This window comes from Engystomops pustulosus, unplaced genomic scaffold (genome assembly GCF_040894005.1).
Source record: "Engystomops pustulosus unplaced genomic scaffold, aEngPut4.maternal MAT_SCAFFOLD_419, whole genome shotgun sequence".
In the NCBI taxonomy this organism is placed as follows: Eukaryota; Metazoa; Chordata; class Amphibia; order Anura; family Leptodactylidae; genus Engystomops; species Engystomops pustulosus.
This window is the reverse complement of record NW_027285298.1, coordinates 1-69,652: the sequence shown is the minus strand read 5'-3', so window position 1 is coordinate 69,652 and position 69,652 is coordinate 1. Positions and strand designations below refer to the sequence as shown.

General features: G+C 50.3%; 1 protein-coding gene across 4 annotated transcripts; it reads left to right on the top strand.

The window, feature by feature from the left end:
* Positions 1–39,161: 39,161 nt before the first annotated feature.
* Positions 39,162–68,869, top strand: LOC140111321 (fibroblast growth factor 11-like). Of its 4 annotated transcripts, XM_072132351.1 has the most exons (7): positions 39,162–39,220; positions 46,234–46,422; positions 48,371–48,739; positions 59,618–59,728; positions 61,897–62,000; positions 67,702–67,900; positions 68,357–68,869. In XM_072132351.1, exons 2-7 carry the CDS (start codon positions 46,251–46,253, stop codon positions 68,455–68,457), a joined length of 1,056 nt encoding a protein of 351 aa, XP_071988452.1. In that variant the 5' UTR covers positions 39,162–39,220; positions 46,234–46,250; the 3' UTR covers positions 68,458–68,869. The 4 variants fall into 4 exon arrangements, with proteins under 4 accessions (XP_071988452.1, XP_071988454.1, XP_071988451.1 ...); XM_072132353.1 differs by lacking the exon at positions 48,371–48,739; XM_072132352.1 differs by lacking the exons at positions 39,162–39,220; positions 46,234–46,422; positions 48,371–48,739 and adding an exon at positions 56,098–56,546.
* Positions 68,870–69,652: the final 783 nt, after the last annotated feature.

The window sequence follows — 69,652 nt, the reverse complement described above, 5'->3', positions numbered from 1 at the left end:
CCTGTATACATCTATATATACTGCACCTCCTCCTGTATACATCTATATATACTCCTCCTCCTCCTGTATACATCTATATATACTGCAACTCCTCCTCCTCCTCCTCCTCCTCCTGTATACATCTATATATACTCCTCCTCCTCCTCCTCCTCCTGTATACATCTATATATACTGCAACTCCTACTCCTCCTCCTCCTCCTGTATACATCTATATATACTGCAACTCCTCCTCCTCCTCCTCCTCCTCCTGTATACATCTATATATACTGCAACTCCTCCTCCTCCTCCTCCTCCTCCTCCTGTATACATCTATATATACTGCAACTCCTCCTCCTGTATACATCTATATATACTGCACCTCCTCCTCCTGTATACATCTATATATACTGCACCTCCTCCTCCTCCTCCTGTATACATCTATATATACTGCACCTCCTCCTCCTCCTCCTCCTCCTCCTCCTGTATACATCTATATATACTGCTCCTCCTCCTCCTGTATACATCTATATATACTGCTCCTCCTCCTCCTGTATACATCTATATATACTGCTCCTCCTCCTCCTGTATACATCTATATATACTGCTCCTCCTCCTCCTCCTGTATACATCTATATATACTGCTCCTCCTCCTCCTCCTGTATACATCTATATATACTGCTCCTCCTCCTCCTCCTCCTGTATACATCTATATATACTGCTCCTCCTCCTCCTCCTGTATACATCTATATATACTGCTCCTCCTCCTCCTCCTCCTGTATACATCTATATATACTGCTCCTCCTCCTCCTCCTCCTCCTCCTCCTCCTGTATACATCTGTATCCTCCTGTATACCTGTGTGTATCTCACCCCACCCTCTCTGGCTCCCCCTGCAGGCTGGATCTCTCCTGACCTCGGGCATGCTCCTGTTTTGTGGTTCGTTCTATTACCACGCTCTGAGCGGAGACCCCACCCTGACCAAGGCGGCACCCTATGGGGGCACCCTCCTCATCCTGGGGTGGGCGGCCATGGCGCTGTGAGGGGCCTGATGTAGTGTCACAGGAGCTGACAGTCTAATGTCTCTGTCCCTCAGAGGGAGGGCCGGTGATACCTGTGACTTCTCAGCATCTTTCCTGGGGGTCGTCTTCAGGTTCTTTGATTATTTTGGGCTGATTGGGGTCGGGATGATTATCCATGTGAATCAGCGATGGAATTTTAATTAGTAATAAAAATGTGATTTGGATCATTTACCCCATTATTGTGATGTCGGGGGTCAGAGGTCGTGACCCTGCAGGAGACCCAATCCCATCTTCATGGCGGAGGCCCCATGATGTCATCATGTAGAACCCATGTGACCTCTGACCTGAGGTCACAGACCCTGTGGTGACCCTTCCAGTCATCACGGCAGCAGCAGAGGAGCTCGTCACCGATTATACGTCCTCCACCCCGCCCCCCCCCCCCCCGAGGGTCACTATAAGTGGTCGCAGCTCCGGAGGCTGTAACATATTCCCGGGATTCGGGATTGTTCTCTCCTGAAACTTTGTGCTTCACGTTTAGTTACAAAATTTGGAAGATTTATTTTAGTTATGAAAAAATGGAAATTTGGAAAAATTCTTTATTTTCTAAGTTGTAAATTCTCTCCTTGTGAAGCCGATGTCACAGCCCCGAATAACGCCCCCCCCCCCCCTGCCATGTCCTGGACCCGTCCCCGTATCTGTACACGATATATAATGGTGGGAATCGGGTCGGCGGGGCCGGACCAGCGTCATAGGAGGTAAGTCAGACAACCCCTTTAAGGCGCAGTAGTAATTTAGTGGCCAAACCCTTTAACACTTATGGAGCCCAGAGCTCCTCAGGCTCATTTGCATAATTTTTAAAGCCCTTAAGCTTCTTCTGCCTTGTTTTTGTGAAGAAGATCAGATCCTGCCAGAGGTGGCACACGCCTGCATGGCAAGGCTTTGGTTTACAGTCCTTCATCCTGGTGGTAGATGTCCTGTAACCCCTTACCGACATGTCATAAAGTATTATGTCACATGCCGGCTGCAGGTGTATGGAGAGACCTCACAGGCTGAGCCCTCTCCATACAGGGTGGGTGTGTGCTGCATATTGCAGGAAACACCCTCCAGTAACACCCGCGCTGGGCTCTGGCATGTGAGGCATAAAATCCCATTTTGAAAAATATGAAAAGCGATGAGAAGGTCGTACAAAAACGCCACGGAGGCACCGAAGTATGAAAAGGTAATTGGCGCCACAAGACGGCAAAGTGAAGAATCTTTTTTGTACGGGAGGTTTTAATTTTTGTAAATGTAAGAAAAACCTTATAAAACCTATAAATGTGATATCCCCGCGATCTCTGTGACTCCTCATGACTTGGATTATTGCTCCGAAAACCCGGAGCCGTTTTCTAGTGACTTTCTGACCGATTCCAAAGTCTCTCAACCAAAATAAACGGGGATGACAAATGTCTATAAATATCCGGCAGCTCCGCTCCCCCCAAATCACCAAAGATACAAAAATGTGTCATCTTTATTAATACAAAATGTGTGATAATCCGGAGGCCCCCAAGGACAAAGGGAAATGACTGAAGACGATCCCTGGGCATTTCCTTCATTACCGGGACGGGGACTGTCCGTGTTTCCGGGCTGGGGGGGTCACATCACTTTGGGCTTCAGTGGACGTTCCCCAATGCGAAGTCTCCAGCTGGAGACCAAGAGGATCGGGAGACAATGAGCCCGATGGGTCTCTACGAGTCTTCGTTTTGAGGTTCTCTGTTTTTGAGACTGAAGAAGTTGTGGTGTCCCGGGGAATGTCCCGCGTCCTGATTATGTGATGGGGACACTACTGTTACTGCTGGTGACGCTGAATGGGTTTGGGACACAGCTCAGCTTTAACCCCTTCCCGACGCGCCGCACTAGTACCGGTGCATGGAGAGGGCTCGCGGGCCGATATGCAGCAAAGACTTACCGGTAACACCCCCCATCGCGGATGCTTTCACTGCCATCGCCGCCGGAAGCTTCAGAAAGATGGCGCCGCATGGGCGCTGCCATCTTGCCGCGGATCATGGCTCCCCGATGACGTCACAGGGAGCGGTGATCCGTTGCCATGACAGCTTCGGGTCTCACGAAGGCCCAAAGCTGTCTCATTTTAACCCATTCATTACAATGTGCTATCAGCACATTGTAATGCATGGGGAGTAAAATCCCCATATACTGCCATACTGTAGTATGGTAGTATATGGTAGGATCGATCAGACAATCTAGGGTTAAAGTACCCTAGGGAGTCTGAAAAATAGTAAAAGTAAAAAAAAGTTAAAAAAAAAAAATTATAATAAAAAAACCTAAAAATTCAAATCGCCCCCCTTTCCCTAGAACTGATATTAATATTAATAAACAGTAAAAATCATAAACACATCAGGTATCGCTGCGTCCGAAAATGTCCGATCTATGAAAATATGATAACGGTTTTTCGCTGCGTTTAACCCGGTAACGGAAAATAGCGTCCAAAGTCAAAAATGAAATTTTTTTGCCATTTTGGAAAATATAAAAAAATTAATAAAAAGTGATCAAAAGGACACAAAGGCCTAAAATTGATAGCAATGAAAACGCCATCAAAAGTCGCAAAAAATGGCACCACCCACAGCCCCGTACACCAAAGTATGAAAAAGTTATTGCCGCCAGAAGATGACAAAATCAAAAAAAAAATTTTTGTACAGGAGGTTTTAATTTTTTTAAATGTATGAAAACATTATAAAACCTATACAAATTTGGTATCCCCGTGATCGTACCGACCCAAAGAATAAAGTAGACGTGTCATGTGGGGCGCACAGTGAAAGCTGTAAAATCCAAGCCCACAAGAAAACGTTGCAAATGTGTTTTTTCACCATTTTCACTGCATTTGGAATTTTTTTCCCGCTTCCCAGTACGCGCCATGGAACATTAAATACTGTCACTACTAAGTGCAATTTGTTACGCAGAAAATAAGCCATAACACAGCTCTTTATGTGGAAAAATAAAAAAGTTATAGATTTTTGAAGGTGGGGAGTGAAAAATGGAAGTGAAAAAACTAAAAAAGGCCAAGTTGTTAAGGGGTTAAAATATTCATGAGCGCTGGTAAAATGAAAGCTGAGCTGTGATTGGTTGCCATGGGCAACTAGGAATATTCTGACTTTCAGACACTTGATAAATCTGCCCACTGTCCCTCCATATGATGGACACGAGATGCTGCTCATTTTATGATTGTCCATTTTTAGTTTTTATGAACTTTGAATATACTTTTCCATTGTGTGTGGCCATTAATTACTATGCACAAAGGGAACCTGTCACCAGGGACCTGATTTTCACTAAAGACAGGTTACAGAAGCCCATCACTCCTGCAGTGCACATCTGCCTTTCTGCCTTTTATATGCATTTGCATAGTTGCATGTTTTAATGTACTCTTGCACCCTGACAAAATCCTGGGGTAGTCCCAGGGGCTGGACTTTGGTTTGGATGCATTTCAAAAAAACAACACGTGACTTGTCTGTGTTACTCACTCCTCAGAGCTTAGCCCCCACCTTTGTGCTCCTGTACAGCTCCTCCTCCTGCTCCTTCTCAGAGGTTGCAGCCTGGTGAGATGACCTCAGGGGGGAGGGAGGAGCTGCACAGGAGCACAAAGATGGAGGGACCTGCAGCTCAGACAAGAATGCATCCAGACCAAAGCCCAACCCCTGTGACTACCCCGGGATTTTGTCAGGATGCAAGAGTAAGTTATAACACACAATTATATTGTAATGCAAATGCTTAGAAAAGGCAGAGAGACATTTATGGCAGTATGGGGAGTCACGCACCACCTAGACCAGATGTGCTCACATTTCTGGGGGCACTTTCTGTTACCGTATACCGATCGGTAGTGAGGGATGACACGTTCAATAAGTAGTATCCATCATTTTAGAGGGGGAGGGTCCAGATCCTTCCATGACATCATCACTACTTTCCAGGCATAGTGTAGGGTAAACCTGAAAAAGATCTTGTGGTAGTGGCCATTGATTACCTCATCCATAATGCCAAGGAGACACACGGAGGGGACGGGGTCGGGTGAGCGGTATTTCCCGTAATCCCTCTCAAAAACCAAAGATGCGTGTCTATCGTACTGACACCTCTTCAGCAAGGATTTCACTCTGGAGATGTCCTCACGACTACCTCCAGTCGAGACGAGATGCTCGAGTTTCCTCCTCAGGCCCTGATACAGGCGGTACCTGTCCAGGCTCCTGAGGCTCGAGAGCTGGCGGAAGAATCTCGCCACCCTTTTCTTGAGCATCTCCCACCACTCTGACTTACTGCTACAAAGGCCCAGCAAAGGTACCTGGCTCTGAAGAAAGTCCTCGAAGGATTGTCTTATCTCCGCTTCTTCCAGGAGAGATGAATTGAGCTTCCAGTAGCCTCTTCCCATCCGGGGGGTCTCTGTAACATTCAGAGAAAACAAAATTAGACATTAGATAGAACTCCACCCCAGCAAAGGACACTGCTGAAGAAATGGCTTCCTCCTTTAAATAAAACCTGTCTATTCTAGACCTGCAGCTACCCCTATAATAGGTGAACCCCGCGTGGCCTGGGGTGTGCCGGATGTGGACATCCACCAGGCGAGCCTCACTGGCTATGCTATTAAGAGCGACGCTATCATAAGTCAGCTTGTCTCTGGAACCTCCCCTATCCTGGGACCTCGTGACAGCATTGAAGTCCCCTCCAAAGACTACCTGCCGTCTTGTAAAAAGGTAGGGCTTGATCCTCATAAAGAGACACTTCCTGTCCCACTTGGACTGGGGACCATAGATGTTAATTAGGCGAAGTTCTTGTCCCTTCATGAGGACATCCAGGATCAGGCACCTCCCCATTTCTAACTCAATAACTCGTCGGCATTCTACCGGTGCGGTAAAAAGGACCGCCACTCCGCTATACGGCTCGGCCGCAAGAGACCAATAGGAAGGCCCGTGTCTCCATTCCCTCTTAGCTTTATACACGGCCGCCAAATCTGGCAGCCTGGTCTCCTGCAAAAATAAAATGTCGGCTTCAACACGGCCGAGAAAATCAAAGGCCGCAAATCTAGCCGCATCAGACTTAATGCTGGCGACATTAATGGACGCCAGCGTCAGCTGAGTGGGTGTCGCCATCATGAGCGATTGAGCTAGACGGCTTTCTTCTTCCCACCCCCCTCCTTACCACCGTCTGACGAGGAGCAACTTCTATGGTTTAGGGAGACAGACATTTCCATTGCCCCCTTGGTCACCGCTCCATGAGAGAAGGAGATATCCTTGAGGGCTTGGAAACGGTTAGAGAAAACAATCAGAGGGGAGGTGGTTTGGCCTTCCTTTGAAGCAGCTGAAGCTTTTACAGCTTTGCGTTTTTTCTTTTTGGCACCCTTCTTACGTTTTTCAAGTAGCCACCTTCTATTGTCCTCATCCATACTCTCATAAATAGAGGAACCAGTGGTGATGGCCTCTTTCTCCAGCCTCCTGACCTCTTCATCCAAGTCCTGCTCACCCCAGGGCCTCAGCTGCGGCAGCACTTGTCTCAGGAACAGGGCTATGGCTCATCCCAACTGTCTGGGGCTCCCCAAGCTCTCTGCTCCTTCCACGGCCTTCAAGTCGCCTCAACTTAGAGGGTGGCATGTGTTTGCCTATCTTCCTTGGCCCCTCTGCCCCTTCCGCCCTAGTAGAACCCTCCACAGCAGGAGCAACCCCTCGGCTCTCTCCCACTGGGGCTCCAACTATATTGGCAAAGGAGCGAGGGCAGCGACTGAACGGGTGACCAAGCTCACCACACAGATGACACCTGATATACTCACAGTTTTGCGGCAAGATTACCAATCCCACCACACAATGCGCACTTCTGCACATGGCAGTTGGCGCTAAAGTGTGTGGGATCACCCCATCTTTGGCAAGCCTTTGGCTGCCCCTGGTTAAAGATCAGGATTCTGTCCCTCCCCCATGAAAGCTGAGGAGGGAATGTGGGTGACCGTGCCTCCTGAACGCCTCAACTTAACCACAAAGGTCCAGGCTCCCTGACCAGATGCCAAACTCATCCAAGTTCTTTTTAGGAACTGCCACCACTTTGCCATACCTGTTCAATCAGGTCATAATATCCAAACATGAAAGTGACTTGTTACATGTTAAAATGGTCACCCTCGTGACCTCATTTTGACAGGACACTGCTTGCACAGTGAAATCCTGCCAGCCGGGTTCATTGCACCTCAGCTCATAATTCGACCAAAAGAGCTCAAGGCCCTCCGGCCGAACAAAGCTGATGTAAAAAATGGGGGTGCCATAGGGATGTTACAAGGCAAAGATTTCAACTGCCTTGAAGTTCATCCTCAGCTCTACTACTTTTGCCCTTGGAGGAAACGCATCACTGCCCCTCCAGCGAAGACGAACCACATTCCTACGAGCCCCCACTGGCCCGGCTGTGGGGAGAGACCACACAGTCTCTCCCCATCTTTCCTCTCGAAAGGCTGACAGGCCAAACCTGTCAATCCAGAAGTATATATCAACCTCCTGCCTGTCAGGATTCAGGAACAGTGGATCGTCTGGACCACCGCGGGAGGTGGTACTAGCCAACACCTGAGATCGGAGTCTAAGTGCCACCTGGTCTTCACCAGGATCCGCCACAAAGCGGGATGGAATTGCTGCAGCAGAGTACCACCAGGTCATTCCACAGGTGTGACTAGCCCGCGGTTGCAGTCGAGGTCAAGGTACCTTATCAGGAGACAGTCTCATTGTCAGGTCCAGGCACAGAGTCAGGGCAGGTGGCAGAGATGCAAGGTCATGTCCAAATCTGGAGTCGGCAACGGGAGGTGCAGGCAGATAGGAACGGGAGGACAGGCACACGGGACACAGGAACACGGAGGGACTCTGGTAACACAGGAACACGGAGGAACTCTGGTAACACATTAGCGCAGTATTACACAGGAATATCGCAGGGGAGCTTTCACAATGGTGTAGGCACACAAAGATCCACCAGGGGACACAGGAAGGGGCTGAAATTATAAGGTGGAGGTGTTCAGCCAGCGCACCAATCAGTGGTGATCTGGCCATTTAAGTTTTCGACAGCCGGCGCGCACGCGTCCTAGGAAGCGGGAACTCACGTGCATGCCAGTCTGAGGAGAGGCCTGCGCCGCGACGGGTAAGTCAGCCGCTGCAGTGGGAACGGGGGCGCACAGAGGAACACGGGGGCGCCCATGATCCGAGACAGGGATTGCGGGAGCACCTGTGACAGTACCCCCCCCCCCCCCCTTCGGCTCCCCCTCTTCTTGAGCTTGAGAAATCGCTGGAGCAGCCTCTTATCCAGGACGTTATGCTCTGGCTCCCACGATCTCTCCTCAGGACCAAATCCCTTCCAGTCTATAAGAAAGGACCGCCTACCTCTCATTGTCTTCATGTCTAGGATCTCCTTCACCTCGAAGACATAGGTGGAATCAGCCTGAGATGCCGGAGGAGGAGGAACTTGCCGGGCAAAATGGTTCAAGATGACTGGCTTGAGGTGAGAAACGTGGAAGGAGTTGGGTATGCCCATGCTAGGAGGCAATCGCAATTTGTAAGCTACCGGGTTGATGCGACTGAGAACCCTTAAATAAACCCAAGAACCGGGGTCCCAATTTGTAGCCCGGAATCTTCAGCCGGACGTATCTTGAGGATAACAAGACCTTGTCACCGGGAGAGAACACAGGAGATGGTCTGCGTCTTTTGTCTGCTTGACGCTTGGTCTGAACAGAAGCTTGGAGCAATGAGGTACGGACTTGTTCCCAAATAGCTTGGAGACGAACTGAACACCTCGGTCCGAAACGATGTGCCGGAAAAGGCCATGAAACCAGAAGATGTGCTGGAAGAAGAGACTGGAAAGATGTGGAGCAGAAGGCAAACCTGGTAGAGGGAAAAAATGGGACATTTTGGAAAAAAGCGCTCAGTCACCACCCAGATGACGGTGTTGCCAGATGATGACGGCAGATCCGTAATAAAGTCCATAGCCACATGAGACCATGGGCAGGTAGGCATGGGTAACGGCAACAGAAGACCAGCAGGTTTTTGTCGTGAGGGCTTATTGCGGGCATAAGAGGCACAGGAACTCCTAAAAATCCTGAACGTCCTTGACCAAGTCAGGCCACCAGTAGAATCGGGAAATGAGGGCCACAGTGTGCTGCACCCCAGGGTGCCCAGCCACATGAGAAGAATGTCCCAGGGTCAGGATCCTCTTATGAAGACCAGGTCTGGAGGTAACTGCCGGAGGTCCACCGGCGCTGCCTTCTCAGCTGGACGGAAATGGATGTGGAAGTTAAAGTGGGAAAAAAAGAGAGACCACCAGGCTTGACGTGGATTCAGTCTCGGAGCCATCTGAAGATATTGAAGGTTCTTGTGGTCTGTGTAAATACTAACTGGAAATCGGGCTTCCTCCAGGAGATAGCGCCACTCCTCCAAGGCAAGCGAGATAGCCAGAAGCTCACGATCTCCAATACAATAGTTTCTCTCCACAGAAGAGAAAGTTTTGGAGAAGAAGCCGCAGGTGAGAGTTCGGCCCTTAGGCCCTTTCTGGGTAAGAACCACCCCAGCTCCCACTGAGGAGGCTTCCACAAGGAAGGGCTTTTCGGTATTAGGTTGACACCCTTTTTAGTAAGCGCCACCATCGGGCAACCAGAGACGAGGAATGTGGGATAAATTGTCTATAGTAGTTTGCGAAGCCCAGAAATCTTTGAATGGCACGTAGTCCTACTGGGCATGGTTACCGAAGAACTGCAGATAACTTTGCAGGATCCAACTGCAAGGAGATTATGAAGCCAAGGTACGGAAGGCTCTTCTGATGAAACTGGCATTTCTCCAGTTTGGTGTAGAGATGGTTAACCCTGAGGTAGCTGAGCACTTGCCGTACGTGGGACTGGTGGGACACGAGATCCGCATAATACACAAGAATGTCATCCAGGTACACCACAACACAACTGTACAATAAGTCCCTGAAGATGTCATTACCAAATTCCTGAAAAACGGCTGGCGCATTACAAAGTCCCAAGGGCATAACTAAATATTCAAAATGGCCATCATGGATGTTAAAGGCGGTCTTCCACTCGTCTCCTTTCCTGATGCGGATGAGGTTGTAGGCTCCACGAAGATCCAATTTGAAGAAAAGTCTTGAGCCCCGTAGACAGTCAAACAGCTTCGTGATCAGCGGCAGAGGATAGCGATTCTTAACGGTGACCTTGTTAAGACCGCGATAGCCTATACAGGGGAGGAGGGAGCCATCCTTGTTGGTGACAAAAAAGAAACCTGCGCCAGCTGGAGAGGAGGATTTACATATGGAGCCCCTTTGCAGATTCTCTTTGATGTACTCAGACATGGCGCCAGTCTCAGGAACCGAGAGCGGGCAGCAGGTTGATGGGGCAATCGTAGGGACAATGTGGAGGAAGAGTCTCAGTTTGCTTCTTGGAGAACTCATCTGCGAAGTCCAGATATGGAGCAGGAAGCCCCTCCAGAGGCTCGGGAGACAATGTCGAAATCCTGACAGGTAGCGGACGAAGAATCACCATACAGTGTGAGGAACAATTCGGACCCCAATGGAGAATCTCACCAGAAGTCCAGCACAGGGGCATGATGCTGCAACCAAGGGAGACCCAGCAGGAGGGAGGAAGTGCATTGGGGTAGCACAAACAAAGAAAGTCTCTCTTTGTGTAAAGCACCAACTTGAAGGAGCAGGGGTTCTGTGCGGAACCACATTGGTATGGAAAGAATCTGGCCACTGACCGAGGCAATGGACAATGGTTTCTCGAGACGAACCACCGTGAAGTGATGCTGGGAGACCAGGGCAGCATTCACAAAGTTTGCTGTAGAGCCCACCGATGATGCACGGGCTGGTTCCTCAAAGACTGACTGGAACTCTGTGAAAAAGGAAAAGATGTCAGCCGTAATGGGATCCTTCTTGTCCCAGAGGGGTGCCACCCATGCTAGGGCCTTCCCGCACAGAAGACTGAAAATAAACGCCACCTTGGACTGCTCAGATACAAACTGTGAAGGCATACGTTAAATATCCAGGGAGCACTGGGTGATGAAGCCTCTGCACAGTTTGGGATCCCCATCATATTTGGACAGTAAGGAAAGTCTCAACCTGGGTTCAGCAGGAGGCAAACAATCAGAAGAAACAGGAGGAGCTGCTGACGCTTGCTGTTGCGGATGTGGCAGGGAAGTCCATAGATGTTGCAGCATAGCGATGATCTGGTCAGAGTGCACAGGGTAGGGAACATGCACCAGTCTTACCTCCTCTCTGGCCGAGATCTTCTTAGCCTTGATCTTCATTTTAATCTCCGGTCCCAGATCATCACCATAAGTTCTGCATATGGACTGGAGACTCGAGGAGACGTATCTGTGCCATCAGCCTCCCACCCTGGCCGCAGTTGTCATATTCCACCTCACCAGCAGAGCTCGAGTCTGATGGTAAAGCCACCTCCTCTGCAGGGGGCCCGCTGTACGGAGTCTGCTGATGTTCTGGTGCAGTCTCTTTCACCACCTCATTCCTCATCCATCTGCGACTGAAGCCCCTTCAGTCTCCAGGTTTTCTCCTCCTCCATCACTCGGAACGGACGCTGGCCACCTGCCTTCCTGATAATTTCCCAGCCCCTTCCTGTGATCCCTGCCGGATCTATGTGCCTACACCTTAGAGCAGTGATGGCGAACCTATGGCACGGGTGCCAGAGGTGGCACTCAGAGCCCTTTCTGTGGGCACCCGGGCCATCACCCAAGCACACTAGACAGGACTCAAAGAATCTTCCTGCAGTTCCAAGCAACTTAAAAAATGCTGCTGTCATTCATATATTTAAGTGATACTTACTTCACTACTTTGGTATGTAGGAAGAGGGAGAATGAGTAGACAGGGCCGAATTATCTTTGGAGGATTTCTGCTGGCCCTACAAATCTGTGTACAGAGGGACACTAGAAAGAAGCTAAAATGATGCAATTTTTCCAACTTGTGCTCAGGAGGCCAATATGATTGAACGTTGTTGAAGAACAGAGAGCAATAAGTTACTGCTTTCATTTTTGCTCGGCACCTCACAATAAATAAGGGGGATTTTGGGTTGCAGTTTGGGCACTCGGCTGCTAAAAGGTTCGCCATCACTGCCTTAGAGAAAGCTCCCCAGCGATATTCCTGCGATCCTCTTGTGTTCCTGCTCCTGTGTTCCTGTTCCTGTGTGTTCCTGCGTTCCTGTTTACCTTCTGCCTGGACCTCCTGTTGCTGACCCCGGATTGCACTTGACCTTGCATCTCTCCCGCCTGCCTCGACCCTGTGCTTGAACCTGACCACGAGACTGTCTCCTGCTAAGATACCTCGACCTCGGCTGCCACCGCGGGCTAGTCATGCCTATGGAAGGACCAGGTGGTACCCTGCCGCAGCAAGTCCATCCTGCTTTGCGGCGGGATTTGGTGAAGACCAGGTGCCACTTAGACTCCGGTCCCAGGTGACGGTTAGAACCACCTCTCACAGTGGTCCAGAGGATCCACTCATCCCGAATCCTGACATACATATATGGGCAGTGCAGAATACTACTATTACTGCTGTACTTCTACTTCTGTATATATGGGCGGTGCACAGTACTACTTCTCCCCTATACAGTCATGGTCAAAAGCTTTGAGAATGATACAAATGTTAATTTTTACAAAGTCGCCAGCATCAGGGTTTATAATGGCAATCTGCATATACTCCAGAATGTTATATAGTGTCTCAGCTTGGGGATGGGGCTCCCAGCATCGCAGAGCTCAGGAATGGCAGCAGCAGGTGTGAGGCATCTGCACGCACTGTGACACTGCGGAGACTCCTGGAGCGAGGCCTGGTGTCCAGGAGGGCAGCACAGAAGCCGCTTCTCTCCAGGAACCATCAGGGACAGACGGATATTCTGCAGGAGGTGCAGGGGGTGGACGCTGAGGACTGGGGGACAGACGGATATTCTGCAGGAGGTGCAGGGAGTGGACGCTGAGGACTCCGATTGTTGGGAGAAGACAAGGTGAGCGATGCCCCCAGTCCTGTCTCCTGCACCTGTAAAGCTCCTGCAGCCATTCATGTGGGGGGGGGGGGCGGCTTCTCAGCCAAGGGAATCGCCTAAAACACCTCCATGAATAAAGAATGGAGCAGAATGTCCTCCAGGAGCCGCTTCTCCCAACCCTCCAGGAGCAGATGGTGATGAGCAGAGCCTCCTCCAGCATGATGGAGCACCGGCCATAAAGGGGAGAACTAAATGGATCAGGGGACAGAACACAGAGATTCTGGGTCCATGGCCCGGGAACAGAACACAGAGATTCTGGGTCCATGGCCCGGGAACAGAACACAGAGATTCTGGGTCCATGGCCCGGAAACTCCCCAGATCTTATCCCATTGAGAACTTGTGGTCAATCATCAGGAGATGGGGGACAAACAAAACCAACACACTGGGGCAGATTTACTTACCCGGCCCATTCGCGATCCAGCGGCGCGTTCTCTGCGCTGGATTCGGGTCCGGCCGGGATTTATGATGGTAGTTCCTCCGCCGTCCACCAGGTGGCGCTGCTGCGCTGAAGTCCGCTGGAATGCCTCGAAATACACCGGCCTATCCTGGATGAAGGTGAGTGAAATTTTCGCGACATAATTTTTTTTTTTAAATGCCGCGCTTTTTCCGAATCTGTCGGGTTTTCGCTTGGCCACGCCCCCCGATTTCCGTTCCGCGCATGCCAGCGCCGATGCGCCACAATACGATCGAGTGCGCCAAAATCCTGGAGCAATTCAGGTACAATCAGCGCAAATCGGAAATATTCGGGTAACATGTCAGGAAAACGCGAATTGGGCCCTTAGTAAATGACCCCACTGTCACAGAATGCAGCAGTGATTGTGCAGGAATGGACGGCGATCAGTCAGGATCTGGTGCAGGAGGTGAGTGAGAGCTGCCAGGGAGAATTACAGAGGTCCTGAAGAAGAAGGAGAGGTCCTGCAGATACTGACTCGCTGCAGTAACTCCTCCCACCTGACAATAAAAGCTTCTGCTCCCCATAATATGATTGCACTTGTATCTCTGTATGTGATAAACATCTGACAGACCAGAGGGACACATCATGTGACAGGAGGAGATTGTGTCACTCTCAGGACTTATGGCCAGGACTGTATATGGACGATTTCCTCGGTTGCACTTGCGCGCTGTACTCCGGGCTGTGATCCCGTCTCTCTCCAGCAGATGTCCTCCTAGTTACGTGAGAGATGCAGTGATAGCGAGGGATGTGCAGTATATGCAGTGATATTTTGGGGCACATTTACTTACCCGGCCGTTGGAGTTCACCGAAAGTGCATTGTCCGACAATAATCAGGTGCGACACAGTTCACCATCTTCTTCCTGGTGCATGTAAGTGCTTGGGCTTGTGACACAATTTGAAAGTTAAATTCTGTGTTCTGTCCAAATCGTCCGACGGCAAACCCCCTAAATTGTGTCGCATGGAATACAGCACAGCTGAGCCATAGAAGGATCACGTGTGAAAAAATCCTGGCACAGACACCTGTTATCTACCTATACAAGCCGTGTCCATTTCCGTCGGGTTTTCCAACGTTTTCAGGCATTTAGAAGGGCATTGGGGCTCATTTACTAAGTCCGAATCGCGCGATTCCGTGAAGGATTTCAGCACAATTGTGCCTGGTTGCCTGGCCGTCGGAAAACCCGACAGATTCGGAAAAACCGCAGTATTTAACGTGCACCAAGAAATAGAAGGTGAACTCTAGTGAACTCCAGCGGACTTGGGCGCAGCGACACCTAGTGGATGTCGGATATCGACCTTAGTGAATCGCCGGCCGAACCTGAATCAGCGGCGAAGAACCCGCCGCTGGATCGCGACTGGACCAGGTAAGTAAATCTGCCCCATTGTGTCAGATTTTGGTGCATCGTGTCGTCTTTCATGCGGCAGAAATCAGGGGGTGAGCCGACGAACGATCCGACTGATTCGGACTGAGCACGGGATTTAACTTTCAATTTGTGTCACAAGATCAAGCACTTACATGCACCAGGAAGAAGAAGGTGAACTCCGGGGACCTGAGCGGGGAAGCGACACATGCAGGATATCGGGTGCAGGATCTTAGTGACTCCTCGCACAGCGCATTATACACGGACAATGCACTTACATGCACCAGGAAGAAGAAGGTGAACTCCAGGGACCTGAGCGGGGAAGTGACACATGCAGGATATCGGGGCACGATCTTAGTGACTCCCCGCACAGCGCATTATACACGGACAATGCACTTACATGCACCAGGAAGAAGAAGGTGAACTCCGGGGACCTGAGTGGGGAGAGACACATGCAGGATATCGGGGCACGATCTTAGTGACTCCCCGCACAGCGCATTATACACGGACAATGCACTTACATGCACCAGGAAGAAGAAGGTGAACTCCAGGGACCTGAGCGGGGAAGCGACACATGCAGGATATCAGGCGCAGGATCTTAGTGACTCCCCGCACAGCACATTATACACGGACAATGCACTTACATGCACCAGAAAGAAGAAGGTGAACTCCTGGGACCTGAGCGGGGAAGCGACACATGCAGGATATCGGGTGCAGGATCTTAGTTACTCCCTGCACAGAGCATTATATACGGACAATGCACTTACATGCACCAGGAAGAAGAAGGTGAACTCCAGGGACCTGAGTGGGAAATAACACATGCAGGATATGGGGTGCACGATCTTAGTGACTCCCCGCACAGCGCATTATACACAGACAATGCACTTACATGCACCAGGAAGAAGAAGGTGAACTCCGGGGACCTGAGCGGGGAAGCGACACATGCAGGATATCAGGGCACGATCTTAGTGACTCCCCACACAGCACATTATACACGGACAATGTACTTACATGTACCAGGAAGAAGAAGGTGAACTCCGGGGACCTGAGCGGGGAAGCGACACATGCAGGATATCGGATGCAGGATCTTAGTGACTCCCCGCACAGCATTATACACGGACAATGCACTTACATGCACCAGGAAGAAGAAGGTGAACTCCTGGGAACTGAGCGGGGAAGCCAAGTGCCTCACCCCCAATCTAGTTAACACCCTGATGGTAGCTATCCAGACCACCCTGAATGACCTAAAGCAGCAAGAGGCCCAAAGGTGTTTTATCTGAGAAATAAATATCAGTTAATTTAACCCTACTGCATCATTCCTTGGTCTAACCAGTGGTTCACGAGCGCACCCGATAAGCCTCATATTTCCTTTACTCTACATTGGTCTCATCATTGTCATCCAAGCCTTTGGTGGGTCTTCCAGCTGCTTATAGGGACTATGCTGATGTCTTCTCAGAGAAGCAAGCAGAGACTCACCCCCCACATCGTTCCTACAATTGCCCTATAGAGCTGCTCCCTGAGACATCACCCCCGCGGCGTTGAGTTTACCCACTCTCCATGCCAGAAACCGCAGCCATATCTGCCTACATCAAGGAAAATTTACAGTAGGGATGTATCTGTCTTCTCCTTCTTTGTTGCCAAGAAAGACGGATCTCTCAGCCCCTGCATAGACTATTGTGGTCTTAATAAAGTCATGGTGAAGAACCGGTATCCACTACGGAACTCTTTGACCACCTCCGTGGAGCCAAGATCTTTACTGAATTGGACCTTCGGGGGGAATATAATCTTTTCCGTATCCTTGAGGGTGATGAGTGGAGGACTGCCTTTTACACTCGGGACGGCCAATTTGAGGATCTTGTCATGCCTTTTGGACTGTGCAATGTGCCTGTAGTATTTCAAGAATTTGTGAACGACATCTTTAGGGCCTTACATTACACTTGTGTCGTTGGACGATATCCTGGTGTTTTCTTCTGACCTAGAGTCTCATTAGTTCCACGTGCGAGAAGTTCTCAGGCGCCTAAGGGCTTATTGCCTATATGCCAAACTCGAGAAGTTCCAGTTCCACTAGAAGCGTCTACCATTCCTTGAATACATCATCTCTGACAAGGGACTACAGATGGATCCTGCCAAGTTGTCTGCAGTAATTCAGTGGCCTCGCCCAGTAGGACTTTGTGCTATCCAAATATTCCTGGTCTTTGCTAATTACTACCGTCATTCTGCATTTCTCCTCCCTCGTGTCTCCCATAGTGGCACTGACAAAGAAAACCACCAATCCTAAGCTGGCTGAGGAAGCTTTCTCCAAGATGAAGTCTGCCTTTGCATCTGCTCCCGTTTCCACACGGCCCAATACTGAGAAATCGTTCCTGCTCGAGGTTGACACCTCCTCAGTTGGTGCTGCAGCCGTTCTTACCCAGAAAGGGCCCAAAGGTCGAACCCTCACGTGCGGCTTCACATCTTCTGGCTTCATGGACTTCCTCTGCATATCGTTTCTGACTGTGGGGTTCAATTTGTTTCCAAATTCTGGCGATTCCTGTGTAGTCAACTTCAAGTGCTGCTGGATTTCCCCTCTGTGTACCATTTGTAGTCCAATGGACAAGTAGAGAGAGTTAACACAGACTCTGTATCTGCCCATCAGGACGACTAGTCTACTCTGTTGCAAGGGGCAGAGTTTTCCTACAATTCCTGGGACTCTGAATCTGCCGGCTCCAGTCCCTTTTTTCATTGTTTATGGACAACATCCACGTCCACCTCTCCCTCTTACTGAGTGCTCTGATGTTCCTCCCGTGGGAGAATTGGTCCGAGATTTCAGATCCATCTGGGTGCAAACGTGTCACTGTCTACTCCAGGCTTCCACTCACACCAAGACCCAGGCTGACAGGAAACGCAGGTCTCCTCCAGTCTTCTCTCCGGGTGATAAAGTTTGGCTGTCTTCTAGATTTGCCCGGCTTAAGATTCCCAGATACAAACTTGGTCCACATTTCCTAGGTCCATTTGAGGTGCTGAAGCGCATGAACCCAGTGGCCTATTAGCTCTGTCTTCCACCCGCTATGCACATCCCGAACTCCTTCCAGGTCTCTCATCTGAAGCCAGTCATCCTGATCCGCTTGGAAGGCAGTCCGCAATTCCAACAATTCCAACTGGAAAGGATTGAAGAAGAATGCAGGAGGTCTGTGCTTACAGCCAAACTGTTTAAGAAATGGAAATGCTTTTTTGCATGCCACTCCACTAAGGAGGAGAGACAAGCTTTGATGCAGTCATTTACACTCACTCAGTGGTATATCTATGGAGCAGGTTGTACCATAGATACAGAGACTGTAAGAATCACAGAGAGACATTAGCAGGTTGTACCAGAGATACAGGGACTGTAAGAATCACAGAGAGACATTAGCAGGTTGTACCAGAGATAAAGAGAGACTATGGCTATGGCTTCAGACAGAGGCATCCATAGTGTGCATCACCATGTGATAATTCCACAGAGACTGCCACCTTTCTGCCCAAGCAGCAGAGCCAATCTGGCTCCTACTAGCCAGCCTTCTAACTACATGACTAGTGCTGAGGTACTCCTAAATTCTTGATGCGTGATTCCCATGGGCCTTTGAGCCCTTCACCACCTGCCTGGGCATCTATCACTATATATTCAACAGTAGTGTCCCAGTGGCTTCGTTCTCTATACAGCGGTCTTCTCCTCTTCTTGCATCCCCGGAGAATGTTGCCTGTTCAATTGGACCAAGCCATCCAGGATATCATGGTGCTATGCCACAACTACAGCCAGGCTGCTGGGTCCCTGCCAACACCACAAGAAAAGATGTAGACGTGAAGGAGTGTGCTAAACCTCAACCACTGGTGTTACCACATGAGTCTCTGGTGGGGGTGATGTTGAAAGAGGGGCAGGTGTCACTAGACAAGCCTATGGTGGTGGGGATGTTACAGGGGGCAGCTATCAGATGAGCTTATGGTGGTGATGATGATACAGTTGAGCTGGTGTCACCAGACGAGCCTATGGTGCTGGTGGTGCTACAGGCGAGGTAGGTGTCACCAGACGGGCCTATGTTGGGGTAATGTTATAGGGGGACAGGTGTCACTAGAGGGTTCTATGGTGGTGGTGAAGTTACAGGGGGGACAAGTGTCACTAGATGGGCCTATGGGGGTGATGATGTTACGGGGGCAGGTGTCACTGGACAAGTCTATGGTGTTGGTGATGTTACAGGGGGGCAGGTGTCACTAGACGAGCCTATGGTGGTAGTGATGTTACAGGGGGCAGGTGTCACTAGATGAGCCTATGGTGGTGGTGATGTTACAGGGGGAGCAGGTGACACCAGACGAGTCAATGGTGGTGGTAATGTTACAGGGGGGGGGGTAAGATGTTACCAGACGAGCCTATGGTGGTGGTGATGTTACAGGGGGGGAAGGTGTCACCAGACGAGTCTATGGTGGTGGTGATGTTACAGGGGGGGGGGGGGGAGATGTTACCAGACAAGCCTATGGTGGTGGTGATGTTACAGGGGGGCAGGTGTCACCAGACTAGTCTATGGTGGTGGTGATGTTACAAGGGGGCAGTTGTCACCAGACGAGCCTATGGTGGTGGTTATGTTACAGGGGGGCAGGTGTCACCAGACGAGTCTATGGTGGTGGTTATGTTACAGGGGGGCAGGTGTCACCAGACGAGTTTATGGTGGTGGTGATGTTACAGGGGGGCAGGTGTCACCAGACGAGTCTATGGTGGTGGTGATGTTACAGGGGGGGGGGGAGATGTTACCAGACGAGTCTATGGTGGTGGTGATGTTACAGGGGGCAGGTGTCACCAGACAAGTCTATGGTGGTGATTATGTTACAGGGGGGCAGGTGTCACCAGACGAGTCTATGGTGGTGATTATGTTACAGGGGGGCAGGTGTCACCAGACAAGTCTATGGTGGTGATTATGTTACAGGGGGGCAGGTGTCACCAGACGAGTCTATGGTGGTGGTGATGTTACAGGGGGCAGGTGTCACCAGACGAGTCTATGGTGGTGATTATGTTACAGGGGGGCAGGTGTCACCAGACGAGTCTATGGTGGTGGTTATGTTACAGGGGGGCAGGTGTCACCAGACGAGTCTATGGTGGTGGTTATGTTACAGGGGGGCAGGTGTCACCAGACGAGTTTATGGTGGTGGTTATGTTACAGGGGGGCAGGTGTCACCAGACGAGTTTATGGTGGTGGTTATGTTACAGGGGGGCAGGTGTCACCAGACGAGTCAATGGTGGTGGTTATGTTACAGGGGGGCAGGTGTCACCAGACTAGTGTATGATGGGGGTGATGTTACAGGGGGGCAGGTGTCACCAGACGAGTCAATGGTGGTGGTTATGTTACAGGGGGGCAGGTGTCACCAGATGAGTCTATGGTGGTGGTGATGTTACAGGGGGGCAGGTGTCACCAGACGAGTCTATGGTGGTGGTGATGTTACAGGGGGGCAGGTGTCACCAGACGAGTCTATGGTGTTGGTGATGTTACAGGGGGCAGGTGTCACCAGACGAGTCTATGGTGGTGGTGATGTTACAGGGGGGCAGGTGTCACCAGACGAGTCTATGGTGGTGGTGATGTTACAGGGGGGGAGGTGTCACCAGACGAGTTTATGGTGGTGGTGATGTTACAGGGGGGCAGGTGTCACCAGACGAGTCTATGGTGGTGGTGATGTTACAGGGGGGAGGTGTCACCAGACGAGTCTATGGTGGTGGTTATGTTACAGGGGGCAGGTGTCACCAGACGAGTCTATGGTGGTGGTGATGTTACAAGGGGACAGGTGTCACCAGACGAGTCTATGGTGGTGATTATGTTACAGGGGGGCAGGTGTCACCAGACGAGTCTATGGTGGTGGTGATGTTACAGGGGGGCAGGTGTCACCAGACGAGTCTATGGTGTTGGTGATGTTACAGGGGGCAGGTGTCACCAGACGAGCCAATGGTGGTGGTGATGTTACAGGGGGGGAGGTGTCACCAGACGAGTTTATGGTGGTGGTGATGTTACAGGGGGGCAGGTGTCACCAGACGAGTCTATGGTGGTGGTGATGTTACAGGGGGGAGGTGTCACCAGACGAGTCTATGGTGGTGGTTATGTTACAGGGGGCAGGTGTCACCAGATGAGTCTATGGTGGTGGTTATGTTACAGGGGGGCAGGTGTCACCAGACGAGTCTATGGTGGTGATTATGTTACAGGGGGGCAGGTGTCACCAGACGAGTCTATGGTGGTGGTGATGTTACAGGGGGGCAGGTGTCACCAGACGAGCCAATGGTGGTGGTGATGTTACAGGGGGGAGGTGTCACCAGACGAGTTTATGGTGGTGGTGATGTTACAGGGGGGGAGGTGTCACCAGACGAGTCTATGGTGGTGGTTATGTTACAGGGGGGCAGTTGTCACCAGACGAGCCAATGGTGGTGGTGATGTTACAGGGGGGCAGGTGTCACCAGACGAGTCTATGGCAGTGGTGATGTTACATGGGGAGCAGGTGTCACCAGACGAGTCTATGGCAGTGGTGATGTTACATGGGGGGCAGGTGTCACCAGACGAGTCTATGGCAGTGGTGATGTTACATGGGGAGCAGGTGTCACCAGACGAGTCCATGGTGGTGGTGATGTTACAGGGGGGCAGGTGTCACCAGACGAGTGTATGGTGGTGATTATGTTACAGGGGGGGAGGTGTCACCAGACGAGTCTATGGCAGTGGTGATGTTACATGGGGAGCAGGTGTCACCAGACGAGTCTATGGTGGTGGTTATGTTACGGGGGGGCAAGTGTCACCAGACGAGTCTATGGTGGTGATGATGTTACAGTTGGGCAGGTGTCAACAGACGAGCCTATGGTGGTGATGTTACAGGGGGCAGGGGTCAACAGACGGGCCTATGGAGGCAGTGATATTACAGGGGGCAGGTGTCACCAGACGAGCCTATGGTGTTTGTCAGAATTCAGGATGAGTGGATTCTCAGGACCACCGTGGGAGGTGGTACTAGCGGACACCTGGGACCGGAATCTTAGTGGCACCTGGTCTCCACCAGAGCCCACCGCAGCAAGCCCATCCCGCTGGGTACAACTAGCCCGCCGTGGCAGCCGAGGTCGAGATACCTTATCAGGAGAGAGTCTGAGAAGCAGCCCTGGTCTGGGCTGCTTCTCGGTGGGACAGAGGCAATCCAGTCACGGCTACCCTTGCTACGTTCCTAGCTGAACTCCATCTGTGGGCGAACATGCTGTCAAGTTCCGCACCATAGCTTCTGAGCTCTCCTGGAATGATGCGGCCTAGTCAGCAGCTTTCAAGAAAGCATGGTCTTCCCAGAATAAAGACACACTGGCTGCCCATGATCTGCCGGGTACTCTGAGTGATCTCATAACCCTGGCCACTCGGATAGACGTGCGATTCACGGTGCGTGCTGGAGAAATGGTCCTCGAGCAACCCCAAGTCCGGCTCGCCTGGCTCTGGTGTTCCAAAAGTCGCTCAAGACCCCGGTGTTCCAAAAACAGTTCCAGACTCCAGTAGTCCAAAAGCCGCTCCGGTCTCCAGCTGCACAGTCTGAATTGAGGTCTATGCAAGTTGACAGTGCCCGTCTCGCCACCGAGGAACGTTCCAGACGTCTCCAAGAGAACCTCTGTCTATTCTGTGCCAGTCCCCAGCATCTCATCAGGGTTTGCCCTGTCCGTCCTCCCATGTCTGGGAGACACCATCACCTTGTCTGGGACAGACATCCCTAGGTGTGAATACGTTGTCTTCACGCCTAACAGTTCCCGTATTCCTCAGTGTCGGTAACAGGGCTCCACCGCAAATCTCAGCATTTCTGGAAGTCTGGGAATTTTGTGGATGCCGCTCCGGTCTCCCTGGCATCACATTCCAGTGGTTCCTCTTCGGAATCCTTTATCCATATCTTCCATCGATGGACAGATCTTGCCAGGTCTGGTTCGGTACTGCACTAAGCCAGTTCTTCTCCAGGTTGGAGCTTATCACAAAGAGAGACTCTTCTTCTACGTCCTGCCTCGCTCCACCTCTCATCCACCGCTCCACCTCTCCTGGGTCTCCCATGGCTGCAACTTCATGCTCCGGTCCTCAACTGGAAAACTGGTGAGATCCTGTGTTGGGGATCAGAATGCTACCCAAGCGGCACTTCTTCACCGCCACCCATCTTGACCTCTTCAGACTTTTCTGGTAAGGTGCCAGTTCCTCCAAAACATGTTGCACCTGCTCTCCTCCAGAGGTGCTTTGGGAGAAGGCCAAAGAATAGGGAGACCCCTAAGGGTGGGGGTACTGTCACGGGTGCCCCATCCATGTCACAGACTGGAAACTCACCTGTCCACAAGCCTGCTTTCCGATCTGACAGGCCGCACTCGTTCCCGGTCTCTAGGGCGCCAACTCGCTGGCTCTTCAAGGAATTGTAGGAGAACTCTGTCCATGGTAGAAGAGAAGCCCAGTCGTCCTGACAGGTGGACACAAAGTGGTAGCAACCTAAAGTCTGATTCACCCTCTCCACTTGACCGTTAGAAACTACAGAAACAGAAAAAAACGGGAACAACAGAGGACGGCGCCTCGGGTAATATAGCCGGGTACTTGAGTCTTGTAGATAATATAGAGGGTGCTCACCTTGTGAGAAGCTTGGTGTTTTGCATAAATTCCCACTCCTGGGGAACGGTCCTTGGTGTTTCCCAGGGCCAGCTCCAGGTTTTAGTGGGCCCCTGGGCGACAGAGCTCTAGTGGGCCCCTTTATGGGCCGCCCTCCAGTAGTCACACTGCCCCCCCTCTCCCGTATACACACTGCCCCCCTCCACCTGTATACACACTGCCCCCTCCTCCTGTATACACATTGACCCCCCCCCACCACTATATACACACTGACCCCCCACCCCTGTATACACACTGCCCCCCTCCTCCTGTATACACACTGCCCCCCCTCCTCCTGTATACACACTGCCCCCCCTCCTCCTGTATACAACACTGCCCCCTCCCCCTGTATACACACTGCCCCCCTCCTCCAGTATACACACCGCCCCCCTCCTCCTGTATACACACTGCCCCCCTCCTCCTGAATACACACCGCCCCCTCTTCCTGTATACACACCGCTCCCCTCTTCCTGTATACACACCGCCCCCCTCCTCCTGTATACACACTGCCCCCCTCCTCCAGTATACACACTGCCCCCCTCCTCCTGTATACACACTGCCCCCCCTCCTCCTGTATACACACTGCCCCCCCTCCTGTATACACACCGCCCCCCTCTTCCTGTATACACACTGCCCCCCCTCTTCCTGTATACACACTACCCCCCTCCTCCTGTATACACACTGCCCCCTCCTCCTCCTGTATACACACTGCCCCCCCTCTTCCTGTATACACACTACCCCCCTCCTCCTGTATACACACTGCCCCCTCCTCCTCCTGTATACACACTGCCCCCTCCTCCTCCTGTATACACACTGCCCCCCCTCCTCCTCCTGTATACACACTGCCCCCCTCCTCCTCCTGTATACACACTGCCCCCCCTCCTCCCCCTGTATACACAGTGCCCCCCCTCCTCCTCCTGTATACACACTGCCCCCCTCCCCCTGTATACACACTGCCCCCCTCCCCCTGTATACACACTGCCCCCTCCTCCTCCTGTATACACACTGCCCCCCTCTTCCTGTATACACACTACCCCCCTCCTCCTGTATACACACTGCCCCCTCCCCCTGTATACACACTGCCCCCCCTCCCCCTGTATACACACTGCCCCCCTCTTCCTGTATACACACTGACCCCTCCTCCTCCTGTATACACACTGTCCCCCCTCCTGTATACACACTGCCCCCTCCTCCTCCTGTATACACACTGCCCCCTCCTCCTCCTGTATACACACTGCCCCCCTCCCCCTGTATACACACTGCCCCCTCCTCCTCCTGTATACACACTGCCCCCTCCTCCTCCTGTATACACACTGCCCCCCCTCCTCCTGTATACACACTGCCCCCTCCTCCTCCTGTATACACACTGCCCCCTCCTCCTCCTGTATACACACTGCCCCCCTCCTCCTGTATACACACTGCCCCCCTCCCCCTGTATACACACTGCCCCCTCCTCCTCCTGTATACACACTGCCCCCTCCTCCTCCTGTATACACACTGCCCCCCTCCTCCTGTATACACACTGCCCCCCTCCCCCTGTATACACACTGCCCCCTCCTCCTCCTGTATACACACTGCCCCCCTCCTCCTGTATACACACTGCCCCCCCTCCTCCTGTATACACACTGCCCCCCCTCCTCCTGTATACACACTGCCCCCCCTCCTCCTGTATACACACTGCCCCCCCTCCTCCTGTATACACACTGCCCCCTCCTCCTCCTGTATACACACTGCCCCCTCCTCCTCCTCCTGTATACACACTGCCTCCCCTCCTCCTGTATACACACTGCCTCCCCTCCTCCTGTATACACACTGCCCCCTCCTCCTCCTGTATACACACTGCCCCCTCCTCCTCCTCCTGTATACACACTGCCTCCCCTCCTCCTGTATACACACTGCCTCCCCTCCTCCTGTATACACACTGCCCCCTCCTCCTCCTGTATACACACTGCCCCCCTCCTCCTGTATACACACTGCCCCCTCCTCCTCCTGTATACACACTGCCCCCCTCCCCCTGTATACACACTGCCCTCCTCCTCCTGTATACACACTGCCCCCCCTCCTCCTCCTGTATACACTCTGCCCCCCCCCCCTCTTCCTGTATATTCCCTGGCCCCTGTAAGTCTCCCTCTCACCTCACTGATGCAGGTCTCTCTGTGTGGTCACTGCTTTCCCCGGCAGGTCATGTGACCATGACGTCATAACAGGTCCTTCAACCTCTGATGCTGCAGCTCCTGCCGGGGAAAGCAGTGAGTGACTGCACATGTTCTCATCGCGATCTGTGTCCGGAGGACACAGATCGCGATGAGAGAGGGAAGGAATCTCCCGGGCAGCGGGGCAGATGTCCTGCTGACCCGGGGAGATCTGGGGACCTGAGTGGGCCCCTCCAGTACCCCGGGGCCCCGGCACTTGCCCGGGTTAGCCGGGAGCTGGCGCCGGGCCTGGTGTTTCCAATCCGGATTTGGCTCTTTTTATGAAAATCAGCAGCTTCCACAACTCTACAAACCCGAAGCCAAAGGTTTCGGTAAAAGCATATATATAGTGGAAAACAATGTGAGAGTTTGCGTGGGGCGCTAGAACACAACCACTTGAGCTTTTGGATAAACCACGGTCCAGTTGATATAAATAAAAGAAGTAATTTATTTCAGATCTTACCGATCAGTATGGATAAAAATGGTACAAATTAGTGGTCACTTTAACGCGTTTCGGGTCTTGGACCCTTTCTCAAAGAACGGACAAGTGTATACGGTATACACTTACCGGAGCTCCCAATGATTCCAATACGGCTGTTGTTCAAAATTCCTTCAAAGATCTTCAATTATATTCTACCGATGAGGAAAGTTTGGCAACAAGATGTAGGTCACTATTCAGAACGTCCTTAAGGTGCAGTTTTTCTCCTTAAACTCACTCAACAGTGTGGTAGCAAAAACTAAAAGAGAAAGTAGGTACCAAATCGCATAGTACGTTCTTAAAACCTTGGATTTTATTCTTAAAAGTTATACTCACAAGAGTATGTTTAAAATGCGCATAAAACAGTATACAAAACGGGACGCCAGCTCCACTCGCTCGCCCCACCCTGGGTTTCGCCGTTCTCAGCTTCTTCCAGGGCACACTGTTGAGTGAGTTTAAGGAGAAAACTGCACCTTAAGGACGTTCTGAATAGTGACCTACATCTTGTTGCCAAACTTTCCTCATCGGTAGAATATAATTGAAGATCTTTGAAGGAATTTTGAACAACAGCCGTATTGGAATCTTTGGGAGCTCCGGTCAGGGTTTTTTATACTCCTTTTTTATTGTTTAAAGTGGGACTTGTTGGATCGGTCTCAGACTGTGGTGTTAGCTCCTGTGGTATGGAAGTGTGCTGCACTGTGTTTTTATAATTTTTACAGTATACACTTGTCCGTTTTTTGAGAAAGGGTCCAAGACCCGAAACGCGTTAAAGGGACCACTAATTTGTACCATTTTTATCCATACTGATCGGTAAGATCTGAAATAAATTACTTCTTTTATTTATATCGACTGGACCGTGGTTTATATTATCCCACAAGGAGGTCTCCTACATCCAAAAGCTCAAGTGGTTGTGTTCTAGCGCCCCACGCAAACTCTCACATTGTTTTCCCCTATATATACACTTGACCGTTAGATTGTGGTTGATAGGCAGAAGAAAAGTCCAGCTTCACCTGCAGCTGGCTGAACAGAGATCTCCAGAACTTGGACACGAACTGAATTCCTCGATCCGAAACGATGTGGGACATCTTAGAAAAAGGTCAGTCACCACCCAGATGACGGTATTGCCAGATGACGGCAGCAGATCCGTGACAAAGTCCATAGCCGCATGAGACCACAGGCAGGTAACAGAAGACCAGCAGGTTGTTGTCCATGTAAATGCTGACTGGAAATCGGGCCTCCTCCAGCAGATGGCGCCATTCCTCCAAGGCAAGCTTGATAGCCAGATCTCCAATAGAATAATTCCTCTCTGCGGAGGAGAAAGTTATGTAGAATAAGCCGCAGGTGGGAGTTCTGCCCTTAGGCCCCTTCTGGGTAAGGACCTCCCCAGCTCCCACGGAGGAGGCATCAACTTCCACAAGGAACGGGTTTTGGTATCAGGTTGGGTAAGAACTGATGCAAAGGAAAAGGCAGTCTTTAATTTCGTGAAAGCCTCCTCTGCCGCTGCAGACCAGAAATGCGAATTAACACCTTTCCTCGTTAGCGCCACCATCAGAACTACCAGAGACGAGAAATGTGGGAAGAGACGAGAAAAGTGCTAAAGAACCGCAGATAACTTTGCACCATCCATTTGCATTGGAAATTATATAGCCAAGGAACGGAAGGCTCTACCGATGAAACTGGCATTTCTCCAGTTTGGCATAGAGATGGTTAACCCTGAGGCGATTGCACGTACCGTACGTGGGACTGGCGGGACTCAAGATCAGCAGAATACACAAGGATATCATCCAGGTATACCACGACACAACTGTACAATAAGTCCCTGAAGATGTCATTAACAAATTCCTGGAAAACGGCTGGCGCATTACAAAGTCCGAAGGGCATAACTAAATATTCAAAATGGCCATCATGAGTGTTAAAGACGGTCATCCACTCGTCACCCTTCCTGCTGCGGATGAGGTTGTAAGCCCCACAAAGAGCCAATTTGGAAAAGACTCTCGCACCCCGTAGACGGTCAAACAGCTCCGTGATCAGCAGCAGAGGATAGCGATTCTTAACGGTGACCTTGTTAAGACCGCGATAGTCAATACAGGGGCGGAGAGAGCCATCCTTGTCACAAACTCGGGGAATAAACAGTGGACTCCCTGGACCACCGCGGGAGATAACAACCTTAGCCACACCCGGGAGCGGAGTCTAAGTGAACTCCTGGTCTTCACCAGAGCCCGCCGCAAAGCGGGATGGTCTTGCTGCGGCGGGGAGTCACCAGGTTGCTCCACGGGTGCGACTAGGCCCACAGTGGCAGCCAAGGTAGAGACACGGGGACCACGGGAAGGCAGGCAGGACCACGGCAAGGCAGGCAGGCAGGACCACGGAAAGGCAGGCAGGACCACGGGAAGGCAGGCAGGCAGTACCCCTGGAAGAACGGCTGGCAGGACCTCTGAAGGACGGCTGGCAGGCAGGACCCCTGAAGGACGGCTGGCAGGACCTCTGAAGGATGGCTGGCAGGACCTCTGAAGGACACTAGGATACAGGACCGCCACAGGATTGCAGGACCGCCACAGGAATGCAGGACCCCCACAGGAATGCAGGACCGCCACAGGAATGACACAGAACAAGGGAACACAGGAAACCAGGAACACGGTAATCACAGAATCCACAGAGGCGTCTGGAAACGCTCGGGAACACGGAGGGCTTTCTCTTCAGTAACAGGACATGAAGATCCGGCAGGGGATGCTGGGAGTCGCCAGGCTATATAGCCGAGCCAGGAATGCCAGAGCCAATAAGGAGGACGCTGGCCCTTTAAGGCTGGGAGAAGTCCGCACGCGCCCCCTCTAGTGGCAGGAGCACGCGACTGCATGGAAGAAGCATGCGGCCTACACGCTGGGAGCAAGAGTGCAGGCCGGAGCCTGGAGAGGTAAGTGAGAGCTGGGGGAGCGGGGAACTGCGGCAGTAGGCACGGCTACACCCTCAATCCGTACCGAGGATCGCGGGTGTAACCGTGACAGTACCCCCCCCCCCTTAGGGACCCTCTTCTCTTCTTCTTTAGCCAGCTGTTCTTCTTCCTTCGCCTCCTCCAATTCTTCTTGGTGAGACACCTTAGGAGGAGAGAAGGCACCGGGAAGACTTGGGAAGCCATAGGCTGGGTCAGCTCTAGGCACACCGGAGTAGCCTCAGGGGAGGCCGGAGCAGCCGCGGGAATCTGCGGAGTCTGGGGCGCCACTTGGGCAGCACTGGCTAGCTGCAGAGTCTCTGGAGCAGCTGTTGCAAGCTGCGGAGTCTGGGGCGCCACTGGAGCAGCCGTGGCGAGCTGCGGAGTCTGGGGCGCCACTGGAGCAGCCGTGGTGAGCTGCGGAGGCTGGGGCGCCACTGGAGCAGCCGTGGCGAGCTGCGGAGGCTGGGGCGCCACTGGAGCAGCTGCGGGGAGCTGCGGAGCCACTGGAGCAGCTGCGGGGAGCAGCCGTGGCGAGCTGCGGAGGCTGGGGCGCCACTGGAGCAGCCGTGGCGAGCTGCGGAGGCTGGGGCGCCACTGGAGCAGCCGTGGTGAGCTGCGGAGGCTGGGGCGCCACTGGAGCAGCCGTGGCGAGCTGCGGAGGCTGGGGCGCCACTGGAGCAGCCGTGGTGAGCTGCGGAGGCTGGGGCGCCACTGGAGCAGCCGTGGTGAGCTGCGGAGGCTGGGGCGCCACTGGAGCAGCCGTGGCGAGCTGCGGAGGCTGGGGCGCCACTGGAGCAGCTGCGGGGAGCTGCGGAGCCACTGGAGCAGCTGCGGGGAGCAGCCGTGGCGAGCTGCGGAGGCTGGGGCGCCACTGGAGCAGCCGTGGCGAGCTGCGGAGGCTGGGGCGCCACTGGAGCAGCTGATGGGAGCTGCGGAGCCACTGCAGCAGCAGCGGGGAGCTGCGGAGCCACTGGAGCAGCTGCGGGGAGCTGCGGAGCCACTGGAGCAGCTGCGGGGAGCTGCGGAGCCACTGGAGCAGCTGCGGGGAGCTGCGGAGCCACTGGAGCAGCTGCGGGGAGCTGCGGAGCCACTGGAGCAGCTGCGGAGCCACTGGAGCAGCTCTGAGGAGCTGCGGAGCTAATGGAGCAGCTGCGGGGAGCTGCGGAGCCACTGGAGCAGCTGCGGGGAGCTGCGGAGCCACTGGAGCAGCTGCGGGGAGCTGCGGAGCCACTGGAGCAGCTGCGGGGAGCTGCGGAGCCACTGGAGCAGCTGCGGAGCCACTGGAGCAGCTCTGAGGAGCTGCGGAGCTAATGGAGCAGCTGCGGGGAGCTGCGGAGCCACTGGAGCAGCTCTGGGGAGCTGCGGAGTCACGGGGGCAGCTATGGGTTTTTGCCAGGAACTTGGTATGAGTAACCATGTCCGGGTCACCACTATCCCATAGAGGAGTAGCCCAGTCCAGCGCCTCTCCAGTAAGCAAAGAAAAAACGCATGCCAACTTAGAGCGTTCGGGGGTGGACTGGGAGGACGTCAATTTGATGTACAACGAGCACTGGACAACAAAACTCCTGCAAAAATTGGGGTTGCCATCAAATTTGTTTGGCATCAAAAAATCTGTTCCAGAGTTCACTGCTGAAAAACATGGCTGGGGGACAGAAGCAACAGAAGGAGTCACAGGAGCCTGCTGCTGGAAGGCAATAAACCGCAGGGTGGCAGCGAGTTTATCCAAGAGTTCTTTTTACGCAGCAATCTCTTGGGACTGCTGGGCAATAGTGCTGGGAAGGTCACCCAGAAGCAGGTATGGATCCTTGACACTGTCCATGGCTTTGGCAGAGATCATGACCTTGGCGGAGTCCATGGCCGGATCTTACTGTCACAAACTCGGGGAATAAACAGTGGACTCCCTGGACCACCGCGGGAGATAACAACCTTAGCCACACCCGGGAGCGGAGTCTAAGTGAACTCCTGGTCTTCGCCAGAGCCTGCCGCAAAGCGGGATGGTCTTGCTGCGTCGGGGAGTCACCAGGTCGCTCCACGGGTGCGACTAGGCCCGCGGTGGCAGCCAAGGTAGAGACACGGGGACCACGGGAAGGCAGGCAGGACCACGGGAAAGCAGGCAGGACCACGGGAAGGACGGCTGGCAGGCAGGACCCCTGGAAGGACGGCTGGCAGGACCTCTGAAGGACGGCTGACAGGACCTCTGAAGGACACTAGGATACAGGACCGCCACAGGATTGCAGGACCGCCACAGGATTGCAGGACTGCCACAGGATTGCAGGACCGCCACAGGAATGCAGGACTGCCACAGGAATGCAGGACTGCCACAGGAATGGCACAGAACAAGGGAACACAGGAAACCAGGAACACGGTAATTACAGAATCCACAGAGGCGTCTGGACACGTTCGGGAACACGGAGGGCTTTCTCTTCAGTAACAGGACATGAAGATCCGGCAGGGGATGCTGGGAGTCGCCAGGCTATATAGCCGAGCCAGGAATGCCAGAGCCAATAAGGAGGACGCTGGCCCTCTAAGGCTGGGAGAAGTCAGCGCGCGCCCCCTCTAGTGGCAGGAGCACGCGACTGCATGGAAGAAGCATGCGGCCTACACGCTGGGAGCAAGAGTGCAGGCCGGAGCCTGGAGAGGTAAGTGAGAGCTGGGGGAGCGGGGACCGCGGCAGCAGGCACGGGTACACCCTCAATCCGTACCGAGGATCGCGGGTGTAACCGTGACAATCCTTCTTGGTGACAAAAAGAAAGAGCTTTTGGGGTAGCACAAAAAAAGAAGGTCTCTCTTTATGTAAGGCACCAACTTGCAGGAGCAGGGGTTCTGTGCGGAACCAGATGGGCACTGAGAGAATCTGGCAACTGACCGAGGCAATGGACAATGGTTTCTCGAGATGAACCACCAGGAAGTGATGCTGGGAGACCAGGGCAGCATCCACAAAGTTCGCTGTAGAGCCCAAATCCAGGAAAGCAGAAACCTGGATCTGGGTGCCGGTGCCAACGCTGAGGAGCACTGGAATAGTAAGGCGTGGAGAAGCTTTGCTGACACCGAGGGATGCTTCTCCCAAGAACCCATGGTGCTGGCGTTTCCCGGACGTTGGGAACGGACAGGACAAGTACCGATGAAGTGCTCTGGGCTGGCACAATACAAGCAGAGGTTCTCCTGATGTTGTCTGGAATGCTCTTGTAGAGAGAGACAGATTCTGTCCACCTGCATAGGTTCCCCAGCTGGAGTGGCTATTGGAAGGCAGGTGCCAGGCGAGGAAAGAGTCTGTCAGGGCCATACCCACGATCCTCCGGTGTGGCGCGGCTATCCCCCGGCCAGTACTTTCCTCTCCAGGCTCCAGTCTGTGGTCCTGTCCAGGCCGCACACCGCCTCCTACTCGTCCAGATTTAAAGGGCCAGCATCCTCCTAATTGGCGCTGGCTAATCCGGCATGCCCTTACAATCTAGCACCTCACTTCACTCTCTGCTGGATCTTCAAGTCATTTCACTGAAGAGACGCCTCCGTGTTTCCTGTGCTTTTTCAGATGCCTCCGTGTTTCCCGTGTTCCTGTGGATTTTCCCATGGTCCTGTGTCCCTGTGGGGGTCCTGTGTCCCTGTGGCGGTCCTGTGTTCCTGTGGTGGTCCTGTACTCCTGTGGCGGTCCTGTATCCCGGTGGCCATCCTGAGGTCCTACCTTCCCGAGGTCCTGCCTTCCCACTTCCCTACCTTGGCTGCCACCACGGGCCTAGTCGCACCCGTGAAACGTCCTGGTGGCACCCCCTCCGCAGCAAGACCATCCCGCTTTGCGGGGGCTCTGGCGAAGACCAGGGGCCACTTAGATTCTAGCCCCAAGAGACTCTTCCACACCCCTCGTGTGTGACAGTAAGATCCGGCCTTCCCAGAGGCCGCTCTAGAGTCTCCGGCCTTCCCAGAGGCCGCTCCAGTGTCTCCGTCCTTTCCAGAGGCCGCTCCAGTGTCTCCGTCCTTCCAAGAGGCTGATCCACAGTCTGTGGCCTTCCCAGAGGCCGATCCAGAGTCTCTGGCCCTCCCAGAGGCCGCTCCAGAGTCTCCGGCCCTCCCAGAGGCCGCTCCGCTGTGCCAAGAGCCGCTCCAGCCTGCAGCTTCCCATGAGTTGCTCCGGCCACCGCAGCCTCCCAGCGCTGCTTTGGCTTCCCAAGAGTCGCTCCGGCCTCCCAAGGGCCACTCCAGCTTCTATCTTCCCAAGGGCCACTCCAGCCTCCGGCCAAAAGACGTTCCAGATGTCTTCAAGGTGTCCTCAGTTTGTTTCATGCCAGGTCCAAGCATCTCGGTTTGTCCTATTTCTGCTTTCCTCCTCAGGTGTCCCAAGATGAATTGGAGGAGATGAAAGAAAAGGAAGAAGAAGCTGAAGAAGAAAAGAAGAGGGGGCCTAATTGGGGGGCACTGTCACAGCCGTATCCGCGATCCTCGGTACGTGCATTACGTGCCCTCTGGTGTGGCGCAGTCACCGCCCCTGCCCGTACTTACCTCTCCAGGCTCCAGGCTGTGGTCCTGTCCAGGCCACACGCCACCTCCAGTGACTCCTCCACGACTCATCCTGATTTAAAGGGCCAGTGTCCTCCTAATTGGAGCTGGCTAATCTGGCGTGCCCTTATAATCCGGCACCTCCCTACACTCACTGCCAGATCTTCAAGACATTCCACTGAAGAGAAAGCCTCCTGTGTTCCTCCTGTGCGTTTCCAGGAATGCAGGAATATTGCTGGGGAGCTTTCTCTAAGGTGCAGGCACAAAGAGCAGGGTATACTGGGAGAGGCAGATTTAAATAGAATCCTGGGAAATGGCCAGCGCCAATTATTTTTCTGAATCCTAGGAGTCGGGTATGCTGGTGGTGATGTTACAGGGGGGGGGGGGGGTGTCACCAGACGATTCTATGTTGGTGGTGATGTTACAGGGGTACAGGTGTCACCAGGCGAGCCTATAGTGGGGGTGATGTTATATGGGGGGCAGGTGTCATAGACGAGCCTATTGTCAAAATCAGTGATAGTGAATCCTGTGTACCACTGCAGAGGATGATGTGAGCCGACACAAGCAAGCCTGGGACTGGAGTCTAAGGGGCAACCGGACTTGGACTTGCTTCGGCGTGGTGCCACCAGGTTGTTCTAGAGGTGCGGCTTTGTACACAATGGCGTCAAGCAAACTCATGGTCAGGGATAGACAGTAGGTTGAGGCAGGCAGCGCGAAATCAGTCAGAGACATAGTGGAAGGTCATGACAGGCAGCACGGCATCGGAGTCAGGAGCGGAATCGAGGTCACAACAGGAAATCACTGTAAGCGCAGAGGACATAGGGACAAGCTTTCTCAATGGCAACGAGACACAAATATCCGGCAGGGAAGAAGCGGGGACGTGTGTATCTGACTGTCGGAGCCAGCGTTGAAACGAGGAGAGGTAAGCACCATGGCGGGGCCCGAGGACACATCTAGAAGCACAGGTGCGCCTGCGACCCGGGTCGTGGGTTACAGGAGCACCCGAGACAGCACCCCTCCCCCTTAGGCCTCCCCCTCTTCTAGGACTGGAGGAATTTTTGCAGAAGGCCACGGTCCAAGATGTTATCCTCTTGCTCCCAGGATCTCTCCGCTGGCCCGAACCCCTTCCAGTCGACAATGAAGAACTGCTTCCCTCTAACTGTCTTCATATCCAGGAGCTCCTTTACCTCAAAGACATTGGTGGAATCAGCCTTAGGAGCAGAGGGAGGCACATACCGAGAGAAACGGTTCAGGATGACAGGCTTCAAGAGAGAGACGTGGAATGAGTTCGGGATGCGCATGGATGGTGGAATGCAAAGCTTATAAGGATTTATGCGCTTCAGTACTTCAAATGGACCCAGGAATCTGTCACAGTTCGTAGGGACGAACTGTCAGAGAGTCTCTTAGATAAGATGATGGTACTAGCCGACACCTGGGACTAGAGTCTAAGTGGCACCTGGTCTTCGCCAGAGTCCGCCACAAAGTGGGATGGTCTTGCTGCGGCGGGGTGTCACCAGGTGTAACTAGGGCCTCAGTGGCAGCCAAGGTAGTACGGTGGGAGATGCAGGACACAGTCCGAGCCTGGGATGACAGCAGGAGAATAGCTTGCAACTCATGGCAGGCAAGAACTGGTACATGGAACATGCAGCCAGGAACGGATGACAGAACACAGAGGAACACCAGCTTTAAGACGAGATGCCTTGTTTCGGGCATAGGAAATCCCTTGACCAGATCTGGCCACCAGTAGAAACGGGAAATGAAGGCAACAGAGCGTTTCACCCCAGCCACACAAGAGCAATATCCCCAAGTCAGTATCCTTTTCCGAAGTGCTGGTCGGACATACGTCTTGCCAGGAGGAAGTTGCCGAAGGTCCACTGGGGAAGCAAGAACCAGTCGTTCTGGAGGAACGATATGTCTCTGAGCAGGATCTTCCCCAACAACATCCGAGGCATGAGAGAGAGCATCGGCCTTGACATTCTTCTCTGCTGGACAGAAATGTATCAGAAAGTTGAATCGGGAGAAGAAGAGAGGTCAACAAGCCTGTCTCGGATTGAGACGCTTGGCAGTCTGGAGGTACAGGAGGTTTTATGTGATAAGTATAGATACTGACTGGATGATAAGCACCCTCCAGAAGAAAACACCATTCTTCCAAGGTAAGTGTAAAAGCCAGAAGCTCCCGATCACCACTAGAGTAGTTCCTTTCTGAGGCTGAAACGGTCTTGGATTAGAACCCACAGGTGAGAGTTTTGCCTTTGGGCCCCTTCTGGGTGAGAATGGCTCCAGAACCAACGGATGAGGCATCAACCTCTAGCAGGAACGGTTTCTCAGTATCAGGCCGCGTGAGAACGGGAGCAGAGGAAAAGGCAGACTTCAGCTCACTGAAAGCTTCTTTAGCCGCCGGAAGCCAGACCTTATGTTTGGCGTTCTTCTTGGTCAACTCCACAATGGGAGATACCAGGGGGGAGAAATGTGGAACAAACTACCGGTAGTAATTGGCAAAGCCCAGGAATCTCTGGAGAGCTCGACGTCCTACTGGACGCGGCCACTGAAGTACAGCAGACAACTTTGCAGGATTCATCTGTAGTCCCTTGTCTGAGATAATATATCCTAGGAATGGGAGACTCTTTGGATGGAATTGGCACTTCTCGAGCTTGGCATATAGGCGATTGGCCCTTAGACACCTGAGAACTTGCTGTACATGGGTCGGATGGGACTCAATGGGGCACATTTACTTACCCCGTCGAGTCACGATCCCACGGCGCGCTGTCCGACGAGGATTCGGGTCTGCCGGCATTCACTAAGATCGTGCGCCCGATATCCAGCAGGTGTCGCTGCTACGCCGAGGTCCGCTGGAGTTCACCTTCTTCCCGGTGCATGTAAGTGCTTGATCTTGCGACATAAATCACTTTTTAAATTCCGCGTTTTTTCTGAATCCGTCGGGTTGTCCAGCGGTCACGCCCTCCGATTTCTGTTGCGTGAAAGCCGATGCGATGCGCCACAATCCGATCGCGTGTGCCAAAATCCCGGGCAATTCGGCGAAAATCGGAAATATTTGTGAAACCCGACGAAAGTGCCGCGTTCGAACCCTTAGTAAATGAGCCCCAATGTCCGTGGAGAACAACAGGATATTGTCTAGATAGGTATAAAGTAAGTCTGAATATGTGGTTTACAAAGTTCAAAGGGCAAGTCCAAAGGGCATAACAAAGTATTCGAAGTGCCCATCTCGAGCAGGGGCGAAAGCCCTTCTGCAGGTTCTCCTTTACTCAGGCCAACATGGCCGCAGTTTCGGGAACAGATAGGGGATACACTCAACCCCATGGTGGAGACACATCCGGCATAAGGTCGGTGTGGCAGCAAAGTCTCTTCTTGCTTCTCTGAAAAGACATCAGCAAAGTCCTTCTAAGAAGCTGGGAGACCCACCAGAGACCGTGATGGACACAGGATGAGGAGCCACCATATAACAAGACTGGCAATCTGGTCCACAACAAAGAATCTCCCCAGTCTTCCAGTTAAACACGGGTGCGTGGAGCTGCAACCACGGAAGACCCAACAGAATAGAATATATGGTTCGGGGTAGCACATAAAAAGACAGTCTCTCCTTGTGTAGTTCTCCGACTTGCAGGAGCTAAGGCTCAGTGCGGAAATGGACCGGATCAGAGAGGATCTGGCCACTGAAAGAGGAAATGACCAGGGGCTTCTTGAGATGAACCACAGGGAAATGATGGAGACCAGGGCAGCATCCACAAAGTTTCCTACAGAGCCGGAATCCAAGAAGGCAGAAATTGGGACCAGGCTACCTGTGCCAGAGCTGAGCAGAACAGGAATATTCTGTTGTGGAGAAGCTTTGCTCTCACCTAGGAACGCTTCCCCCAAGAACCCTAGGTGTGTGCGTTTCCCGGACGCTGGGGACAGACGGGACAAGTCTCAAGAAAGCACAATAAAGGCAGAGGTTCTCCTTTCTTTGTCTGGTACACTCTTGGTAGGTCAGACAAGCTCTATCCACCAGCATCAACCCCTTTCAGCAGACACGGAAGACGGCTGAGGTGATCTTTGGAATACTGGAGCTAAGCACAGCAGAGCCTATGGTGATGTTACGGGGAAGTGGGGGCAGATGTCACCAGACAAGTCTATGGTGTTGATGATGTTACAGGGGGGTGGGGGGCAGGTGTTACTAAATGAGCCTGTGGTGGTGATGATGTTACAGGGGGGCAGGTGTCACCAGACTAGTGTATGATGGGGGGGATGTTACAGGGGGGCAGGTATCACCAGACGAGTCAATGGTGGTGGTTATGTTACAGGGGGGGAGGTGTCACCAGACGAGTCTATGGCAGTGGTGATGTTACATGGGGGGCAGGTGTCACCAGACGAGCCTATGGTGGCGGTGATGTTACAGGGGGGCAGGTGTCACCAGACGAGTCTATGGTGGTGGTGATGTTACAGGGGGGCAGGTGTCACCAGACGAGTTTATGGTGGTGGTGATGGTACAGGGGGGCAGGTGTCACCAGACGAGTCTATGGTGGTGGTTATGTTACAGGGGGCAAGTGTCACCAGACGAGTCTATGGTGGTGGTTATGTTACAGGGGGGCAGGTGTCACCAGACGAGTTTATGGTGGTGGTGATGTTACAGGGGGGCAGGTGTCACCAGACGAGTCTATGGTGGTGGTTATGTTACAGGGGGGCAGGTGTCACCAGACGAGTTTATGGTGGTGGTGATAATACAGGGGGGCAGGTGTCACCAGACGAGTATATGGCGGTGGTGATATTACAGGGGGGGAGGGGTCATCAGAGGAGTCTATGGTGGTGGTGATGTTACAGGGGGGCAGGTGTCACAGACGAGCCTATGGTGGTGGTGATGTTACAGGGGGGCAGGTGTCACCAGACGAGTCTATGGTGGTGGTGATATTACAGGGGGCAGGTGTCACCAGACGAGCCTATGGTGGTGGTGATATTACAGGGGGGCAGGTGTCACCAGACGAGTCTATGGTGGTGGTGATATTACAGGGGGCAGGTGTCACCAGACGAGTCTATGGTGGTGGTGATATTACAGGGGGGCAGGTGTCACCAGGCAAGTCAATGGTGGTGGTAATGTTACAGGGGGGGCAGGTGTCACCAGACGAGTCAATGGTGAGGGGTGATGTTACAGGGGGGGCAGATGTCACCAGTGGAGCCAGAGTTGGGTGTGATGTTACAGGGGGATTCAGACTAAGCAGTAACTGCTCCTTTAAGTGCAGATGTTTCTGTCTTGTCAGACACCGAGCAGCAAAGATCCAAAGACGTTCTATCAGCGCAAATTCACCAGAAAACTGGCGTAAACACAATTATAGATCTTGGCCAATGTGTGAGGGAACTTTAGGCTGTGTTCACACGTTGAGTTTTTCAGGTGCAGTTGTTTGTGTCCAAACCAGGGGTGGAGAGAACGAGCAGTAGGAGCAGCTTCTGTCTTCTCCCCCATTATCGTCCACACCTGCTTTTGGCTTCAAAAACTGAACCTGCAAAACTGAAAGATTAAACGCACCCAGGTATGTGAAGGGAGGCTGGGCCTCAGGTGAGTGGGTAGGGCCTGGCCTCAGGTGTGTGCAGGTGAGTGGGCGGGGCTAAGGCTTGGTCTGCAGGTGGGGGGTGGGGCAGTCTTATATCCTGGAAGTGATTACATGGTGGTGAAAGGAGCGCAGGTTGTTTCTGTGGCAGGTAAGAGGGGCGCAGCAGGTTACATGATGATCTGCTGTGAGGACTGATCCTGGAATCCTCCATGATTCACTGCCTTAAGTTAAACCTGGTATGAACTGTGAACAAATCTGGCATGGCAAGATGTATAATGATAGGTTTAATGTTGATGGGGGCGGGGGGGGGATGGTATTGGGCTCTGGGCCAGTGATACTGTAATGATGATGGGGGGATTGGGCTCTGGGCCAGTGATACTGTAATGATGATGGGGGGATTGGGCTCTGGGCCAGTGATGCTGTAATGATGATGGGGAAGGAATTGGGCTCTGGGCCAGTGATACTGTAATGCTGATGGGGAATGGATTGGACTCTGGGCCAGTGATACTGTAATGATGATGGGGAAGGGATTGGACTCTGGGCCAGTGATACTGTAATGATGATGGGGGGATTGGACTCTGGGGCAGTGATACTGTAATGCTGATGGGGAATGGATTGGACTCTGGGCCAGTGATACTGTAATGCTGATGGGGAATGGATTGGACTCTGGGGCAGTGATACACTGTAATGATGATGGGGAAGGGATTGGGCTCTGGGCAAGTGATACACTGTAATAATGATGATGGGGAAGGGATTGGGCTCTGGGCCAGTGATACTGTAATGATGATGGGGAAGGGATTGGGCTCTGGGCCAGTGATACTGTAATGATGATGGGGGGATTGGACTCTGGGGCAGTGATACTGTAATGCTGATGGGGAATGGATTGGACTCTGGGCCAGTGATACTGTAATGCTGATGGGGAATGGATTGGACTCTGGGGCAGTGATACACTGTAATGATGATGGGGAAGGGATTGGGCTCTGGGCAAGTGATACACTGTAATAATGATGATGGGGAAGGGATTGGGCTCTGGGCCAGTGATACTGTAATGATGATGGGGAAGGGATTGGGCTCTGGGTCAGTGATACTGTAATGATGATGGGGGGATTGAGCTCTGGGCCAGTGACACACTGTAATGATGATGGGGATGGGATTGGGCTCTGGGCTAGTGATACTGTAATGCTGATGGGGAATGGATTGACCTCTGGGCCAGTGATACTGTAATGATGATGGGGAAGGGATTGGACTCTGGGCCAGTGATACACTGTAATGATGATGGGGGAGGGATTGGACTCTGGGCCAGTGATACTGTAATGCTGATGGGGAATGGATTGACCTCTGGGCCAGTGATACTGTAATGATGATGGGGAAGGGATTGGACTCTGGGCCAGTGATACACTGTAATGATGATGGGGGAGGGATTGGACTCTGGGCCAGTGATACTGTAATGATGATGGGGAAGGGATTGGGCTCTGGGCCAGTGATGTTGTAATGATGATGGGGAAGGGATTGACCTCTGGGCCAGTGATACTGTAATGATGATGGGGAAGGGATTGGGCTCTGGGCCAGTGATACTGTAATGCTGATGGGGAATGGATTGACCTCTGGGCCAGTGATACTGTAATGATGATGGGGAAGGGATTGGGCTCTGGGCCAGTGATACACTGTAATGATGATGGGGAAGGGATTGGACTCTGGGGCAGTGATGCTGTAATGATGATGGGGAAGGGATTGGGCTCTGGGCCAGTGATACACTGTAATGATGATGGGGAAGGGATTGGACTCTGGGCCAGTGATACTGTAATGATGATGGGGAACGGATTGGACTCTGGGCCAGTGATACACTGTAATGATGATGGGGAAGGGATTGGGCTCTGGGCCAGTGATACACTGTAATGATGATGGGGAAGGGATTGGGCTCTGGGCCAGTGATACACTGTAATGATGATGGGGAAGGGATTGGACTCTGGGGCAGTGATGCTGTAATGATGATGGGGAAGGGATTGGGCTCTGGGCCAGTGATACACTGTAATGATGATGGGGAAGGGATTGGACTCTGGGGCAGTGATACTGTAATGATGATGGGGAAGGGATTGGACTCTGGGCCAGTGATACACTGTAATGATGATGGGGAAGGGATTGGGCTCTGGGCCAGTGATACTGTAATGCTGATGGGGAAGGGATTGGACTCTGGGCCAGTGATACTGTAATGATGATGGGGAAGGGATTGGACTCTGGGCCAGTGATACACTGTAATGATGATGGGGAAGGGATTGGGCTCTGGGCCAGTGATACACTGTAATGATGATGGGGAAGGGATTGGACTCTCGGGCAGTGATGCTGTAATGATGATGGGGAAGGGATTGGGCTCTGGGCCAGTGATACTGTAATGATGATGGGGAAGGGATTGGGCTCTGGGCCAGTGATACACTGTAACGATGATGGGGAAGGGATTGGACTCTGGGCCAGTGATACACTGTAATGATGATGGGGGAGGGATTGGGCTCTGGGCCAGTGATACTGTATTGATGATGGGGAAGGGATTAGGCTCTGGGCCAGTGATACTGTAATGATGATGGGGAAGGGATTGGGCTCTGGGCCAGTGATACTGTATTGATGATGGGGAAGGGATTAGGCTCTGGGCCAGTGATACTGTAATGATGATGGGGGAGGGATTGGACTCTGGGCCAGTGATACTATAATGATGATGGGGAAGGGATTGGGCTCTGAGCCAGTGATACACTGTAACGATGATGGGGAAGGGATTGGGCTCTGGGCCAGTGATACTGTAATGCTGATGGGGAAGGGATTGGACTCTGGGCCAGTGATACACTGTAACGATGATGGGGAAGGGATTGGGCTCTGGGCCAGTGATACTGTAATGATGATGAGGAATGGATTGGACTCTGGGCCAGTGATTCACTGTAATGATGATGGGGGAGGGATTGGACTCTGGGCCAGTGATACTGTAATGCTGATGGGGAATGGATTGGGCTCTGGGCCAGTGATACTGTAATGATGATGGGGAAAGGATTGGGCTCTGGGCCAGTGATACTGTAATGATGATGGGGAAGGGATTGGGCTCTGTGCCAGTGATACTGTAATGATGATGGGGAAGGGATTGGACTCTGGGCCAGTGATACACTGTAATGATGATGGGGAAGGGATTGGACTCTGGGCCAGTGATACACTGTAATGATGATGGGGAATGGATTGGACTCTGGGCCAGTGATACTGTAATGATGATGGGGAAAGGATTGGACTCTGGGCCAGTGATACACTGTAACGATGATGGGGAAGGGATTGGGCTCTGGGCCAGTGATACTGTAATGATGATGAGGAATGGATTGGACTCTGGGCCAGTGATTCACTGTAATGATGATGGGTGAGAGATTGGACTCTGGGCCAGTGATACTGTAATGATGATGGGGAAGGGATTGGGCTCTGGGCCAGTGATACTGTAATGATGATGGGGAAGGGATTGGGCTCTGGGCCAGTGATACACTGTAATGATGATGGGGAAGGGATTGGGCTCTGGGTCAGTGATACTGTAATGATGATGGGGAAGGGATTGGACTCTGGGCCAGTGATACTGTAATGCTGATGGGGAATGGATTGGGCTCTGGGCCAGTGATACTGTAATGATGATGGGTAAGGGATTGGGCTCTGGGCCAGTGATACTGTAATGATGATGAGGAATGGATTGGACTCTGGGCCAGTGATACTGTAATGCTGATGGGGAATGGATTGGGCTCTGGGCCAGTGATACTGTAATGATGATGGGGAAGGGATTGGGCTCTGGGTCAGTGATACACTGTAATGATGATGGGGAAGGGATTGGGCTCTGGGGCAGTGATACTGTAATGATGATGGGGAAGGGATTGGGCTCTGGGCCAGTGATACTGTAATGATGATGGGGAAGGGATTGGGCTCTGGGCCAGTGATACTGTAATGATGATGGGGAAGGGATTGGGCTCTGGGTCAGTGATACACTGTAATGATGATGGGGAAGGGATTGGGCTCTGGGGCAGTGATACTGTAATGATGATGGGGAATGGATTGGGCTCTGGGCCAGTGATACTGTAACGATGATGGGGAAGGGATTGGACTCTGGGCCAGTGATACACTGTAATGATGATGGGGAAGGGATTGGACTCTGGGGCAGTGATACTGGTAATGATGATGGGGAAGGGATTGGGCTCTGGGCCAGTGATACACTGTAATGATGATGGGGAAGGGATTGGACTCTGGGCCAGTGATACTGTAATGATGATGGGGGCGGGGGGTTGGACTCTGGGCCAGTGATACTGAAATGATGATGGGGAAAGGATTGGGCTCTGGGCCAGTGATACTGTAATGATGTTGGGAGAGGGATTGGACTCTGGGCCAGTGATACTGTAATGATGATGGGGAAGGGATTGGGCTCTGGGCCAGTGATGCACTGTAACGATGATGGGGAAGGGATTGGACTCTGGGCTAGTGATACACTGTAATGATGATGGGGAAGGGATTGGGCTCTGGGCAAGTGATACACTGTAATAATGATGATGGGGAAGGGATTGGGCTCTGGGCCAGTGATACTGTAATGATGATGGGGAAGGGATTGGGCTCTGGGTCAGTGATACTGTAATGATGATGGGGGGATTGAGCTCTGGGCCAGTGACACACTGTAATGATGATGGGGATGGGATTGGGCTCTGGGCTAGTGATACTGTAATGCTGATGGGGAATGGATTGACCTCTGGGCCAGTGATACTGTAATGATGATGGGGAAGGGATTGGACTCTGGGCCAGTGATACACTGTAATGATGATGGGGGAGGGATTGGACTCTGGGCCAGTGATACTGTAATGCTGATGGGGAATGGATTGACCTCTGGGCCAGTGATACTGTAATGATGATGGGGAAGGGATTGGACTCTGGGCCAGTGATACACTGTAATGATGATGGGGGAGGGATTGGACTCTGGGCCAGTGATACTGTAATGATGATGGGGAAGGGATTGGGCTCTGGGCCAGTGATGTTGTAATGATGATGGGGAAGGGATTGACCTCTGGGCCAGTGATACTGTAATGATGATGGGGAAGGGATTGGGCTCTGGGCCAGTGATACTGTAATGCTGATGGGGAATGGATTGACCTCTGGGCCAGTGATACTGTAATGATGATGGGGAAGGGATTGGGCTCTGGGCCAGTGATACACTGTAATGATGATGGGGAAGGGATTGGACTCTGGGGCAGTGATGCTGTAATGATGATGGGGAAGGGATTGGGCTCTGGGCCAGTGATACACTGTAATGATGATGGGGAAGGGATTGGACTCTGGGCCAGTGATACTGTAATGATGATGGGGAAGGGATTGGACTCTGGGCCAGTGATACACTGTAATGATGATGGGGAAGGGATTGGGCTCTGGGCCAGTGATACACTGTAATGATGATGGGGAAGGGATTGGACTCTGGGGCAGTGATGCTGTAATGATGATGGGGAAGGGATTGGGCTCTGGGCCAGTGATACACTGTAATGATGATGGGGAAGGGATTGGACTCTGGGGCAGTGATACTGTAATGATGATGGGGAAGGGATTGGACTCTGGGCCAGTGATACACTGTAATGATGATGGGGAAGGGATTGGGCTCTGGGCCAGTGATACTGTAATGCTGATGGGGAAGGGATTGGACTCTGGGCCAGTGATACTGTAATGATGATGGGGAAGGGATTGGACTCTGGGCCAGTGATACACTGTAATGATTATGGGGAAGGGATTGGGCTCTGGGCCAGTGATACACTGTAATGATGATGGGGAAGGGATTGGACTCTGGGGCAGTGATGCTGTAATGATGATGGGGAAGGGATTGGGCTCTGGGCCAGTGATACTGTAATGATGATGGGGAAGGGATTGGGCTCTGGGCCAGTGATACACTGTAACGATGATGGGGAAGGGATTGGACTCTGGGCCAGTGATACACTGTAATGATGATGGGGGAGGGATTGGGCTCTGGGCCAGTGATACTGTATTGATGATGGGGAAGGGATTAGGCTCTGGGCCAGTGATACTGTAATGATGATGGGGAAGGGATTGGGCTCTGGGCCAGTGATACTGTATTGATGATGGGGAAGGGATTAGGCTCTGGGCCAGTGATACTGTAATGATGATGGGGGAGGGATTGGACTCTGGGCCAGTGATACTATAATGATGATGGGGAAGGGATTGGGCTCTGGGCCAGTGATACACTGTAACGATGATGGGGAAGGGATTGGGCTCTGGGCCAGTGATACTGTAATGCTGATGGGGAAGGGATTGGACTCTGGGCCAGTGATACACTGTAACGATGATGGGGAAGGGATTGGGCTCTGGGCCAGTGATACTGTAATGATGATGAGGAATGGATTGGACTCTGGGCCAGTGATTCACTGTAATGATGATGGGGGAGGGATTGGACTCTGGGCCAGTGATACTGTAATGCTGATGGGGAATGGATTGGGCTCTGGGCCAGTGATACTGTAATGATGATGGGGAAAGGATTGGGCTCTGGGCCAGTGATACTGTAATGATGTTGGGAGAGGGATTGGACTCTGGGCCAGTGATACTGTAATGATGATGGGGAAGGGATTGGGCTCTGGGCCAGTGATGCACTGTAACGATGATGGGGAAGGGATTGGACTCTGGGCTAGTGATACACTGTAATGATGATGGGGAAGGGATTGGGCTCTGGGGCAGTGATACACTGTAATGATGATGGGGAAGGGATTGGGCTCTGGGCCAGTGATGCACTGTAACGATGATGGGGAAGGGATTGGACTCTGGGCTAGTGATACACTGTAATGATGATGGGGAAGGGATTGGGCTCTGGGGCAGTGATACACTGTAACGATGATGGGGAAGGGATTGGGCTCTGGGGCAGTGATACACTGTAACGATGATGGGGAAGGGATTGGGCTCTGGGGCAGTGATACACTGTAACGATGAGCTAATATATTGGGAGAGCAGATACTGGGTGCAAACTCCGGGCAAATCAATCTCCATACAGAACACGACTCTGCTGCCTCCTGATATGTAGTGATTTATCCTGCAGATTATTACACATCTGACTTCCCTTAAGAACATTGCTCCTCCTACACTGCAGAGCATCACTCTAATTCTCACCTCTGCTTTATGTAGGTTGATGGACACGTGACATGGCGGTTCGGGCGCGGCCTCTGACTGACCTGGATTTCTGTTCTGGGTCTCGCATTGAGGAGCTGAATAAACTTTTGGAGGAGCTGGAGAGGAGACAGAGCATCGCGCTGCAGGGGAAGGACGTCCTGCACACCTGTCTGCAAGCCAAGGACCTCGTCTTCAACCTCATCGGTGGGTGTCCGTGAGGAAACTACTACCACTGTGACAGCTACATGTCCATCATGCTCTATACTGTACTGCTACTACTACACAGCCAGACACCTCCTGTCCTGTCCATCATGCTCTATACTGTACTACTACTACACAGCCAGACACCACCTGTCCATCATGCTCTATACTGTACTGTTACTACTACTCAGCCAGAAACCTCCTGTCCTGTCCATCATGCTCTATACTGTACTGCTACTACTACACAGCCAGAAACCTCCTGTCCTGTCCATCATGCTCTATACTGTACTGCTACTACTACTCAGCCAGAAACCTCCTGTCCATCATGCTCTATACTGTACTGCTACTACTACACAGCCAGACACCTCCTGTCCTGTCCATCATGCTCTATACTGTACTACTACTACACAGCCAGACACCTCCTGTCCTGTCCATCATGCTCTATACTGTACTGCTACTACTACACAGCCAGACACCTCCTGTCCATCATGCTCTATACTGTACTGCTACTACTACACAGCCAGAAACCTCCTGTCCTGTCCATCATGCTCTATACTGTACTGCTACTACTACTCAGCCAGAAACCTCCTGTCCATCATGCTCTATACTGTACTGCTACTACTACACAGCCAGACACCTCCTGTCCATCATGCTCTATACTGTACTACTACTACTACACAGCCAGACCCCTCCTGTCCTGTCCATCATGCTCTATACTCTACTACTACTACTACACAGCCAGACCCCTCCTGTCCTGTCCATCATGCTCTATACTGTACTACTACTACACAGCCAGACACCTCCTGTCCTGTCCATCATGCTCTATACTGTACTCCTACTACTACACAGCCAGACCCCTCCTGTCCTGTCCATCATGCTCTATACTGTACTACTACACAGCCAGACCCCTCCTGTCCTGTCCATCATGCTCTATACTGTACTACTACTACACAGCCAGACCCCTCCTGTCCTGCCCATCATGCTCTATACTGTACTACTACTACTACACAGCCAGACCCCTCCTGTCCTGTCCATCATGCTCTATACTGTACTACTACTACACAGCCAGACACCTCCTGTCCTGTCCATCATGCTCTATACTGTACTACTACTACACAGCCAGACCCCTCCTGTCCTGTCCATCATGCTCTATACTGTACTGCTACTACACAGCCAGACACCTCCTGTCCTGTCCATCATGCTCTATACTGTACTACTACTACACAGCCAGACCCCTCCTGTCCTGTCCATCATGCTCTGTACTGTACTGCTGTGACTACTACTACACAGCCAGACCCCTCCTGTCCTGTCCATCATGCTCTATACCAGTGATGGCGAACCTTTGGCACGGGTGCCAGAGGTGGCACTCTGAACCCCTTCTGTTGGCACCCAAGCTGTCACCCCAGGATAGATTCATCAGACAGGACCAGAATATTCCTGCAGTTCTCAATGCTATTTTAAGGTGACACTTCCTTGACTGATTGGAAATGCAGGAAGAGTGAGAAGGTCAAGATTATCTTTTGAGGTCCCCTTGCTGGCCCCATGATTCTGAAGCTACAATGATGTCCGAATTTGTCCTCCTGCTTTCAACTATATTGGTGGCCTCAGGGGGCCAATACGATTGAATGCTGTGGAAGAACAAGGAGCAATAAGTTACTGTTTAAGTTGTCATGTTGGCACTTCATGGTAAATAAGTAGGATTCGGTTGTAATTTGGGCACCCGATCTCTAAAAGGTTCGCCATCACTGCTCTATACTGTACTGCTGTGACTACTACTACACAGCCAGACACCTCCTGTCCATCATGCTCTATACTGTACTGCTGTGACTACTACTACACAGCCAGACACCTCCTGTCCATGATGCTCTATGATGTACTTCTGTCTCTTACAGTTGTTGGTCATAGGGGGTGATGGACTGCTGGGGGTTACAATTTTATCTTGTTCTTTCAGCTCGGGTCCATCCGTTGCCGTCTCCCAATGCTTTCCTGCTCCTGTCTGGTGGCCTGTGCTCCGGTTCCCTGGATGTGTCGTCTTCAGATTTGGGGTGTCCCTCACCCTTTGAATGTTCCTCCATTTCTTATACCCTGTTAGTGCCCATCATTCGCCTTCCCTCCTCGCTCCACCTCTCACAGTCCAGCCCATGCCACTACTTGGTGGGCCGCTCTGCCTGGGATCCTGCGCCCCCTGTGGTTGGTGCCGTCACCGTCCATGTGTCTCCATATGACGTCTCTCTGTGGTTCAATTCTTCTCTGCTGTCGGAGGTGTCCCATCTCTCGGAGTCCTCTCTGCCCTTGTCCTTGGAGCGGGCTGAGCCCTGGGGTAACTGCTTCTCCATTTTGCTCTCCAGCCAAAGTCTCAGTATTCGCTTTGACCTGGTTCCTGTGGTTGAGGTTCAGGGATGGCCCCCGGGGGTCCAGTACCTGGATGAATGGGTAGCTGAGGATAGTGAAGCTCCTAAGCTCTTCCATCTTTTGCCCTGGGGGGCTGGTGGACAATGGAGAGTGGGATTCCCCGGTGTGGAGCTGTATATGAGGAGATGCTTACACCCTGCCCTCTCGCTGGTTCTCAGAGCCTCTACAGCTGTGCTGGGGCAGATCCTTCAGCAGAACGGGGCCCCGGGGCCCTATGTTGTATGGGTGACCCTCCTGCAGGCCTGTCAGAGGCTGCCGCGAGGTTACCTAAGTCAGGGGCACAATGCAGCCTTGTGCTTTCTGGGCCTCTTGGAGGAGCTGTCTCACTTGTTCCTCAGGGGCTCCTGCCCTAACCCCTTCCTGCCTGGATGTGACCTCCTCCTGGGCAGCACTCGAGGCCCTTCCTTAGCACGACACGTGTCAGAGGTCAGAGCTCACCCGGCCAGATACCTGCGGGCAGTGATCAGAGAGGCTAAGGAGGTGGTAAAAGCCGGGGACAAAGGGGAGAGAGAGGAGATTGAGGAGAAGGAGGAGAGGGGCTCAGGGTGTTACCCCAGCTAGCCGCATTGTCCTCTACAGGGACACATGTAGCAGAGCTGAGATTGTGGTCATCACTACCCTATGTAACTCTGCTGCACGTGGCTTGCATAGACGTGTAGTGCTGCACCATTCTGCAGACCCCTCCTGGATATGTGCAGGTTCACTCAGGGTTTCCGTGTTAACCCCTCGTCTGCCAGCCGCTGTGGAGTATTGCATTATTAACCCCTGTAGTCCTGCATGGTGGCAGCGCATGATGAATTCCCCTCACGTCCAGCACACTCTGTCCCTCCCTTAATTCTGATCAATTTTGTGATTAGCTCAGAGGCTGGCGGCGGTGGCGGGTGTATATATTAGATCTGGCAGGACACAGAAAGAGACGTCAGGCAGCCTATATATCTATAGCGGACGCACCCATTATCTGCAGATCTCTGCAAATAGGCGCATGCGAGTGTAGAGGGCAGAGCGGTCACCCTCCAACATGGACAGCAACCCCCACCCCCCCATGTCAGGCATCAACCCAAGGACACGGCCGTCCTGATCCAGCAAGATGCTGACACACTTCTCATATCCTGATACAACCCATCCGGGGCGACGGAGCCCTCCCTATGGCTTTCCTGTGTATGAAGATGCTGGGCCTGTCTATAGATCTCCACATTATTGAGAGATTATGGAGCTACAGAGCCCTGACCAGCCATCTCCAGTATTTTTAGATCTCTTCTTCCTTGTAGATACTGTTAGGATTCATTATAGTTCATTGTTATAGAGCCAATGCCCGACCAGAGACTCAAATGTTTACAACCTCCACCCTCGTAGATCCTGAGCCTAGCCATAGACTCCAGTGTTTACAACCTTCACCGTCGCAGACTCCAGTGTTTACAACCTCCACAGTTGTAGATCTTGGGCCGAGCCTTATGCTCCAGTGTTTACAACCTCCACCCTCGTAGGTCTTGGGCCTAGCCATATACTCCAATGTTTACATTGCCTCTGGCCCCTGATAACTGGCCCATTAATCTGTGCTCATAAATTCAGGATTCTTATGTAGAAAGCATTTTTCAATCTTCTAGAACTCTGCTATAGAAATATAAGAATTGTTTACAGACCCAACACTCCATCCACTTTGATCTTCAGACAGATTGCCAGGTTTAATCTACTAATAGGTTTGTAGTCTATAGCTCCCTTACCTGACTACACATCTCCAATATCTGTAGATCCCCATAACACAGTAACGCCTGATCCTATATCATAAATCTCTAGTGTTTACAGATGCCTTACTGTAGATCCGATGTCTACGTCTAGATGTCCAATGTACATAGACCGATAATGTATAAACTAGGATAGATCTCAAGGTCTACAGATCCAAGCGATAGAACCTGGTCCTCCTCAAACACCTCCACCCTCTATTAATCTGCATTTTCCCTGTATATCTCCCAGTACACACATCAGATCTCCAGTGTCTACTCATCCTCAGAGTAGATTCTGTGGATTCCTATATCTTCAAAAGATCCTTGACCTTCCATCTCCAGTATTTCTAGTCCTCCCTTCCTCATAAATCCTGGATTTTGGATTCTTAACCGGGAGCCAGACTTCTTCACCCTTGATATCCATTGCCTAGAATTTTGGTCCATCTAATAGATCTCTAGCATCTGTTAATCCAAAGATTATGTCCTACCCAAAGATCTCCATCAAATAGAGATAAAAAAAAGAAAATCAAGCATGGTTCACGCTATAGATAGAAACTCAAGTTAGCCACAATACATATGGGAGATCTATACACAGGCCTTGTATCTGTAGTCCAGATCAGTAGGCAACCAGATCTTCAATCGATTGACTGTATGTCTGCCTGTAGATCTTGCACCTGCCTAAAGATACCAGATTTCCTCAGATCCTCCGCAGAAGTTCTCAAGACTTTCTTCTCTGTAGATCTATGGGCTTTCTTCGTGTCCTCCATCTATGTTCTCCTCTGTAGATCTCTGGGCTTTCTTCATGTCCTCCATCTATGTTATCCTCTGTAGATCTCTGGGCTTTCTTCATGTCCTCCATCTATGTTCTCCTCTGTAGATCTCTGGGCTTTCTTCATGTCCTCCATCTATGTTCTCCTCAGTAGATCTCTGGGCTTTCTTCATGTCCTCCATCTATGTTCTCCTCTGTAGATCTCTGGGCTTTCTTCATGTCCTCCATCTATGTTCTCCTCAGTAGATCTCTGGGCTTTCTTCATGTCCTCCATCTATGTTCTCCTCTGTAGATCTCTGGGCTTTCTTCATGTCCTCCATCTATGTTCTCCACTGTAGATCTCTGGGCTTTCTTCATGTCCTCCATCTATGTTCTCCTCTGTAGATCTCTGGGCTATCTTCATGTCCTCCATCTATGTTCTCCTCTGTAGATCTCTGGGCTTTCTTCATGTTCTCCACTGTAGATCTCTGGGCTATCTTCATGTCCTCCATCTATGTTCTCCTCTGTAGATCTCTGGGCTTTCTTCATGTCCTCCATCTATGTTCTCCTCAGTAGATCTCTGGACTTTCTTCATGTCCTCCATCTATGTTCTCCTCTGTAGATCTCTGGGCTTTCTTCATGTCCTCCATCTATGTTCTCCACTGTAGATCTCTGGGCTATCTTCATGTCCTCCATCTATGTTCTCCTCTGTAGATCTCTGGGTTTTCTTCATGTCCTCCATCTATGTTCTCCTCTGTAGATCTCTGGGCTTTCTTCATGTCCTCCATCTATGTTCTCCTCTGTAGATCTCTGGGCTTTCTTCATGTCCTCCATCTATGTTCTCCTCTGTAGATCTCTGGGCTATCTTCATGTCCTCCATCTATGTTCTCCTCTGTAGATCTCTGGGCTTTCTTCATGTCCTCCATCTATGTTCTCCTCTGTAGATCTCTAGGCTTTCTTCATGTCCTCCATCTATGTTCTCCACTGTAGATCTCTGGGCTTTCTTCATGTCCTCCATCTATGTTCTCCTCTGTAGATCTCTGAGCTATCTTCATGTCCTCCATCTATGTTCTCCACTGTAGATCTCTGGGCTATCTTCATGTCCTCCATCTATGTTCTCCTCTGTAGATCTCTGGGCTTTCTTCATGTCCTCCATCTATGTTCTCCTCTATAGATCTCTGGGCTTTCTTCATGTCCTCCATCTATGTTCTCCTCTGTAGATCTCTAGGCTTTCTTCATGTCCTCCATCTATGTTCTCCTCTGTAGATCTCTGGGCTTTCTTCATGTCCTCCATCTATGTTCTCCTCTGTAGATCTCTGGACTTTCTTCATGTCCTCCATCTATGTTCTCCTCTGTAGATCTCTGAGCTATCTTCATGTCCTCCATCTATGTTCTCCACTGTAGATCTCTGGGCTATCTTCATGTCCTCCATCTATGTTCTCCTCTGTAGATCTCTGGGCTTTCTTCATGTCCTCCATCTATGTTCTCCTCTATAGATCTCTGGGCTTTCTTCATGTCCTCCATCTATGTTCTCCTCTGTAGATCTCTAGGCTTTCTTCATGTCCTCCATCTATGTTCTCCTCTGTAGATCTCTGGGCTTTCTTCATGTCCTCCATCTATGTTCTCCTCTGTAGATCTCTGGACTTTCTTCATGTCCTCCATCTATGTTCTCCTCTGTAGATCTCTGGGCTTTCTTCATGTCCTCCATCTATGTTCTCCTCTGTAGATCTCTGGGCTTTCTTCATGTCCTCCATCTATGTTCTCCTCTGTAGATCTCTAGGCTTTCTTCATGTCCTCCATCTATGTTCTCCTCTGTAGATCTCTGGGCTTTCTTCATGTCCTCCATCTATGTTCTCCTCTGTAGATCTCTGGACTTTCTTCATGTCCTCCATCTATGTTCTCCTCTGTAGATCTCTGGACTTTCTTCATGTCCTCCATCTATGTTCTCCTCTGTAGATCTCTGGGTTTTCTTCATGTCCTCCATCTATGTTCTCCTCTGTAGATCTCTGGGCTTTCTTCATGTCCTCCATCTATGTTCTCCTCAGTAGATCTCTGGGCTTTCTTCATGTCCTCCATCTATGTTTTCCTCTGTAGATCTCTGGGCTTTCTTCATGTCCTCCATCTATGTTCTCCTCTGTAGATCTCTGGGCTTTCTTCATGTCCTCCATCTATGTTCTCCTTTGTAGATCTCTGGGCTTTCTTCATGTCCTCCATCTATGTTCTCCTCTGTAGATCTCTGGGCTTTCTTCATGTCCTCCATCTATGTTCTCCTCTGTAGATCTCTGGGCTATCTTCATGTCCTCCATCTATGTTCTCCTCTGTAGATCTCTGGGCTTTCTTCATGTCCTCCATCTATGTTCTCCTCTGTAGATCTCTGGGCTTTCTTCATGTCCTCCATCTATGTTCTCCTCTGTAGATCTCTGGGCTTTCTTCATGTCCTCCATCTATGTTCTCCTCTGTAGATCTCTGGGCTTTCTTCATGTCCTCCATCTATGTTTTCCTCTGTAGATCTCTGGGCTTTCTTCATGTCCTCCATCTATGTTCTCCTCTGTAGATCTCTGGGCTTTCTTCATGTCCTCCATCTATGTTCTTCCCAAAGATCCCCTGTATGTAATTTCCTGGATGGTTCCCATTTCCTCAGATTCGCTGTCTATGATAAGAGTAGATTCTAGATTGGATAGCGTCTGTCTCTTGATTTATATGACTTTTTGCAGTTATCACTCTCCTGTCCCTTGGGGGGAAACAGACCAAACATAAAGAAACTCATCAAGCAGAGACCCTGAACTGTCATTGTATCCCTCAACTCCTTCTGACCCCCAAACTACTCAACAGCAAGAGAAGCTGGCACCAAATCTGCTCCCTGCTGTCTTTCTGTGCGACACAGTCCTGCCAAGCTGGCCCCCAGCCCATCCCAGAAAATACTGGCCCCCAGCCCATCCCAGAAAATACACTTTAATAAATGTGTCAACTTGAAAACGGTGCAGTGTGGAATTGGATAGAGGAACAGAGGAGGGATAAACAGCTGGAAAAGCCGAGAGATGATGGTGTAGTGTAGAGCTATATATGTAATGTACAGAAATAGTGTATATATAATGTACAGGAATAGTATATACAGGACGGGGTGTAGCGTATATATAATGTACAGGAATATTATATACAGGACGGGGTGTAGTGTATATATAATGTACAGGAATGGTATATACAGGACGGGGTGTAGCGTATATATAATGTACAGGAATGGTATATACAGGACGGGGTGTAGCGTATATATAGTGTACAGGAATAGTATATACAGGACGGGGTGTAGCGTATATATAGTGTACAGGAATAGTATATACAGGACGGGGTGTAGCGTATATATAATGTACAGGAATAGTATATACAGGACGGGGTGTAGCGTATATATAATGTACAGGAATAGTATATACAGGACGGGGTGTAGCGTATATATAATGTACAGGAATAGTATATACAGGACGGGGTGTAGCGTATATATAGTGTACAGGAATAGTATATACAGGACGGGGTGTAGCGTATATATAATGTACAGGAATAGTATATACAGGACGGGGTGTAGCGTATATATAATGTACAGGAATAGTATATACAGGACGGGGTGTAGCGTATATATAATGTACAGGAATAGTATATACAGGACGGGGTGTAGCGTATATATAATGTACAGGAATAGTATATACAGGACGGGGTGTAGCGTATATATAATGTACAGGAATAGTATATACAGGACGGGGTGTAGCGTATATATAATGTACAGGAATAGTATATACAGGACGGGGTGTAGCGTATATATAATGTACAGGAATAGTATATACAGGACGGGGTGTAGCGTATATATAATGTACAGGAATAGTATATACAGGACGGGGTGTAGCGTATATATAATGTACAGGAATAGTATATACAGGACGGGGTGTAGCGTATATATAATGTACAGGAATAGTATATACAGGACGGGGTGTAGCGTATATATAATGTACAGGAATAGTATATACAGGACGGGGTGTAGCGTATATATAATGTACAGGAATAGTATATACAGGACGGGGTGTAGCGTATATATAATGTACAGGAATAGTATATACAGGACGGGGTGTAGCGTATATATAATGTACAGGAATAGTATATACAGGACGGGGTGTAGCGTATATATAATGTACAGGAATAGTATATACAGGACGGGGTGTAGTATATATAATGTACAGGAATAGTATATACAGGACGGGGTGTAGTGTATATATAATGTACAGGAATAGTATATACAGGACGGGGTGTAGCGTATATATAATGTACAGGAATAGTATATACAGGAGGGGGTGTAGTGTATATATAATGTACAGGAATAGTATATACAGGACGGGGTGTAGTATATATAATGTACAGGAATAGTATATACAGGACGGGGTGTAGTATATATAATGTACAGGAATAGTATATACAGGACGGGGTGTAGCGTATATATAATGTACAGGAATAGTATATACAGGACGGGGTGTAGCGTATATATAAAGTACAGGAATAGTATATACAGGAGGGGGTGTAGTGTATATATAATGTACAGGGATGGTATATACAGGACGGGGTGTAGTGTATATATATAATGTACAGGAATAGTATATACAGGACGGGGTGTAGCGTATATATAATGTACAGGAATAGTATATACAGGACGGGGTGTAGTATATATAATGTACAGGAATAGTATATACAGGACGGGGTGTAGCGTATATATAATGTACAGGAATAGTATATACAGGAGGGGGTGTAGTGTATATATAATGTACAGGGATGGTATATACAGGACGGGGGGTAGAGGGTGGATGTTGGGCAGGCGGCAGCACTGGGGGAGGAAACATTGAGGAGGAGACGGCGATCGCTGATGAATTTGGACTCCGTGTCGGAAAAATGAGGCTCGGGACGCCAGGAGACTGATGTTGATAAGATCGGAGGACAATTAGGATCGTTGCTGGGAGGTGGAGGACTCCTGCACATGGAGGATTACATAGAAGGGGGCAGGTAACGTATTGGGGGGGAGATGGCTGCCCTCGCTAGTTCTCTCATCCGTCAGAAGAGAGAAATTAAAGATTCTGGAGGAACCCGCCCTGTCCCCCCCCAGAGGAAAGTCTGTCCCCGGGGAACCAAGTCCTTGTGCCAGAAGCAGCTGCTCTTCCTCGTCTCCAAGGTCCGACTGTGCGGGAACCAAAGGAGAAATCCGGAAAAAGATCCCGGTAAGAAGACAACAGGAGACCCTACCCCCCGTCCTGTATATACTATCCCTGTACATTATATATACGCTACACCCCGTCCTGTATATACTATTCCTGTACATTATATATACACTACACCCCGTCCTGTATATACTATTCCTGTACATTATATATACGCTACACCCCGTCCTGTATATACTATTCCTGTACATTATATATACGCTACACCCCGTCCTGTATATACTATTCCTGTACATTATATATACGCTACACCCCGTCCTGTATATACTATTCCTGTACATTATATATACGCTACACCCCGTCCTGTATATACTATTCCTGTACATTATATATACGCTACACCCCGTCCTGTATATACTATTCCTGTACATTATATATACGCTACACCCCGTCCTGTATATACTATTCCTGTACATTATATATACGCTACACCCCGTCCTGTATATACTATTCCTGTACATTATATATACGCTACACCCCGTCCTGTATATACTATTCCTGTACATTATATATACGCTACACCCCGTCCTGTATATACTATTCCTGTACATTATATATACGCTACACCCCGTCCTGTATATACTATTCCTGTACATTATATATACGCTACACCCCGTCCTGTATATACTATTCCTGTACATTATATATACGCTACACCCCGTCCTGTATATACTATTCCTGTACATTATATATACGCTACACCCCGTCCTGTATATACTATTCCTGTACATTATATATACACTACACCCCGTCCTGTATATACTATTCCTGTACATTATATATACACTACACCCCGTCCTGTATATACTATTCCTGTACATTATATATACACTACACCCCGTCCTGTATATACTATTCCTGTACATTATATATACACTACACCCCGTCCTGTATATACTATTCCTGTACATTATATATACCCTACACCCCGTCCTGTATATACTATTCCTGTACATTATATATACGCTACACCCCGTCCTGTATATACTATTCCTGTACATTATATATACTACACCCCGTCCTGTATATACTATCCCTGTACATTATATATATACTACACCCCGTCCTGTATATACTATTCCTGTACATTATATATACACTACACCCCGTCCTGTATATACTATCCCTGTACATTATATATACACTACACCCCGTCCTGTATATACTATTCCTGTACATTATATATACGCTACACCCCGTCCTGTATATACTATTCCTGTACATTATATATACGCTACACCCCGTCCTGTATATACTATTCCTGTACATTATATATACGCTACACCCCGTCCTGTATATACTATTCCTGTACATTATATATACACTACACCCCGTCCTGTATATACTATCCCTGTACATTATATATACACTACACCCCGTCCTGTATATACTATTCCTGTACATTATATATACGCTACACCCCGTCCTGTATATACTATTCCTGTACATTATATATACACTACACCCCGTCCTGTATATACTATTCCTGTACATTATATATACGCTACACCCCGTCCTGTATATACTATTCCTGTACATTATATATACACTACACCCCATCCTGTATATACTATTCCTGTACATTATATATACGCTACACCCCGTCCTGTACATTATATATACACTACACCCCATCCTGTATATACTATTCCTGTACATTATATATACGCTACACCCCGTCCTGTATATACTATTCCTGTACATTATATATACGCTACACCCCGTCCTGTATATACTATTCCTGTACATTATATATACGCTACACCCCGTCCTGTATATACTATTCCTGTACATTATATATACACTACACCCCGTCCTGTATATACTATTCCTGTACATTATATATACCCTACACCCCGTCCTGTATATACTATTCCTGCACATTATATATATACGCTACACCCCGTCCTGTATATACTATTCCTGTACATTATATATACACTACACCCCGTCCTGTATATACTATTCCTGTACACTATATATACACTACACCCCGTCCTGTATATACTATTCCTGTACATTATATATACACTACACCCCGTCCTGTATATACTATTCCTGTACATTATATATACGCTACACCCCGTCCTGTATATACTATTCCTGTACATTATATATACGCTACACCCCGTCCTGTATATACTATTCCTGTACATTATATATACGCTACACCCCGTCCTGTATATACTATTCCTGTACATTATATATACGCTACACCCCGTCCTGTATATACTATTCCTGTACACTATATATACGCTACACCCCGTCCTGTATATACTATTCCTGTACACTATATATACGCTACACCCCGTCCTGTATATACTATTCCTGTACACTATATATACGCTACACCCCGTCCTGTATATACTATTCCTGTACACTATATATACGCTACACCCCGTCCTGTATATACTATTCCTGTACATTATATATACGCTACACCCCGTCCTGTATATACTATTCCTGTACATTATATATACGCTACACCCCGTCCTGTATATACTATTCCTGTACATTATATATACGCTACACCCCGTCCTGTATATACTATTCCTGTACATTATATATACGCTACACCCTGTCCTGTATATACTATTCCTGTACATTATATATACGCTACACCCCGTCCTGTATATACTATTCCTGTACATTATATATACGCTACACCCCGTCCTGTATATACTATTCCTGTACATTATATATACGCTACACCCCATCCTGTATATACTATTCCTGTACATTATATATACGCTACACCCCGTCCTGTATATACTATTCCTGTACATTATATATACGCTACACCCCGTCCTGTATATACTATTCCTGTACATTATATATATACACACTACACTACACCTCGTCCTGTATATACTATTCCTGTACCTTGTTTGCACTCGGTTCTGCCAGTGTTTCTGGGTCGTCCTCGGCCGGGATAATGGATGAGGTTCTTGTTCCCGGAGGAGGCAGTTATGGAGGTCGGGGTCGGTACAAGGAGAGAACCGGTTATTATCTTCAGGTTGTGCAGGAGAAGTGATGGATTTTCTTGGATCCTGATTGTTTGTCTCCTCCAGAGCCGCAGCTGAAGGGGATAGTCACCCGCTTGTTAAGCAGAATGGGTTTCTTTCTGCAGTTTCTTCCAGATGGGACAATTTCCGGAACGAAGGAAGAGCTGAGCCCTTACAGTGAGTATTGTGGTCAGGCATTTGGAATGATCAAGGTCTGCATGTGCAATGTCCACCCACTGGGGCCTGACCTCGGTGTGGGGGCGGCTGGATTCCCTGCAGTTACGGCCTGGCACCAGGATATGTCCCGGGGGCTTTGTCCAGAACGGGCCGGGTCCACTCCCATCAGGGCCAGAAGAGGCAGAGGTTGCAGTATAGTGACCGATCCCCCTGGGGCACCCCCAGTGTGTGTTAATAGATCTCGGGGACGTGGTGTAGATGAGGGGATCCCCCTGGGGCACCCCCGGTGTGTGGTAATAGGTCCCTGGGCAGATGAAGGGGGAGGCCGTGGGGTAGATGAGGGGATCCCCCTGGGGCACCCCCAGTGTGTGGTAATAGATCCCCGGGCCTTGGTGTAGATGAGGGAATCCCCTTCGAGCACTCCTGGTGTGTGGTAATAGATCCCCGGGCAGATGTAGGGGGGAGGCTGTGGTGTAGATGAGGGGATCCCCTTCGAGCACTCCTGGTGTTTGGTAATAGAACCTGGGGCAGATGTAGGGGGAGGCCGTGGTGTAGATGAGGGGATCCCCCTGGAGCACCCCAAGTGTGTGGTAATAGATCCCGGGGCAGATGTAGGGGGAGGCTGTGGTGTAGATGAGGGGATCCTCCTGAAGCACACCCGGTGTGTGGTAATAGATCCCAGGGCAGATGTAGGGGGAGGCTGTGGTGTAGATGAGGGGATCCTCCTGGAGCACCCCCGGTGTGTGGTAATAGATCCCCGGGCAGATGAATTATTTCATCTCCGCTTTAGCGGAGTTGGGATGAGACGGTCCCAGGACATTACACACAGATCCCTTATATCATCTCCTGCAGAGCTCCCAGCAAGCGACCAATCAGAGGAGAGCCTTGGCAGGATGGATACAACAGTAACAAACACATGACCCCTGGGTGGCACCAACTCTCATGCACGTGATACTCACACCCGGGCAGCAGGTGCTAGCACAGGGCAATCGCTGGTTCTGCAGTCATTGCTAAAGATCCACTAGTGAGTCCGAGCACATGTGCTTACTCCTGAGTAACTACAGGGTGCGCACCCTCTGTCCTGCGGGGTGCAGAGGCTCTGAGCGCACCCTCTGTCCTGCGAGGTGCAGAGGCTCTGGGCGCACCCTCTGTCCTGCGGGGTGCAGAGGCTCTGGGCGCACCCTCTGTCCTGCGGGGTGCAGAGGCTCTGGGCGCACCCTCTGTCCTGCGGGGTGCAGAGGCTCTGGACGCACCCTCTGTCCTGCGGGGTGCAGAGGCTCTGGGCGCATCCTCTGTCCTGCGGGGTGCAGAGGCTCTGAGCACACCTTCTGTCCTGCGGGGTGCAGAGGCTCTGAGCACACCTTCTGTCCTGCGGGGTGCAGAGGCTCTGCGATCACCCTCTGTCCTGCGGGGTGCAGAAGCTCTGCGATCACCCTCTGTCCTGCGGGGTGCAGAGGCTTTGAGCGCACCCTCTGTCCTGCGGGGTGCAGAGGCTCTGAGCACACCTTCTGTCCTGCGGGGTGCAGAGGCTCTGCGATCACCCTCTGTCCTGCGGGGTGCAGAAGCTCTGCGATCACCCTCTGTCCAACGGGGTGCAGAGGCTTTGAGCGCACCCTCTGTCCTGCAGGGTGCAGAGGCTCTGAGCGCACCCTCTGTCCTGTGGGGTGCAGAGGCTCTGAGTGCACCCTCTGTCCTGCGGGGTGCAGAGGCTCTGAGCGCACCCTCTGTCCTGCGGGGTGCAGAGGCTCTGAGCGCACCCTCTGTCCTGCGGGGTGCAGAGGCTCTGAGCGCACCCTCTGTCCTGCGGGGTGCAGAGGCTCTGAGCGCACCCTCTGTCCTGCGGGGTGCAGAGGCTCTGAGCGCACCCTCTGTCCTGCAGGGTGCAGAGGCTCTGAGCGCACCCTCTGTCCTGCAATTGGGACAAACAAGGAGCAATGATAGGGTCAGAACCTAGAAGAATAGGAAAGGAACCATGGAAACAAACCTACAATCACACTGGGCTTGACAGGTTACTAGAAGCACATCTGGTACAACAGGGGACAGAACCTAGGAGCGCCCCTGTACGACAGGTTGCAGAACCCAGGAGCCCATACAACACAGTGCACAGGTCCATGAAGCATTTCTTTCATCTTAATTCTGTACTTGTTCTCTCTATTCCTTGTCTCAAGCTTTGTTTAATGTTATCCCTGTGGGTCTTCGAGTTGTTGCCATACAGAGCTCGGCCAGCTGTCAGTATGTGGCCATGAATTCAGAGGGACGTCTCTATAACTCAGTGAGTGGCTTTATCTCATTACCACCAGACATTTCATCCATATGGAGCATCCATGGAAAGATCTACACTGCGGCATCTCCCCATGATTGTGCATCGTGTATCGGAAGGAAAAGAATTGGCTTAGTCTGAGTTTTAGCTGTTTTGACAATCTACTAAACATAATGGGGGGAAATCATGATGGCTTCTGCACCCAAAAATGACATTTTGTGCCAAAAACAATGTCTAAATTCCGACACATTTCTGAATGCTTCTAGGCCGTTTTCAGACTCCTCTTACAAAGGGGCATAGCCTCACAAAAGGCGTTGTGGTCATATTTCACATTTGCCAGTCGCAAGAAAATCATGGAGTTTGCGCCAAAATGTGGTGCACAGTTTAGAACAGGTCTGATTCATTATCACAATAATGAATGTGGTGCAGCACAAGCCCGGTGGCACCCAGCTCGGCAGTGTCCCCAGCCCGAGACTCCTTCATGAATACAGTTTAGTGGTCTCTTAAACGCAGTGGCGTGGCACAATCTCCTAGTACAGGTGGATGAATCAGTCTTTGCTGTAAGCTCAACATCTCTACAAAGGTTCATCTACAATTGGATGTTGGCTTCTTGGGGAGTCCCATCTTGGGTGTTTAGCGTTTGGGAGAAAGCTCTGGTTGAATGTCTGGTCTTTCTTTAGTCGTCTTAGAGAAGGTGATATCCGATTACCCTGGATACAGTGTAGTAGACTGTCTACCGTATGCCCGTGCTGTAGACTACGTTTTTTACTGTTTTACAATAAAGATATTTTATAAGTATTCTACAGCATCATCAGGTAGATTAAAGGCCATCTCTGCAGCTGTGTGGATGCCTAAAGGCCAGGCATTCTCCGTTAGGAATTCTGGTGTTTGTTCTCTCACTTGGCCAAATTTGGTTCCCTACATCGTTCTGATGAGATGCAAACACATTGAAACAGTGATGTCCACAGTTTGGAGTCTGGTTTGGCCATTATCTTGCATCATGTTGTTAGGCTTTCTACCATAGTCATGCTTGATGTATAGGCGGCTGCCGTGCAAGGTCGTACAGAGGCAAAGTTTTCCTGGAGAAAGCATTTCCATACCATATTGGTTCGGTGTCTCCAAGATGGCTCTAATAGAATGCATCATACTAGACTCAAGATTTACTTACCCGGTCCATTCGCGATCCAGCGGCGCGTTCTGTTCGGTGGATTCGGGTCTCCCGGCGATCCACTAAGGTAGTTCCTCCGCCGTCCACCAGGTGGCACTGCTGCGCTGAAGTTCCCCGAGGTCCGCCGGAATGCACGAGCCTATACCTGGTGCAGGTAAGCGCGAGTCCCGCGACAATTTTTTTTTAATGCGGCGTTTTTTCAGAATCCGTTGGGTTTTCATTCGGCCACGCCCCCGATTTCCGTTGCGTGCATGCCAGCGCCAATGCGCCACAATCCGATCGTGTGCGGGGCAATTCAGGGAAAATCAGAAATATTCGGGTAACACGTCGGGAAAACGCGAATATTATCTATGATATTATCTATGAGAAATTTTCTCATCCTGCCCTGGAGAAGAGTCTAGTTAAGCTCTGGTTGAAGGCTTTGTATGGAGGATCTTCGATTGGTCTCAGTATTCTAGATAATGTTACAGTTCACTGTTTATTTCTTGAAGATTGTCTCTGTGTCCTGAAGAAGGCTCTGGCTGCAGGTCAATACTTTACAAATGGCTGTAGTTGAATGTTGGTTCAGTGTCCTGCAGAAGGCTATAGTTGAATTTCTCAATGTTCTGGAGGTTCCAGTTTAATTATTTTCTTGTAGGCGGACTCAGTATCTTGGAGATGGCCCTAATGTTTTATTCTTGAATGTTGGTTCAATGAGTTGGAGAAGACTCTAGCAGAATGCTTCGCCTTGCACTCAATGGGGCTCATTTACTAAGGGCTCTGCAGCCACATTTTCGCCGGGTTTCCTGACTTTTTCCATTTTGCGCCAAATTCTGCCGCACGCGGTTGGATTTTTGCGCAATTGCGACGGCTTTCGCGCGACAGAAATTGGGGGGAGGGCGTGGCCGTCGGAAAACCCGACGGATTCAGAAAAAACGCAGAATTTAAAAAACGAAGTGTGCCGCAAAATCAAGCACTCACATGCACCAGGGAGAAGATGGTGAACTCCAGCGGACCTCGACGCAGCAGTGACACCTGCAGGAAGTTGGACGCACGAGCTTGCTGAATTGCCAGAAGACCCGAATCCTCGTCGGAGAACACGCCGCTGGATCGCAACAGGACCGGGTAAGTAAATGAGCCCCAATATCTTGAAGAAGCCTCAGGTTGAAAAGCTAATCTTTCTTCATATAACCCTAGAATGTCTTGTGTTGGGCTCAATATGTTGGAAAATGTTTCTACTGAATGTCGGTTCTAGTTGAATGCTTTGTCCAAGGCTTTGGAGAAGACTGTAGTTGAAGGTCTTAAAGGGAACCCATCATCTTCAATTGGCTTAATAAATCACTACTACTATATAGTTTATAGTTTTTGTTTCTCTCATGATCCCGTGTGGTGGCATCATCCAGAAAATCAACTTTTGAAGTGAGATGTAAATTGCTTTTATAAAGTCAAGGAGGTTGAGAGTTTATAGAAGTTGCCAGAGACTATATAAAAAAAAACAATAGTGGCCAGGAGGGGGCTGCTTAACCCCACCAGGATGTTATAGTACGTACCTCTGGGTAGATGCTTCTGGCCCCGGCTCGTGTTAGAGCTGACACTGCACTCTAACACTCATGATTGGAGCCGACTCTGATTGCAAGTGTTAACCCCTTACATGCCGTGAACAAGCATTACCGCAGCGTGTAAGGGTCTTCCCTCAAAGGATTGGATCCCCTGTGCCGCTTACCGGGGGATCCGATCCACTTCTGGGCAGCTCCGAGGTCTGCAAAGTGCCCCGGGGCTGCCCGATGTTCGCAGCAGTCAGATCCCATCCGGGTCTGCATGCTCAGACAGTTTACACTGCTCTACAATAAATTAGTATTGTAGAGAAGTGTATTGGACAAGTTCAAGTATATACAAGTAAAAAAAGTTAAAAACAGTTTACACGTTAGAATGAATAAAAAATAAAAATATAAGCCCCTAAAATGTCACTTTCCCATAAAAACACTTAATAAAGTATAAAAATCGCATAAACGCAATAAACCGCCACATATTTGCTATTGCCGCATCCGTAACAATCTGTATAATAAAACAGAAACATTACTGCACCTGTACAGTAAATACCGGGAAAAAAAAACGCAAAAAACGTCCCAAAAAAAGATCATTTTTAATTACTACCTTTTAAAAAAATGCTCTAAAAAGTAATTAAAAAATGTTCCGCACTCTAAAATAAGAACACTAAAAAGAACAATCCTTCTCACAAAAATTAAGCCCTTAACCAGATTTGTGAGGTGAAAAATAAAAAATGTATGCATATGAGAGACGGTGATGCTAACATGAACTAGATTGTCACCAAATTACTTTTTATTTAGTAAAAATGGGAAAAAATTTTAAATCTATATAAATTAGGTATTTTTCGTAATCGTGGTGACCAATTTCAGGTTATGGTAAACAAAAAAATCTTCCTAAAAATTGATGATTTTCATTTCCTCCACCAACAAAGAGTTAATAAAATCTCACCAATTAGCTATAGATGTTCCAAAATTACCTACCAAAAAAGTGCATCTCATGTGGCAAAAGAAATAAGCCCCTATAGGTCCACAATAAAAAAAATAGAAAAAAATTATATCCTGTACAATGTGACAATGCAAATCTGCTCTGGATGGCTCCTCCCCTTCTATCCCCGGCCGTGCGCCCGTACAGCAGTCACCACCACATATGGGGGATCGGCACTCGGGAGAAATTGGGGATCAAAACTTTTTTCATTTACAAATCCATTACAAACGTTTAATTTTCCACCGAAAATGAATGGATTATCAAAAAAATCTTACAATTTGCAGACTGCACCTTCATTTTTGTTTTAACCCCAATAAAACACCTCAAGGGTTAACAAACTCCATAAAAGTGCTTTTTCATACGTTGAGGGGTGTAGTTTCCATAATGGGGTTATTTACGAGTTATTTTGACCAAATTTCGTGTTTTTTTAAATACTAAACACAAAAGATTCATCCAAAATTTTTAAACTAATTTGAAGTACAATGTGTCACGAGAAGACATTCTCAAAATCCCCTGAATATCTCATAGCGTTCCAAAGCTATAACCACTTATAGTGACACAGGGCAGATCTGAAAAATGGGACCGTGTCCTAAAGGCCAAAAAAGTCCCTTAGGGGGTTAAAAAAAAAATTACTTGCGACCCACGATGCCATTGTTATGGTCCGTGCCCCATGTAGCCAAATGGGCACAGAAGTGGCTCTGCATTCAGCTTCCGGCCGAGGTGGCTGGCCACGCTCGTATACAACGCTGGGGACGGTTGGGCGTGGCCAGCCATCTCGGCCAGCTGGAAGCTGAATGCAAAGCCACTTTCGTGCCCCTCTTAGTTTACATGGGGCACAGACCAGAGTGATGGCATCGTGGGACGCTGGGAGGGTGTTGGGAGGTAAGTAAATGTTTATTTTTTTTAAAGTAACTCCCTCCCGGCCACCTTTTTTTTTTTTCATTTTTTAATACAGTCTCCAACAACCCCTCTAACACTGAAGTCAAAATGGGGAGCTCTGAACGCCTCCTCCTCTGTGACATCAGACTTCAGCAGATCTGTTGTGATGTCTCTGGACGCAGGACCATCAATTACACAGAAGGGGGCTTTTTGCGGAAAATCCACGCCTCCATGACTTTATGCAATCAACTTGCATCTCATATCAAAGTTGATTTTCTGGATGATTCCATCAAACTTTGGCCTGAAGGAAACATGATCTGGAATGTGTTCAGATGTTTGCCAACCTACTGCTAGTGGTTTATTCAATCAATTTCTGATGATAAATTGGGCTCAACATTTGGCCTTGGATCTTGGTTTAGTGTCTCAGTATTACCCTGGTTGAAGGTCGTGTATAAGCCTCAATATATTGGAGAATCTTCATGTAGAATGTATCTTCTTGTAGATGTTGGTTTAGTGTCCTGGAGAAGGCTCTGAATGACTGGGGAATCGGGGCATTGTCCATCAAGGCCGACGCGACACGTGGCCACGCCCTTAAGACACTAAATGCTCACCAGTATATAAATAAAGTAAAGGTTTCTCATCATTAAGCCCATGATGCATAAACAGACCATCGACTAAGGAGCTGATAGGATGCCTTTAATGTCAGGAGTGCAGCCTCATCTTGAAGGATCTTGCTCTAGATTTGTCTGGAGCGTCATAGATCTGGATATCTTGGGTGTCATGTGAATATTTATATTATTATAATGAGCTTCAGAGATCTGGAAGTCTTTGGTGACACTTCATCTTCTGCAGGCGGTGTAGGTTTCTCAATCTTGGGTCTTCTTGGTTTTTTATTGACAACTTTAGTATTTCCACGTCTTCTGTTCCGGTAGTGAAGTACATTAGTGGTTTATAATAAGGCACAATGACCTCATTTATCGTGTTTTCACAGTAAAAGAACACCATGTAACGCTACATTTTCCACTAAGCGTTCATTTCTTATTATGTAGCCGAGTGCACATTGCCATGCCACCCTCGAAGGGTGCTCATCCATCAACTCTATGTGCCAATGGCAAACATCTGATGCTTGTGTGTGTTCCATTATCTTCGCTCTAGATTCATTTTACTCCTGAGTGTCGCTTCAAAGAGAGCGTCTTTGACAACTACTTTGTCACCTACTCCTCAACACTTTATCGCCAGCGTAGCTCCGGCCGTGGGTGGTACCTGGGTCTTAACAAAGATGGAAGGGCAATGGAGGGTAATCGGGTGAAGAAACACAGACCGGCTGGTCACTTCCTTCCTAAGCTGAGTGAAGGTAAGAAATTAATGGTGGAGCATCGAAAATCGAGAAGAATCCTGAAAGGGAGCAACTCATGACTAGGAAAAGTTTAGATGAGGGTGAGCTCCCACCGAGAAACCTGTAATTGGAGAGACTACTGTAGGGCGAGCTGAAGCTGGAAGCAATCTATGGTGCCATGGGCTGTGCTTGCAGCACAGTGGACTTGGAATTGTTTTTATTAGGGTCGACGACAAAGGGGGGACATGACTGGAGTAATCTTTAGATTAGCAAGCTTCTGCATCTGCGTGAGAAGCGCTATAACTGGAGGGTCCACATGTAGACCCTATGATTAGAAGGTCTGTAGATGACTGAGAGGCCTACAAGAAGATGAATGACAATCAGTGAGGAGTCTATAGGAGAATGGGTGATGACCAGGGAGAGGTCCACATGACTGTGACATATGACTGATGCAAACACTCTTTTGTCTTGCAGTGGCTCTCTACAAGGAGCCTTCTCTTCATGATGTTATTAAATTGTCCCCAAAGAGAAAACTAACTCCGAAACCAAGTGCTAGGCTCCGTGGAGCTCGGTGAGGGAGGACGATGGAGACTGCAACATTATGAAGGAAGTGTCCAATGACAACACCCCAGGAAAACAGGGTCTCATCTAGAAAATGGACTTGCTCCTGGACCTATCATGAATTTGTAAGACTCTAGAGGGGAGGACCTGCCATGTTGCATCCAAGATGGCAATAATATCCATGACCACTTAAAGGGACTATCTTGTGGTCTGCATCTCAGGAAGCCTGAAAACCGTCTTCCAGCACCTGTACACAGTATATACTGCAAATGATAAGACACTATATTCCTGTAACCATTTCTCTATCTATGTATACACACTAACCAACTTCACTTATATCTGAAGGCCCAAACTCACGAGACTCAATGTAGAGGAAAAGCCTCCCATCTACTAACAGATTGTATGCAATAAACCATAAACACCAGAGACCTGACTGCTATGGCTTTACCTACTCCAACTTAGATACAACAAGGTACATGTAGTATCCAGGTAACACACGTCAAGGCCGAGAGGGAGGAGTCTGATATGGTATATACCACAGGAGGTGACGGTGCTTGTACAATGGTCACAGGAGCTTAGAATATATGAGGAGGAGGGGACACAGGAGGTGATGGTGCTTGTACAATGGTCACAAGAGCTTACAATCTATGAGGAGGTGGAGGACACAGGAGCTGACAGTGCTTGTACAATGGTCACAAGAGCTTACAATCTATGAGGAGGACGACACAGGAGGTGACAATGCCTGTACAATGGTCACAAGAGCTTACAATCTATGAGGAGGAGGGGACACAGGAGGTGATGGTGCTTTTACAATGGTCACAAGAGCTTACAATCTATAAGGAGGGGGACACAGGAGGTGACAGTGCTTGTACAATGGTCACAAGAGCTTACAATCTATGAGGAGGACGACACAGGAGGTGACAGTGCTTGTACAATGGTCACAGGAGCTTACAATCTATGAGGAGGAGGGGACACAGGAGGTGACAGTGCTTGTACAATGGTCACAGGAGCTTACAATCTATGAGGAGGACGACACAGGAGGTGACAATGCCTGTACAATGGTCACAAGAGCTTACAATCTATGAGGAGGACGACACAGGAGGTGACAGTGCTTGTACAATGGTCACAGGAGCTTACAATCTATGAGGAGGACGACACAGGAGGTGACAGTGCTTGTACAATGGTCACAAGAGCTTACAATCTATGAGG

Excerpts from the sequence above, each read along its gene's own strand:
- LOC140111321 (XM_072132350.1), top strand. The coding sequence starts at position 46,251 with ATGGCGGTTCGGGCGCGGCCTCTGACTGACCTGGATTTCTGTTCTGGG. Across the intron at positions 46,423-48,370 it reads CCTCGTCTTCAACCTCATCG|CTCGGGTCCATCCGTTGCCG; the intron begins GTGGGTGTCCGT and ends TTGTTCTTTCAG.